Here is a 72,089-nt window from a genome sequence, read left to right as displayed (position 1 = left end):
TTGGATTTTAGGTGTTTACATGTTTAAAACAGGTTTTTCTGCTAGAAAATTACTTAGAACCCCCAAACATTATATATGGTTTTTCTTCTAACACCCTAGAGAATACAATGGCGGTCATTGCAATACTTTTTTTTGTACCGTATTTGCGCAGCGGTCTTATAAGCGCACTTTTTTTGGAAAAAATTCACTTTTTTGAATAAAAAAATAAAACAACAGTAAAGTTATCCCAATTTTTTTTTATATTGTGAAATATAATGTTACGCCGAGTAAATTGATACCCAACATGTCATGCTTGAAAATTGCGCCCGCTCGTGGAATGGCGTCAAACTTTTACCCTCAAAAATCTCCATAGGCGACGTTTAAAAAATTCTACAGGTTGCATATTTTGCGCTACAGAGGAGGTCTAGGGCTAGAATTATTGCTCTCGCTCTACCGGTCGCGGCGATACCTCACATGTGTGGTTTGACCACCGTTTTCATATGCGGGCGCTACTCGCGTATGCGTTCGCTTCTGTGCGCGAGCTCGTCGGGACAGGGGGGTTTTAAACATTTTTTTTTTTATTTTTATTATTTATTTTACAATATTTTATTTATTTTTACACTTTTTAAAAAAAAAAAAAAATTGTGTCACTTTTATTTCTATTACAAGGAATGTAAACATCCCTTGTAATGGAAAAAAGCATGGCAGGACCTCTTAAATATGAGATCTGGGGTCAAAAAGACCCCAGATCTCATATTTACACTACAATGCAATAATAAAAAAAAAAAAAAAAAAAAAGTCATTTAGAAAAATGACATTTGAAAAAATATGCCTTTAGGAGGCGTGGACGGAAGTGACGTTTTGATGTCGCTTCCGCCCAGCAGTGTCATGGAGACGAGTGAGCGCCATCTTGGCCTCACTCGTCTCTATACACACCACGGCAGAGGACGCGATCGCCTCCTCCGCTACCGACGGCTCCGGTAAGCGGCGGAGGGCACCGGATCGCGGCGGGAGGGGGGGGCCCCCTCTCCCGCCACCGATAAAAGTGATCTCGCGGCGAATCCGCTGCAGGGACCACTTTTATCTGAAAGCCGGCCGCCGCACGAAAACGGGGATACCGGGGTTATGGCAGCTAGCTGCTGCCATAACAACGATATCCCTGTTCAAACTTAGGACGTACATAGTCGTGCGGCGGTCGGGAAGTGGTTAAAGTGATACTAAAGTCTCTTATTTTTTCTTTAAAAATATTAAACACTTTATACTTACCCGCTCTGTGTAGTGGTTTTGCACAGAGCGGCTTGGATCCTCCTCTTCTTGGGTCCCTGGCCAGAGCTCCTGGCCCCTCCCTCCTGTTGCGTGCCCCCACAGCAAGCAGCTTCCTATGAGGGCACCCACTCCCTCTCTCTCCTCATTGGCTAACTGACTTTGACAGCAGCGGGAGCCAATAGCGCCGCTGCTGTGTCTCAGCCAATCAGGAGGGAGAGTCCCTGGCAGCCAAGGCACTTATGGACATCGCTGGATCGAGATGGGGCTCAGGTAAGTATTAGGGGGGCCAAGGGCTGCTGCACTCTGAAGGTTTTTTATTTTAAAGCATAGACCACACAAGTAGGGATGCACTGATATATCGGCTGCGGAAAATAGGGTTATCAGCATTTTGCCAATTGAAAAAAAAAAAAAAAGGTGCCGATAATGGCATGCTGCGTCCCATTGACTTCAATGTAGAATTGCATCCCATGGACTTCATTGCAAAATCACCTCTCATTGACTGCAGTGCAAAAACTCCCCCTATTGACTGCAATACAAATCATGTCCCATTGACTGCAATGCAAAATCACCTCCCATTTTCTTCAATGCAAAAACACCTCCTATTGACTGCTGTACAAAATTGCATCCCATTGACTTCAATGCAAAATCGCCTCCCATAGACTTCAATGCAAAAACGCTCCCTATTGAGTTCAATGCAAAATCTCGTCCCGCCGACTTCAATGCAAAATCACGTCCCATTGACTTAAGGCAAAAATGCCAGCAACATGAATTAAATTGAAAAAAAAAAAACAATTAAAAACTGTCAGTTTTTGGCCCAGTGCATCCTGAATTTTCAGTTTCGGCACCGTAATTTTAATTTTGGTGCATCACTACACATAAGTTATTTGTTCTGAGCCACCTAGAGAGAGTGGAATAAAAAGCTGGAGCACACTTATGAGCGTACACATGGTCGGATTTCCGACGGGAAATGTTCGATGGGAGCTTGTTGTCGGAAATTCCACATCGTCCATCGGACATTTTTCTTCGGAATTTCCGACAAACAAAATTTGAGGTCTGGATCTCAAATTTTCCGACAACAAAATCCGTTGTCGGAAATTCCGCTCGTGTGTACACAATTCCGACGCACACAATTCCACGCATGCTCGGAATCAAGCAGAAGAGCCGCACTGGCTATTGAACTTCATTTTTCTCAGCTCGTCATACGGGTCGTACGTCACCGCGTTCTTGACGATCGGAATTTCCGACAAGATTTGTGTGACCGTGTGTATGCAAGACAAGTTTGAGCCAACATCCGAAGGAAAAAAAACATGGATTTTGTTGTCGGAATGTGCGATCGTGTGTACGCGGCATTACAGGGACCATTTGGAACGACAAAAAAGGAATCAGTTCTGAAGGAAGCAGTAGAAAAAAGATAGACTTTCATAACCTGAACCACATCCAAGCAATGGAGGTCAAGAGAAGCCACACAAGAGATGGGTGAAGGATTTCCTGGTTGAGGTGAACGGCTGAAGCTTGTGGCCGGTGCCAACTCGCCCTCCATGTTGGGGTACTTTTCTCGGGAACGCACTCACTAATGCCCAGAACCAGGCGGGGCCACAATCATGTGAACTCAACATTAAGGCGGCACTCCTTAGAAGGGAGCCATTCTTCTTGAGCAGCTGTACAACAAACTTGAGGCTCCATACTGTGACACTCTGTCCCATAACTCTGCACACCTTGACTCCCAGAACGTAGCATTTAGAGGGGCCAGCGCTCCCCTTCACCAGTCCAGCTTTCTTCTGCCACCTTACTCCCAGTGACAGAATACGGGTCCCGCTGGGCACTGAGCGGGGACTTCTATGCGTATACAAGTTAACTCCTTGAGCTCTCCCGCACCTGTGGCTAGGTACATGGGGTCTCCATGCTGCGGGTTCGGTGCCGATTGCTATAGGGAGGGACTCAGAACACTGACTCCCTTGCCAACCAGGGGACCCATTGTCCATGTCCGGTACCACTCTCCTGCTGGCTGGCTGCCATTACATTCCCAGTGGTCCTGGTTACCTATAGCAACAGCATGTTGGATGTGACTTCCTGCCAACTCCTCTGTATGGATAACTTTGGGTATTTTTACAGTTGTGTTACATTTCTGGCATATAAAACTTGAACAGAAGGCACCAGCATCCAATAAGCCTCCTATAATACCTCTAGCAATGCACCAAAGCAGCGTTCCCTCAGCAATAACATTTAAAGATTCTATGACATTTGAAGGGTGACTCACCAAACACCACCTAAAATTCTACTACTAGGCACAGCTGGAAATAAATTTGGAAATTAAGATGAAGGCGTTCTCTTAGGACAGGAGCAACTTTTTTTTTTTGGAAAACATAAGAGAAAGTACACAGGGAAATTAATTAGATGAACTGACTGAACAAGATCAAAGGGAAACAATATAGGTCAGTGTGAGCTCATAGGCTACCTGAAAAACATGTTATTATGTTGGCATAATTACATTGGTGCAGAAGTTGTCACTTCCCTAATTTTTGACAATTACAGTATGAGCCAAGATAAATCATATCAATAATAATATAGATACTGGAGCAAGCACTGAGGGGATTATCTGGAGATGGTTTTACTCCTCCGGGCCTCAACCCCCTCTACCTGGCCTTTTTTTTTGCTTGCATAGTCGCAAAATGGGGTCCAGCCTGGTTCTTACCAACTTGTAGAGGAAATGTTCTTAAAGGGAGGCATCTTTACCCCTTTGGGGTGTGAGAATTAAATGTTGGGGGTAACACATTGGATCTCAGAGTATTTACTTATTTTTAGAAGAAACCTTATTTTTCTATAAGTGTATTTGGGAGGACCACTTGACCAAAGTGCATCTGACTGCAATCAATGCTTGTAGATTTTTATCAAATGCTTCATAAAGGCCAACATACACACAGTGGGCCTATAGTAGATAAATTACATATTCAACTAATCCAGTCAATAATTGGTTTGAGGATGTGATACAAATAATTGCTTGAGGGGTCTTGGAAAGGTATTGTTACATTCAGGGTCCATCTGGGAGATCTGAGATTGTCTATTTGTGGTGGCCCTCTGAATCTTCTTCTTCACCCCCGTGGGTACTTACAGGCCCTGTTCTTTTGATACACCTGGTACCTTCATGCACCCCTTTGAGTAACTACAGACCAGGCATGAAATAGTTGATAAGACTTTACTGAACAATTTGGAAATACAGTCCAACAGCACATTGTACATAAAGCAGAGTCCAACCCTAACTAACCAATGTAGGCTGCCCAGGTTCAAACCAAAACCAGGAAAGTCCGTTCAGCAAGAGTCCATTACTGGCCGAGTTCTGGTTCCAGGTAGAATCCCAGCAGGGTGGCCCAGAACGGGGGCCATGTGGTCCAGCAGGACTACATGGTGCAGCAGTCCTTCCTCTGTAATCTCATGTGGAAGAAGAGCCCAGCTCTGAGCCCTCCTCCCCTTGCGTTTTTTGTGGCTTACAACAGAGGGCAGGGCCCAGGAAAGATCTGAGACACAGTTAACCCTTTCACATCCTGGGCAGACTGACCTATCTGTATAACTACACAGTGCAATTAATACAACAGCAGAAATAAATTCAATGTAAACCCGTAAGCACCTGCTTACAAGCTACTTTGACCACTTCAGACCCACTTTATAGCCGACAGACATCTATAGCGTGGCTCTGTTCCGGGAGGGTGTCCATGGACATGCTACCAGAACCACATCCCCTGGGACGTGCATCTGGTGCGTTCTGTGATTGCGGTAAAGGGCCAATCACACCCTTTACCATGTGATTAGCTGTGTCCAATCACAGCTGATCACATGTAAACACACTTGCTGGTTATTGGCATTCCTATCCTCACAAGCTGTCGCAGTGTGAGGAGAGCCGGTAGTCGGCAAGTGTGACAGGGGACATGTACACAGATAATCAGAGCACTGATCATCGGTACCCTGATTATCAATGCTGCCTCATTAGTGCCACCTATAAGTGCCCATCAATGCTGCATATCAGTGCAGCCTATCTCTGCCCATCAGTGCAGCCTATATGCCCATTAGTGCAGCATATCAGTGCAGCCTCATCAGTGCCCATTGGTGCAGCCTCATCAGCGCACATTAGTGAAGGGAAAAAAAATTACTTATCTGCAAAATTTTATTACAGAAAGTAAAAAAAAAATTCAAAATTGTTGGTCTTTTTTCATTTGTTTAGCAAAAAACAAAAGAACCCCAGTGGTGATTAAATATCACCAAAAGAAAGCTCTATTTGTGTGAAAAAAATTATAAAAATGTCATATGGGTACAGTGCTGTATGACCGCACAATTGTTATTCAAAGTGTAACAGCGCTGAAAGCTGAAAATTGGCCTGGGCGGTAAGGAGGTAAGGAGGTGAAAGTGCCCTGTATTGAAGTAGTTAAAGTGTAAGTTCACATTTACAGAAAAATCTGTAAGGTGAACTTACACAGCCCCCCCCCCCCCCCCCCCCGCTGATCTGTACCGCTGCAATCTCCGGTTCTAAACCCCAGTATATCCGCGTCAGTTGCCTTACAAGAAACACAATTTGTGGGTGAGTATAGAGAGAGGAATAACCCTGATGGGTTCAAACGAGGGCTTTCATGGTGCTGAGAAAACCGGACTCAGATTCACAGTGTCACCGGGTAAGGCACAGGGGGCTCCACATGTGAGGCTTCCTGTACAAAGGTCTTAAAGTGTTTTTTTTATTTTTAAACTAATACCTGCAAGACAAAGGCATAATGTGCTAGTATGCATAGTATACTAGCTCATTATGTAATACTCACCTGAGTTGAAGCCCTCGCTGCGGTGCTTGTACACCGGTCCGGCGGCCAACATCACTCCCGGGGGTTACTTCCAGGTATCGCGGCTCCGACGCTGTGATTGGTCGGAGCCGCGCTGACGTCACTCCCCCGCTTGCGTGCGGGAGCCGCCAGTAACGGCACAGTCTCACTAAAACAACGGCACGTGCCGTTGCTTCAGTGCGCATGTGCCGATGACATCGACACATGCAAATACAGGGGATATTTCCTAAACCGTTCAGATTTAGGAGATATCCTGGGTAGCTACAGGTAAGTCTAATCATAGGCTTACCTGTAGAAAAAAGTGATCTGTAAGGGTTTACAACCAATGTAATCAAAAATTAGAGGCCAAAATGTCTGTAAAATAGGATATCCAGAGCAGAGACCTGACCCTTGATGGTAGTAAAGACAAAATTTGTCCAACAGAAAATCTCCTAGGGTGGAACCCATACGCTTTACCCCTGATGAAGCACGCTTTTCACTTAGGAGGAGAAATGGTTGGAGCTTGGGACCACGCTGGACTGGTTCAGCTGCTCTTAGTCAGTATTCGCTGGTTCTAAGGATAAATGGTGAAGTTTAACTCCCTTTGGAGGGGAGGGCTGCTACTTAAACGGTGTGAATGCGATATCGCTTCAGTAGCAACGGTATTTAGATGAGACGGAAAGAGCGCCCAATATCCAAAATGAAATCAAACTTGATGGGAAGTTAACAGTCATTTATCGAGAGTCACATATACAGAAAAAGCCAATGTGTTTCGGGGGAATATGTCTCCCCCTTCTTGAGGGCTGTTGGTACATATCAACGGAGATGGGTGTGCTCCACGGAGGTACATGTGTCTCTTATGACAGCAGATGTAGGTTCTAACTGTGGAGACGGCTGCCTCTGCACCATTAGGACCAACATCTGCTGTCATAAGAGACACAGGTACCTCCGTGGAGCCCACCCATCTCCGTTGATACGTACCAACAGCCCTCAAGAAAGGGAGGGCTTTTAATCCCCCGAAACACGGCTTGATGTGTATATGTGTAACTCTCAATAAATGATTGTTCTTCCCATCAAATGTGATATGACTTTGGACATTGGATGCTCCTTCTGCCTCATCTACGTATGGGAAGAAGACTTCTTATGCCCTGTACACACGGTCGGACATTGATCGCACATTCCGACAACAAAATCCTAGGATTTTTTCCAACAGATGTTGGCTCAAACTTGTCTTGCATACACATGGTCACTCAAAGTTATCGGAAAATCCGATCGTTCTGAACGCGGTGACGTAAAACATGTACGTCGGGACTATAAACGGGGCAGTAGCCAATGACTTTCGTCTCTTAATTTATTGTGAGCATGCGTGGAACTTTGTGCGTCGGATTTGTGTACACACGATCGGAATTTCTGACAATGGATTTTGTTCTTGGAAAATTTTATAGCAAGCTCTCAAACATTGTGTGTCGGAAATTCCTATGGAAAATGTGTGATGGAGCCTACACACGGTCGGAATTTCCGACAACAAGGTCCTATCACACATTTTCCATCGGAAAATCCGTCCGTGTGTACAGGGCATTAGGCTTTAACTTCATAGGAATCACCTATTAAGACACACCCCTGTCTCTCAGAACCTGTGCTTATACAGAAATCCTGAAGCAGGGTGGTAAACCAGTCACGGAGACAGAAGATCCATCTGATAAACAGGTACAACTTATGTAGGAGGATTTGACACATTTCTTTGTATCACCTGAGGCCAGTCACTTCACTTGGTATATGGAAGGGTTTACAACCACTTTAAAATGGACCTTCACCCCCACCCCTTTCCCCATCCCAGCACATTTTTAGCTTACCGCACTTCTCCCTCAGTACAAATATGTTTTTTTTTGTTTGTTTAATTTTTGACACCCCCCATGTTCACAACTTTTTTTGGCATGGCCATTTTTTTAACTGATTGGAGGGAAGGGACACCCCCCCCCCCCCCTTCACACTGAAAAAGAATTGAGGCTGTCAATCACAGGCTGCGTATGAAGGAGCTCCTTGCCCTGTCACCACTGCCTTCCATTAGGTCATGCATTTTTGTCACTTTTTCTGAAAGTGCACCAAAAGTCCTGCCTGCCACTTAGCGAGCTTCCAGAAATCGCTGGATCGGATGGGCTCAGGTAAGAAAAAGAGGGGGGGGGGGGGCTGCAGCACAGGTTTTTCACCTTAATGCATAGAATGCATTAAAGTGAAAAATCATAAAGTGATTGTAAAGTCTCATTTAAAAAAAATAACAAACATGTTACACTTACCTCCTATGTGCAGTGGATTTGCACAGAGCAGCCTGGATCCTCCTCTTCTCGGGTCCCTCTTCGGTACTCCTGGCCCCTCCCTCCTGTCGAGTGCCCCCATAGCAAGCAGCTTGCTATGGGGGCACCCGAGCTGAGCTGCAGCTCCCTGTGTCTATTCAGACACGGAGCTGCCGTTCGGCCCCTCCCCCTCTCTCCTGATTGGCTAACTGACTTTGATTGACAGCCGCGGGAGCCAATGACGCCGCTGCTGTGTGTCAGCCAAGGAAGAGAGTCCTGGACGACCGAGGGACTCGTGGACATCGCAGGACAGAGATGGGGGCTCAGGTAAGTATTAGGGGTGCTGGGGGGACTGCTACACACAAAAGGCTTTTTATCTTTATGCTTAGAATGCATTAAGATTAAAAAAAAAAAAAAACCTTCTGCCTTTACAACTCCTTTAGGGCTTTACAACCACTTTAAAGTGGTTGTAAACCTCAGACATGAAATATGAACAAAGTATATCCCTCTATAGTGTGTAACTGTCTCAACCCAGAGCACTAATGCCGCGTACACACAACCGGACTTTCCGGGAGAAAAGGTCAGATGGAATTATTCCATTGGTCTTTTCGATCGTGTGTGGGCTTCATCAGACTTTTTCTTTCTAAAATTCTGACGGACCTAGAAATAGAACATGTTTTCAAATCTTTCCGACCGAATCAGTTCCTATCAGGAAAACCGCTCGTCTGTAAGCTATTCCAACGGACCAAAAACCACGCAAGGGCAGCTATTGGCTACCGTCTATTGAACTTCTTTTTTCTAGTCCCGTCGTACGTCATCGCGTTCCAAATGATTGGACTTTGGTGTGATCGTGTGTAGGCAAGTCCGTTTCAGCGGAACTCCGTCGGAAAGACCGTCAGAGTCTATTCTGACGGAAAGTCCGGTCATGTGTACGCGGCATTCGTGTCATTTCTGTCAGCTGCTTCATTCCTCTGCTACACTTCTGACGGTTTTCCTGACACCAAGAGAAAAAAGGTGACAGGGGAGGGCACAGCTTATAATTGCCAGCTCTCAGCTCTGTTCCTGTGTAGGGGGGGGGGGGGTGTGTCCCTTCCCTCCAATCAGCTCTCGGAACTCTCCTCACTGATGTAACTTCAGCTCTCTGCCCCCTGCTTTTCAGAGCTGAGAAATACTGCACAAATTCTGCACTTTGAACGGCTGTAGAGAAGAAAAGACTGCAGATAAACAGGTACAACTTATGTAGGAAGATTGGATTCATCTCTGTGTATCACCTGAGGCCAGTCACTTCACTGGGTATATGGAGGGTTTACAACCACTTTAAGTGTACTTTGTCTAAAAGTGCATGTATTCTTTAATTTTATAAAACGTGTACTTGCTTGTGTTCTTATGTCAGTAAATATGACATTATGTATTTATATTCCATATTTACAGCACTCCTCAAAAGCTGACGAATGACTCCCTGTGCAGCTTCACCGAACTCTTCTCCCGCTCACAGCGCTGATTTATTCCATCACGGAACTCCTTTAGGGCGGCAGAGGGAGGAATGTATAAATCATGCTGAACCCTCCTAGTAAATCCGTCTCGTAATCTGTCCCCCTGCTCCTGTTTAGCACTGTCTTGATGTGATACAGAATTAAAAAATATCCCTCTGTATGCTCAGCATCCAACCTGAACATGGTTGTCACCCCCAAACAAGCACACACCAACAAACATTATACATATTGATCAGTTACGGTGCCACTAAAGGGTGTATTTATATCAAATAAATCTCTGGGCTATTCCTCCTGTGATACTGGATGTACATTTGTTCTGTGCAAATGGGGGCAAAATCAAATGTTATTTGGCTATTTTTTTTCCAGAGACGAATGTTATTAATTAGAAATAAAATACAGTAGTACAAGAAAATAATATATTATGACCACTAGATGGAGCTATCACAGTATATAATTATTTATGTTCAATAATTATCAGCTGCACCTAGTGGCCATGATGAGGTATCTTCCTGATTCACTGTATTCTGTATGAATGAATAACATTCAGCCTTGAGGGAAACTAGTTTAATAATATTGGATTTTTGCCCCCATTTACACAGAAGGAATGTACATGCATTCATAGAACAAATAGCTCTGTCCATTTTTTTAGTACACCCCCCTAGTGTTCACTACAATATGTTACATACATCCTCGTCTAGGCCAGGATGATATACGCTGTGAAATATCTGCGCATATCTTGCACATGCATGAACACACCATGGGGGCACTATCAGGGGTTTCTGTACTCTGGCCCGTGGGCCAGGTGCAGCCCTTTGCCCCCACTTACACCATGGGGCACTATTCCTCCCACTGACACTAATGATGAGGCACTATTCACCCCACTTACACCATCGATGGGGCACTATTCCTCTCACTGACACCAATGATGGGGCACTATTCCTCCTACTGATAACAATGATTGGGCACTATTCCTCTCACTTACACCATCGATGGGGTACTATGCCTTCCTCTGACACCAATGATGGGGCAGCATTTCTCTCACTGGCACCAACAATGGGATACTATTCCTCCCACTGACATCAATGATGGGGCACTATTTCTCCCACCGAGACCAATGATGGGACAGTATTTCTCCCACTGACGCCAATGATGGCGCACTATTCCTCCTACTGATACCAATGATGGGGCACTATTCCTCCTACTGATACCAATGATGGGGCATTACTCCTTCTTACACCATCGATGGGGTACTATGCTTTCCTCTGACACCAATAATGGGGCAGCAGTTCTCCCACTGGCACCAACAATGGGATACTATTCCTCCCACTGACAGCAATGATGGGGCACTATTTTTCCCACTGAGACCAATGATGGGACAGTATTTCTCCCACTGACACCAATAATGGGGCACTATTCCTCCCACTGACACCAATGATAGAGCAGTATTTATCCCACTGACACCAATGATGGGCTACCATAACTCCCACTGACACCTCCTCCTACTGACCACAGTCTTGCCCCCCTAAAGTCAGAAGCACAGTAAACTGACCCATTGTTTGAAAATTCTGGAGACCCCTGATCTATAAGATCTGGAAGAAACCCGCAGCGTGTCTGCACTTGCACGAAATCGTCCTAAACCCCAAACACAAACAAACAAACCGCAAGTCTGTTCGACCCCATAGACTGGCAGAGATCCACAATGTGTCTGTGCTTTTGTGTGGGGGGGGTGGTTTAGCGCAATCTCACGCATGCACAAACAAACCGGGGGGGTCTCTGCTGGGTCCTGTAGACCTGTGGCGAATGTGCTTGGGTTTAACACACTTTGTTGCATGCTCAGACACACCGGTGGGCTCTGCCATGTCCTATAGACCCGTGGCGTGCCTGTCTGTGCATGCGCAGGGTATTGATTAAAGATGGTGACATGGGAGCAGAACCCCGAGGAAGAACTTTGGACTGAAAGAGAATAACGCTGGACCCCCCCCCCCCCCATCTCATCTCACTATGCATTATCAGGTGAAGGGTATGGCGCTGTTCCTTTATCTAAATGATGATTCCCTACCTGCGTATTTGTATATTTCTTAGTTCAAAACAAGGTACCTGTATATAAATTCCTAGATGTAACCAAGACGTATAAATATCAGATAGTAGTATCCTTAAAAAATTCCACAGTGTTGAACGAGCTATATATATATATATAAACAAACCATAAATATATATATAAAATAATATAATAATAATGGTGGTGGTGTCAAATTCCATACATAGTTTTACTAGTTAATAATCCAAAAAACATTTGTGGTGAAAGGAAGTGGGGAAGGGAGGGGGGAGGGAGGGGGGGAAGGGGAATGGGGGTGAAAAAAAAGGGGGGGGGGGGAGGAAAAGTGAAAAGGGAGTGAAAGGTCAAACAGTGATAAGGAAACTATCCTAAGATCACTCCTATAAAGTGCAAACGTGCTATCAAGTTCAAAAAGTCCTTAATGTGCAATAAAGTTTTTGTCAAATCCGTTTAAATCCTTATTGGTATAATATCTTGATATATATCTTGTGCAATATCCAGGTGCAAGTGATGTTGTAATTGTGATCTTTGCTCTAAAAGTGCAGCCACTCACCGGATCACTTCACCCCTGCAGGGGTATCAGGCAGTTACAGTTTTGCGCCACTGTACGGCAATCTATGGCAGACTCAGGATCGTGGTGTATCATATGTAAAGAGAGAAGGGGTGCCCATAGCGTAAAATCGTTTAAAAGGATTTTTATTAAACAATTGAAAAGGTACTCACAATTTCACAGTATAAAACAAGCAGAGTAAAACGTCACGGTTAACCTTCAGCTCTGGTAAGTAAGTAGTGTTGGGAAGCACAGATTAGGCCACGCCCTACGCGTTTCGTCCGTAGACGTCCTAACGACGCTATGGGCACCCCTTCTCTCTTTACATATGATACACCACGATCCTGAGTCTGCCATAGATTGCCGTACAGTGGCGCAAAACTGTAACTGCCTGATACCCCTGCAGGGGTGAAGTGATCCGGTGAGTGGCTGCACTTTTAGAGCAAAGATCACAATTACAACATCACTTGCACCTGGATATTGCACAAGATATATATCAAGATATTATACCAATAAGGATTTAAACGGATTTGACAAAAACTTTATTGCACATTAAGGACTTTTTGAACTTGATAGCACGTTTGCACTTTATAGGAGTGATCTTAGGATAGTTTCCTTATCACTGTTTGACCTTTCACTCCCTTTTCACTTTTCCTCCCCCCCCACCCCCCCCCCCCTTTTTTTTCACCCCCATTCCCCTTCCCCCTTCCCTCCCCCCCTCCCTTCCCCACTTCCTTTCACCACAAATGTTTTTTGGATTATTAACTAGTAAAACTATGTATGGAATTTGACACCACCACCATTATTATTATATTATTTTATATATATATTTATGGTTTGTTTATATATATATAGCTCGTTCAACACTGTGGAATTTTTTAAGGATACTACTATCTGATATTTATACGTCTTGGTTACATCTAGGAATTTATATACAGGTACCTTGTTTTGAACTAAGAAATATACAAATATGCAGGTAGGGAATCATCATTTAGATAAAGGAACAGCGCCATACCCTTCTATCACATTAATCCACTCAGCTGTCCCCATTTATGGTGACTGCATGTTGGGCGGCAGCAGTTCCATAGGTCTCACTAACACACTTTTATTTCCACTGCGCGGGTTTATTACTCCTTTTACCATTATCAGGTGAAACCTTTTGCTTTGCCATTATTCAGCACTGGGACGGCCAATCTCAGTATCTACAGACCAGAAGCCGTACATATTTGCTAATATCCTGGTAATCTGTTAAGCATAGTATGGGGCTCAGTTCACAATACTGCGACTATAAAGTTGCAATTTTTCCAGTGTGACTTTGATGTGTCTTTCATGCGACTTTGCACTGTCTGGCCCTCAAGTCACATCAGAGTAATGCAGGAACCTTTTTAACTCTTTCACCCCCTTCCTGCCCAGGCCAATTTTCAGCTTATAGAGCTGTGGCACTTCAAATGACAGTTGGGCGGTCATGTAACACCGTACCCCTATGACATTGTCATCATTTTGTGAGGCAGAGCTTTCATTTGGTGGTATTTAATCACCACTGGGCTTTTTTTTTTTTTTTTTTTTGCTAAACAAACGAAAAAAGACTGAAAATGTTGAAAAACAAAACATTTTTCTTAGTTTCTGTTATAACATTTTGCAAATACCGTATATACTCGAGTATAAGCCGACCCGAATATAAGCCGAGGCACCTAATTTTACCACAAAAACCTGGGAAAACTTATTGACTCGAGTATAAGCCGAGGGTGAGAAATGTGCAGCTACTGTAAGTGGAAAAGAGGGTCAACAATGCCCATTTGCAGCCTCACTGTGCCCATTTGCAGCCATAGGTCCCCTGAACTTCGAGCTCGGTAGTTAAGGGTTCCTAGATGCCCCCTAGCTGCAGCCAAAATTTGGGGTCTCTGAACCCAAAGGGTCCCGAAATGACATTGCTGCAGATGGACACAGTTGACCGACTTTGGGGCCCCGTATCTCGGAGCCACTTGGTGCTAGGAACCCCAAATTTAGTGTGCAAACCCAGTGGAACTAGCACTACAACATATCCAAAGGGATCCTAGCACTAAGGGGCCCCTAGATACAGGGCACCAAATTTGGTTCGGAAAACGTCAAGCACTTTTCTGCAGCAGAGAATGAAATTTTACGAACCGACTTTGGGGACCCGCCATCTCTGGGCCACTTGGTGCTAGGAGCCCCAGCTTTGGATATGTTGTAGTGCTAGTTCCACTGGGTTTGCACACCTTGCTCCAAGTGGCCCCAAATTGAGTTTGAAAAATGTCATTCTCTGCTGCAGAAAAGTGCTTGACTTGAGTATAAGCCGAGGGGGGCATTTTCAGCACAAAAAAGTGCTGAAAAACTCGGCTTATACTCGAGTATATACGGTAAGTAATTTTTCTTCTTCACTGATGGGCACTGATATGCAGCACTGATGGGCACTGATAGGCGGCACTGATGGGCACTGATAGGCAGCTCTGATGGGCACTGATAGGCGGCATTGGTAGGCTGCACTGATAGGCGGCACTAATAGGCTGCACTGATGGGCATTGATAGGCTGCACTGATAGGCGGCACTAATGGGTACTGATAGCTGCACTGATTTGCACTGATGATCAGTGCCCTGATTATCAGTGTAAACAATGTAACATGGACACAGCATGTGAGGAAAGGACAGCCGATATCAGCGGTGTCCAATGGACACAGCTTTCACAGAGCGTGTGCCCTATGTGGAAAGGGGGGGGGGGGCATGGACGCCCTCCCAGAACCGGAGGAATGCCCTGTAGCCGTCTTTTGACTATTGCACGGTTGGGAAGTAGTTAATTAGGAGCAATCAGTTCTCTAGTCTGCTGTGGCTGTGAGCAGAGAGAACCGGGGAGCTGGAGCTTCATGCTCTGATATCTCTGCCCGCTTCGTTTCCAACAAGCAGCACATTTGCAAGGCCTTCTTTAATTTTGATTGGATGGTGGGTAAATATTTTCTTGGGGCCCCTTCCCATTCTGAGACATACAAAAAAATAGCAGGTACACCTAAAATCATTTTACTGCAGCAGACCACACAGCGATTTCTATTGGTTACCAAAGGTTACAGCATATTATTATTGACTGGTTTGCTAAAGGTTACAACATATCATTTCTGCTTGCTGATTGGTTGCTATAGATTACTGCTTATCATTACCACTCACTGATTGGTTGCTACAGTGCTTGACTCGAGTATAAGCCGAGGGAGGCATTTTCAGCATTTTACTACAGGAGGCGGTCAGAGACTGCAGACATACTGCAGGAGACGGTCAGAGACGGCGGACATATTACAGGAGATGGTCAGAGACTGCAGACATGCTGCAGGAGACGGCCAGAGACTGCAGACATGCTGCAGGAGACGGCCAGAGACTGTGGACATACTGCAGGAGAAGATCTTTCAACAATGCACAGCTTCCCAGTTGAACAACAGCTCAGGGTTTAGGATAGCAGTCAGGCAGTCTATGGGGGGGGGGGACATACCTGGCCAGTCGGGCTCACCATGTGCTTTCGAAAGTCCGGGGGTGGGTCTCCCGGTCCAATCTCAGCTCCTACTACACCCGCTCTCCCGAGCATAAATGGGGCGGGGTCAGAGTGTCAGTTTAGCTCTCAGCCCCGCCCCCTCTCTGCTGGCTGTGGAATACTGTGCTGCCTCGCATGTCCCCGGTGCACTCTGCAGTGCCATAATTGGGGCCCCAATTTGCGGGCAGCCTGGGCTCCAGGGGCAGCTGCTTTGGGCCCCAGAACAAAGACTGGACCCGGGACCGCTGCCCCTCATTAAAGACAACCCTGCACATATGTGCACTGCTCTATGCACACTACAAATCCAATAATCTATAGTCCACCTCGGAAGTGAGCAAGAGAGGTTGGTTACATTCTTACAGACAGTGGAACCATGGAGAATTCATTAAGCCACCTTCTAACAGGAAGTCTGATCACAGCAAAAAAGAAAAAGGGGGGGGGGGATTTGAAGGAGGCTGATAGCAATAGAAGGGACTTTTTTGAGTTAAGAATACATTGAATAGATTTTTTTTTATTTATTGTCACTAAATATTTATTGCCTTACCCAGGTTTTTGATTGCACCAAAACCAGCTTTTATGGCAAACCAACATCTTCCCAAGAGGAAAACTCACAGTTCTAGTGATGATAAATGGATTCTAAAACTTGAAGGTAAAAATATGCTTTTTTGGTACCTAGAAATTCTATTTTTTATCCTATGTCTGAATCCACTTTAAATAAACTAGATTTGGGTTTCTTTTTCAGCCTGTCAAGACCATGGCGTCTACTACAAGGCCAGTCTTATCAAAAAAGAGAAAACAATAAAGGTGACAAATGACTTCCTTTCCGTCCTCAGCTTTTTACTTCCATTTCACTACATCCATATCTTTTTTCATGTTATATCATATCTTATGCTTGTATCTAATACATGGGTTTCCAAACCTTATAAACAAAGTGCAGTTTACTGTTCTTCAGACTTTAGGGGGGCCGGACTGTAACCATTGGGAGTAGAAATTGTGCTGGAGTCATTGGGAGTAAATAGTAGCATTAGGGGGAGGAATAGTGCCCCATCGTTGGTGTCTTTGTGAGGAATAGTGCCCCACTGTTGGTGTCAGTGGGAGAAATAGTGCCCCATTGTTGGTGTCAGTGGGAGAAATAGTGCTCCATTGTTGGTGTCAATAACAGGAATTATGCCCCATGGTTGGTGTCAGTGGGAATAACAGTGTCTTGCATCAGTGGGAGGAAAAGTGCCCAGGGGCCCTGTAAAGGCAAGCAAAGGGACACATCCAGCCCCAGGCTGCAGTTTGGAAACCACTGATCTAATACATGGGGCTAGATGTCTAGTGTGCATGAGGCCTTAGCATAGTTGCCAACAGTCCCGATTTTCCCGGGACAATCCCGATTTTGGGACCCTTGTCCCGATTGGAGGCTGTCCCGAATCGGGATTTCCATCAGGAAAATCGGGAATGTTGTTTTTTTTAATTTTTGGAGCAGCTGGCTCCAGCAAAATGGCGGCCGGCGCTGCCGCTCGATCTTCCCCCTAGTGCTCAGTGGAGAGAGGAAGGGGGCTCGATCCATGCAGCCAATGAATCGGCTTCTTTAGCTGCATGGCCCCTCCCCTCTCCACTGAACACACGGCGTCGCCGTGTCTTGCCGAAAAGTTCCCCAGCTCGGCTATTTCCGCTGCTCGTACTGTGCAGGCGCGGGTCCTTACTTGCCGAGGGGAACTTTCTCGGCAGAACACGACACCGGCCGCTCCTGGATGAGGGAAGGGTCTGCACTGAGGGGGGGCCTGCACTGAGGGGGGGGCTGCACTAATAGAGGGGGGCTGCACTAATAGAGGGGGGTCTGCACTGATGGAGGGGGTCTGCACTGATGGAGGGGGTCTGCACTGATGGAGGGGGTCTGCACTGATGGAGGGGGGTCTGCACTGAGGGGGTCTGCACTGAGGGGGTCTATACTGACTCTGCTGGGGGCACCTGATGCAAGGACAGACTCTGCCGGGGGCACCTGATGCAAGGACAGACTCTGCTGGTGGCAGGCGACATGGCTAGTGACACGCTCAGGGATCCCACTGATTCGGCATTATGGTGAGTTGAATGATTTAATTTTATATTACAATGTAATAATAGAAATAATGCGCTTCAATCATCCTGACACCATAACAACCATGGTGCCGGGATGATTGATGCGTTAACACCAGGTGTTTGGAGTATCTTTATCTGCTGATTGTTAAACTTTCTAGAATACACATATTTTTTTGTGTAGGATCTGGGGCTGCTGTCCCGTCATTCCCCTCTCCCCCCCCCCTCATTCATCTCAGACTCTAACCACACCCTCTTGAGCCATGCCCATTTAAACCACGCCCACTATTTCACGTAAGCCACACCCATTTTTCGCCGCAACGCACTTGTATTTTTGCGAAGCCACGCCTACGAATGAATGCCCCGCCCCCTGATTATTGTACGGCTCCGCCTACAGCCAAAAAAGTGTCCCACATATTTTTTTGCAATGTTGGCAACTATGCCTTAGCTGTGCTGTAGTAACCATCGGGAGAGTAGGGATTAAAGAGAAGAAGCAGGACACACTGGGGAAACCAGGTAGGGTGGTATAGAAAGAGCAAGGCCACTGGGGGAGGATAAAAGTTGCTCATTGACCTAGCAGAATAGACTATAACGTTCAATCCACGGAGTCCAAACCAATGCAAACTTACGTCTTTTAATCCAGGAGGTACCATACCAGGCTACTCTTTACCTTTGCCAGCTGCAGAGTGAAGGACCACCAAGCTTTGGCTAGGACTTGTTTCGCTGCTGTAAAAAAGGAAAGTAAAGAGGAGGAACTGTGTATTTGTTAAGTGCCCGGGCAATTTAGTAAGGCTTCTTTAGGATTTTTCAGAATTTCTCTCCCCAGAAGAGTGTAGACCAGTGGTCTCCAAACTGCAGCCCGGGGTCCAAATGTGGCCCTTTGCTTGCCTTTATCTGGCCCTTCGGGCACTATTTCATTCACTGACACCAACAATGGGGCATAATTCTTTGCAATGACACCAACGATGGGGCCCAATGACACCAATGATGGGGCACAATTCCTGTCAATGATACCAACGATCGGGCACAATTTCATCCAATGATGGAGCACAACTCCTCCCAATGGGCTCTTGCTTGCCCATCTGCAGGCCCGGGACCGACATGGCGGGTACTAGCGGATGAAGGTGAGGGAGAACAGCGGACACACGTCTGCTCGTCTCCCCTTCTTGCTGTAACCTAGAAAGCGATGTGTGTGACGTCACTTCCCGGTCAGTCTCTCAGTGCCCCCGGGTAGCATAGCAGGGAGGGGATTTATCGCAATGCGATCTGCATTGCATTACATTCAGTTGAGCCCTGAGTAGAAATGCGGGGTCTTCTGGACCCCACATGTCTCATTAACCACTTCAATACTAGGCACTTATACTTCCTTCCTGCCCAGACCAATTTTCAGCTTTCAGTGCTCTCACACTTTGGATGACAATTACTCAGTCATGCAACACTGTACCCAAACAAAATCTTGATCATTTTTTCAGACAAATAGAGCTTTCTTTTGGTGGTATTTAACCCCGGAACATTTGGCTGCTCAATGACCAGGCCATTTTTTGCAATACGGCACTGCGTCGCTTTAGCTGACAATTGCGCGGTCGTGCAACGCTGTACCCAAACAAAATTAACACCCTTTTTTTCGCACAAATAGAGCTTTCTTTTGGTGGTATTTGATTACCTCTGTGGTTTTTATTTTTTGCTCTATAAACAAAAAAAAGCGACAATTTTGAAAAAAAAACAATATCCCCATTCCTGATAGTTACAGACTCCATTCTGACCGCAGACGCCTACCTGCGCCTTCCTACCAAGTTGGGGACAGGGTCTGACTGTCATCTCGCAACCTCTGACTCCGTGTTCCCTCATTAAAACTTGCACCATGGTTTATTGGGCCTTTCCATAGTCTCCGTAGGATCAACCCAATGGCTTACGCTTTAGACCTTCCTTCTAATATGCAGATTTCAAATGTATTTCATGTCTCCTCAACCGTTTCACCACTTTGGTACCACCTCCTCACCCAGTTCAGGTTGAGAACCGTGAGGAGTATGAGATACAATCTATCATTGATCCCCGTAGGTTCCGTTGGCGCATGCAGTACCTGGTTTGGAAAGGGTACGGTCCAGTCTTGGGTCTTATCCTCGGACATACATGTTCCTGTGCTCCTCCCAGCCTTCCATAGATGTTTTCCCCTCAAACCTGGTGGTCCTCTGAGGGGAGGGGTCATTCAGGAGGGGGTACTGTCGGGGCTGTGGCCCAGCCCTGCCTTATCAGAGCTCTGTGCTCAGCTGACGGTTAATTGCCAAAGACTCTTCCTTCCACAGTGACTCACCTGATCTTAATTTCCTGCTTGTCAGCTAGAGCTGCTGGTTATATAAACTCCTTGGATCAGATCTGTGCCTTGGTCAACATATCGGGACTCTCTCTGCTGTGTTTTCCTGTAAAAGACTTTTGCTTGGCTGACTTCCCTTCTGGTTCCTGATCCTCTTTGCTGCACCCTACTTCGCTGATCTCAGGACTCCTGTTTCTCTGGCTTGTTCTGACTACCCGTCCTGGCTACCGAACTCTGGCTATGTTTTCACTAGGTTTGCTCTGTTTATACCATTTTATTAAATAGTGTGATTTTTACTGCACTTCTGTCTCAGTCTGATTCATGGTTCTTGACAAGGTACTTGGGTACTCTGATGGGCTGATGATAGGTACTCAGGTATTCTGATGGGCTGGTGACAGGTACTCAGGTACTCTGATGGGCTGGTGACAGGTACTCAGGTACTCTGATGGGCTGGTGACAGGTACTCAGGTACTCTGATGGGCTGCAGATAGGTACTCGGGTACTCAGATGGCCTGGTGATAGGTACTCTGGGGCTGGTGACAGATACTCGGGCTGGTGACAGGTACTCTGGGGCTGGTGACGGGTACTCAGTTGGGCTGGTGACAGATCCTCTGATGGGCTGGTGACAGGTCCTCTTTATTTGTGGGGCTATCGGGCACATCACTGTACTGCAGCACATTTTTTCTTCTAGGTCTCCTCACACACTGTGGAGGTGAACCCAGAAACGGCACTACAGCCGTTTGTTGACATTTGTGATCGGCTGTGGTTGGACACAGCCGGTCACGTTGTAAAGAGCCAATTTCATTGGCTCTTTACCCTGGTCGAGGATGGGCTGTGTCCAAAGGGACAGGCCTTATCCCCGATCACCGCTCTGCACACCCCTGGGGGCGCACACAAGCGGCGAGAATGAGCACAACACATGTGACTGGCTGTGATTGGACACAACCGATCACGTGGTAAAGAGCCATTTTTATTGGCTCTTTACCCTTATTGGGGATGGGCTGTGCCCCATGATCGCCGGGCTGCGCGCCCCATGGGCACGCAGTTGTGGCGAGAACAGGCGGATGTCATATGACATCTTATTACTATGGCCCGGTATGGAAGTGGTTAACCACTTGCTTACTGGACACTTAAACCCCCTGCCTGCCCAGGCCAATTTTCAGCTTTCAGCGCCGTCACTCTTTGAATGACAATTGCGCGGCCATGCAACACTGTACCCAAATTAAATTTTTATCACTTTTTTCACACAAATAGAGCTTTCTTTTGGTGTTATTTAATCACTTCTGTTTTTTTTTTTGTTTTTGCTAATACGATAGGTTGCACTGATAGGTGGCACTGATGGGTGGCACTAATGGAAACTGATAGGCACTGGTAGGTGACACTGATAGGCAGAACTGATAGGTGGCACTGATGATGAGACACTGATTGGCAGCACTGATAGTTGGCACTGGTGGTCATTTATTGGTGGCACTGGTGGGCACTGATAGGTGGCACTGGTGGGCACTGCATAGCAGCAGCGGCTCTCCGTTATCGGGACCGATGTCCCTCCGACAAAAGCCGGTAATCTCTCTGTTTACATCACGTGATCAGCTGTCATTGGCTGACAGCTAATCACATGGTAAGGGGCCGGGATCGGCCCCTTAATCCGATCTGTGATCAGCCGAGTCTCATTGACCGCCACAGGTGGCGCATTTTCAGGAGGACATACATGGATGCCCTCCCAGCAATTAAAGTGATTGTAAACCTTCAGTTTTTTTTTTTTTAAATAACAAACATATCATACTTACCTCCACTATGCAGTTAGTTTTGTACAGTGTGGCCCCGATCTTTGTCTTCTGGGGTCTCCCTGGGAGAAGCATTCTCTAGGGGGGTTACCTTACGGTAATCCCCTTTTTGTCCCCTATGTGATGAAAAAAAAAGTTAAGCAAAGAAACTTTTTTTTTTTGCTAAAAAATTAAGTTACACCCAAGCACATAAACGCATACCCCGGGGGCGCCTACTTGTGAAAACGTTGATTGCGATACACATGTTACATATCACTGCGCAAGCCAGAGTGTGAACAATAATTTTAGCACTCCGTAACACTAAACTGATGACCTATGGGGGGGGGGGGGGGGGGCTTTTGATGTGTTGCCCTTTAGAAAACATAGGGTACTGAAATTTATTGCCATTTCGCGGGTGCATACAAATTTAAGATTTGCCATGTTGGGTATCTATTTACTTAGTGCAACCTTTCTTTAATATTTTACCAAATATATGGATAGTTTATTATTTGCCCTAAAATTTGCTTAGTGTGTTTTTTAAAGAAATGTAATTTTATTCTCTATGGTGTCTGCTTTCGGAAAACATATAATGTTTGGGGGTTTTATGTAATCTTCAGGCCTGAAATGATTTTGTAAACATGTGCAGAAAATGCAAAAGTGGCTCTGGCAGCGAAATTAAAGCATCGCAATTTGCTCCTCCAGGGAAAACAAAGTTATTTGCTGATGCCCATCATAATCAGATATTCCCCAGTTCCGCTAATCTTTCCTCATAGCTGAGCTCCTCCATGCCTCTTATCAGTTTGGTTGCTCTTCTCTTCACTTTCTCCAGTTCCCCGATATCCTTTTTGAGAACTGGTGCCCAAAACTGAACTGCATATTCCAGATGAGGTCTTACTAATGATTTGTACAGGGGCAAAATGATCTCTCTCTCTGCAGTCTATACCATTTTTATTGTAGGAAGTATATAAATAATACCGCACTGTCAAAAGGGCCGCAAATGACAGTTGCGAATAGTGTATCTAAAAATATAATGGTGCAGCGCTAATATCATTTAAAATAAATCAAATGAGAATATACCTTATATACCCGAGTATAAGCCAAGTTTTTCAGCACATTTTTTTGTGCTGAAAATGCCCCCCTCAGCTTATACTCGAGTCCTCCTCTGCAGCCTAATCCCCCGGCGCTGTGATACATTCGGTCTAATCGGCGGCCATGCAGTGTAACCAAGCGCCGTCAGTGTTCAGCCTATCACGGACGGTGTTCTGACGAGAAAGGTCCCCCCATCGGATAGCGTCCGCCCTGTACTGCGCAGTCGCAGCACAGAGGACATAGGAGACGCCGAAGGTCTCCGAAAATGAACACTTGTTCATGAGCTCTACACGGCGCCTGCGCACTTAATACTACATTCTGTCACACGCTCCCGATATACCTCATGATCAGCTGTTCTTCTTCGGAGACTTTTGGCGTCTCCTTTATCCTCCGTACTGCGCAAGCGCTGCATCTGCGCAGTACAGGGCGGACACTATCTGATGGGGGGACCTTTCTCGTCAGAACACTGTCCGTGATAGACTGAACACTGAACTCACTGCTGGGAAACCGAGTCAGTGTTCAGTCATGGAGAAGGACAATGAGGAGGAGGCGGCGCTTATTTACACTGCATGGCCACCGATTAGACTGAATGTATCACAGTGCCGCGGGATAAGACTGTAGATGGGCACAGCGCCAGGAGATAACGCCGGCACAATGCCGATCAAGGTACTTGAGGATGAGGCATGCAGATGGACACAGTGAGTCTGCAGATGGGCAATGTTGACCCTCTTTTCCACTTACAGTAGCTGCAACATTCTCATCCTCGGCTTATACTCGAGTCAATAAGTTTTCCCATTTTTTTTGTGGTAAAATTAGGTGCCTCGGCTTATATTCAGGTCGACTTATACTCGAGTATATACGGTATAAGTATTTTAAACTAAAATGGAACCCATAATAATGGTAATTATTATATACCACAGTGATAGTATTACATACATATACAGTGGGGACGGAAAGTATTCAGACCTCCTTAAATTTTTCACTCTTTGTTATATTGCAGCCATTTGCTAAAATCATTTAAGTTCATTTTATTCCTCATTAATGTACACACAGCACCCCATATTGACAGAAAAACACAAAATTGTTGACATTTTTGCAGATTTATTAAAAAAGAAAAACTGAAATATCACATGGTCCTAAGCACAATTATTGAAGCGGGATTTCTGTGGACTTGCCTCACGCCACAGGTCTCCACCAATCAAGAGCTGGCAGGAGAGACACTTGATGCCTGAGTCCCCACACCGCCATATATTTCCTTGGAGCCTCCCTTCCCTTGTTGACCGCGGCTATAGTGAGGAGGGTGAGATCGATATTTATCCAATTGTTTGATCGTTTATACCCGCAGAGGTGCTTCGCTCATTTGGTGTGTAACCACCGACAAGTCTGAATGATTCATGGGGAGTAGGTCCTATTGAATCTATACACTCCGGTAAGCCCCGGTATTATCGGTGACGGTGTTCTATTCTCACTTTTTTATGCACTTTAAGAGACGGTCCAAATTAATAATGTTGTGACCGATAAGATTCACATATGCACTTTAACTGGTTCACGACCGGCTCCTGTACATTTACGTCGGCAGAATGGCACGGCTGCGCAAAGTAACGTACCCGTACGTTACTTTGAATTTGCCGCCGCGTGCGCGCGCCTGCCGCGATCTCCGTGAGTCAGGTCCCGCGGACTCGATCGCTGCGGGCATACCCGCGATCGCCTCACGGAGAGGACGAACGGGGAGATGCCATTGTAAACAGCATCTCCCCGTTCTGCCTAGTGACAGTGTCACTGAATCTCTGCCCCCTGTCATCGGGAGCAGAGATCAGTGACGTCACACACACAGCCCATCCCCCTGACAGTTAGAATCACTCCCCTAGGACATACTTAACCCCTCCCCACCCCCTAGTGGTTAACCTCTTCACTGCCCAGTGTCATTTATACAGGAATCAGTGCATTTGTATAGCACTGATTGCTGTATAAATGACAATGGTCCCAAAAATGTCCGATGTGTCCGTCATAATGTCGCAGTCACAATAAAAATCGCTGATCGCCACCAAAACTAGTAAAAAAAAAAATTATTAATAAAAATGCCATAAATCTATCCCCTATTTTGTAGACACTATAACTTTTGCGCAAACCAATCAATAAATGCTTATTGCGATTTTTTTTTTACCAAAAATATGTAGAAGAATACATATCGGCCTAAACTGAGGAAAAAAAATGTTTTTTAATATATTTTTTGGGGATATTTATTATAGCAAAAAGTAAAAAATAATGCGTTTTTTTCAAAATTGTCGCTCTTATTTTGTTTATAGCACAAAAAATAAAAATCGCAGAGGTGATCAAATACCACCAAAAGAAAGCTCTATTTGTGGGGAAAAAAGGACGTCAATTTTGTTTCGGAGCCACGTCGCACGACCGCGCAATTGTCAGTTAAAGCTACGCAGTGCCGAATCGCAAAAAGTGCTCTGGTCAGGAAGGGGGTAAATCCTTCCGGGGCTGAAGTGGTTAACCGCATGCCGACCAGCTGCCGCAGTTAGACTGCGGCAACAAGGCTTGGCTGCGCGAATCGCCGTCATGGTACGTCGGTACCATAGACGGCCACTAGGGGGCGCGTGTGCCCCCCCCCCTGCTCGGCCACGGAGCCGATGGGAGTACCTGGCAGTCGCGACCTCCGCCACGCTCCCACGATCACTCGGGGCACATGGAGAACCGGGATCTGTGTGTGTAAACACAGTTTCCAGTTCTCTGAGGGGTGAAGAGACAGTTCGTCCGTTCATACAGAGTATGAACAGCGATCTGTCATCTCCCCTACACAGTCCCCTCCCCCCTTCAGTTAGAACACACACTAGGACACACTTAACCCCTTCACTGCCCCCTAGTGGTTAAGACCTTCACTGCCAGTGACATTTTTACAGTAACCAATGCAATTTTATAGCACCGATCGCTGCAAAAATGACAATGGTCCCAAAAATGTGTCAAAATTGTCTGACATGTCCGCCATAATGTCCCAGTCCCGATAAAAATTGGAGATTGCTGCCATTACTAGTAAAAAAAATAATAATAATAAAAAAGCCATAAAATCTTTCCCCTATTTTGTAGATGCTATAACTTTTGCACAAATCAATCAATATACGCTTATTAGGATTTTTTTTTACCAAAAATATGTAGAAGAATACGTATCGGCCTAAACTGAGGGAAAAAATTGTTTTTTTTATATATTTTTGGGGGATATGTATTATAGCAAAAAGTCAAAAATATTGCTTTTTTTCAAAATTGTCGCTCTTTATTTGTTTATAGCGCCAAAAAAAAAAAAACGCAGAGGTGATAAAATACCACCAAAAGAAAGCTCTATTTGTGGGGGAAAAAGGACGTCAATTTTGTTTGGGAGCCACGTCGCACGACCGCGCAATTGTCAGATAAAGCGACGCAGTGCCGAATCGCAAAAAGTGCTCTGGTCTTTGGGCAGCCAAATGGTCCGGGGCTGAAGTGGTTAAGATACATTCTTCTATCAACACTTTATCACCAAATGGACTCTGATTTATTTTATTTGATAACATTATTTATTTATTTTTTATTTGTGTACAGTTCATTTTAAGTTGCTTCACTGCACCTGTATTTTTCAATCACTATATTTCCATAGTTCCATATTTGGAATTTTGGAACCTTTTGCACTTATATATTTATGTAATAATATCACTGTCATATAATAATTACCATTTTTATTACAAGACGTCTTCCAACATTATTACCTGACCTCACAAATTCACAACTAAATATTAACCGCTTAACGCCCGTCCATAGTACATTTATTGCGGGCAGCCATCAACGACAGGCTTGGCAACGTACCTGCACATCGCCACCTGTTTCTCGGGCATGCATGTAGCAGAATACATTATTGACTATGTTTTATAACAGATACAGTGCCTTGCAAAAGTATTCACCCCCCCTGGATTTTTACCTATTTTGTTACATTACAGCCTTTAGTTCAATGTTTTTTTAATATGAATTATATGTGATGGATCAGAAGACAATAGTCTAAGTTGGTGAAGTAAAATCAGAAAAATATATACATAAAACTATTTTTCAGAAATAAAAAAACTGATAATTGCCATGTGCGTATGTATTCACCCCCTTTGTTATGAAGCCCATAAAAAGCTCTGGTGCAACCAATTACCTTCAGAAGTCACATAATTAGCGAAATGATGTCCACCTGTGTGCATTCTAAGTGTCACATGATCTGTCATTACATATACACATCTTTCTGAAAGGCCCCAGAGGCTGCAACACCTAAGCAAGAGTCACCACTAACCAAACACTGCCATGAAGACCAAGGAACTCTCCAAACAAGTAAGGGACAATGTTGTTGAGAAGTACAAGTCAGGGTTAGGTTATAAAAAAATATCCAAATCTTTGCTGATCCCTAGGAGCCCCATCAAATCTATCATAACCAAATGGAAAGAACATGGCACAACAGCAAACCTGCCAAGAGAAGGCCACACACCAAAACTCACGGACCGGGCAAGGAGGGCATTAATCAGAGAGGCAGCACAGAGACCTAAGGTAACCCTGGAGGAGCTGCAGAGTTCCACAGCAGAGACTGGAGTATCTGTACATAGGACGACAATAAGCCGTACGCTCCATAGAGTTGGACTTTTTGGCAGAGTGGCCAGAAGAAAGCCAATACTTTCAGCAAAAAGGTTTTGAGTTTGCAAAAAGGCATGTGGGAGACTCCCAAAATGTATGGAGGAAGGTGCTCTGGTCTGATGAGACTAAAATTGAACTTTTTGCCCATCAAAGAAACTGCTATGTCTGGGACAAACCCAACACATCACATCACCCAAAGAACACCATCCCCACAGTGAAACATGGTGGTGGTAGCATCATGCTGTGGGGATGTTTTTCAGCAGTCAGGACTGGGAAACTGGTCAGGGTTGAGGGAAAGATGGATGGTGCTAAATACAGGGATATTCTTGAGCAAAACCTATACCACTCTGTGTGTGATTTGAGGCTAGGACGGAGGTTCACTTTCCAGCAGGAAAATTACCCCAAACACACTGATAAAGCAACACTTGAGTGGTTTAAGGGGAAACATGTAAATGTGTTGTAATGGCCTAGCCAAAGCCCAGACCTCAATCCAATAGAAAATGTGTGGTCAGACTTAAGGATTGCTGTTCACAAGCGCAAACCATCCAACTTGAAGGAGCTGGAGCAGTTTTGCAAGGAGGAATGGGCAAAAACCCCAGTGGTAAGATGTGACAAGCTCATAGAAACGTATCCAAAGCGACTTGGAGCTGTGATAGCCGCAAAAGGTGGCTCTACAAAGTATTGACTTTAAGGGGGGTGAATAGTTATGCACATTGACTTTTTGTTATTTTTGTCCTATTTGTTGTTAGCTGCCATAACCCCGGTATCCTCGTGTTCAGCCGGCGGTCTTCTAAAAGATAAAAGTGGTCTCTTTTATCGGCGGTGGGAGAGGGCCTTACTGGAGCTGTCAGCAGCGGCGGAGTCGATCGGGCCCTCTCTGTGGCTGGGCATGGAGACGAGTGAGGGCCCCCAACCGTCTCCATGACATTGCAGGGCAGAAGGGACGTCAAAACGTCCCTTCCACCCATAGCTCTTAAAGGGGAATTTAAAAAAAAAAAAAATTTTATTGCACTTTAGTGTAAATATATGATCTGAGGTCTTTTTTGACCCCAGATCTCATATTTAAGAGGTCCTGTCATACTTTTTTTTCTATTACAAGGGATGTTTGCTTTCTTTGTAATAGTAATAAAAGTGACACAATTTTTTTTTAAACAGTGTAAAAATAAAGGGTAAAATAAATAAGAAAAAAAATGTTTTTTAAACGCACCCCGTCCTGCCAAGTTTGTCTGCAGAAGCGGACGCATACGTGAGTAGCGCCCGCATATGAAAACGGTGATCAAACCACACATGTGAGGTATCGCTGCGATTGGTAGAGCGAGAGCAATAATTCTAGCCCTAGACCTCCTCTGTAATTCAAAACATGCAACCTGTAGAATTTTTTAAACGTCGCCTATGGAGATTTTGAAGGGTAAAAGTTTGTCGCCATTTCACGAGCGGGCGTAATTTTGTTTTCAATTATTTTTATTAAGATATTATTCACATAAAAACATTCCATGACATTTCATCACAAAACCTTATTAAACATGCTTAACATATACATATAAATAAAATAAAACACATAATCACCACAATCGACATAGTTCTTGCATCAATCTCATAGTACCAAAAATATAAAATGTTAAGTATTTTCCATGGTCTCTCCCCCTTCCCATCCCCTAGGGAGAAAAAAGGGAGAGAAAAAAAAGCCCCTTTATTTCTTTCCTTCCCTTTTTTAAATAATCTAAACTTATTAGTGAAATGTAATCCTTTACTTTAGTGACCCCCGCTCACTTATTATTTATTACCAATCATATTTATCCTTTATCCCTTACTTTAACTCTAAAAATCTGTCCCAAACCTATTATGTTTATTTTGAAGAGGAGAGAGTCGCGACTCTACCAATATTATATTATTCCTTAGTGAAAAAAAAAATGCGCAATTTTGAAGCGTGACATGTTGGGTATCAATTTACTCGGCGTAAAATTATCTTTCACAATATAAAAAAAAACTGGGCTAACTTTACTGTTGTCTTATTTTAATTCAAAAAGTGCGCTTGTAAGACCGCTGCGTAAATATGGTGTGACAGAAAGTATTGCAACGACCGCCATTTTATTCTCTAGGGTGTTAGAAAAAAATAGTATAATGTTTGGGGGTTCTAAGTAATTTTCTAACAAAAAAAAAATGTTTTTAACTTGTAAACAACACATCTAAAAAAGAGGCTTGGTCCTTAAGTGGTTAATACTGACGCCATTTTACCATAGTTAACATTCTTATCCTTTAAACTATAGGTATGATGTTAGTACGACCTAACCCCATTTTCACCAGATAAGGGGATAATATGTGTATATAACTGGACATGCATGTTACTACCTCTTACATAAGACTCGTGTAATTCCCTATATATAGGTTTCCACAAATGTTTGGCCATGTAGTGTATTTGTTTAGGTATCTTTTAGCATGGAAGTGTGATTTCTCATCTTTCTATCTGTTCGTCTATCCATCTATCTAACTTTCTATCTGCTCCTCTAAGTAAATCTCTATATTTCGGGACATTCGTTATTTTGCAGAACATCCCAGAAATGTCAAGCAAAATAGGATGTACAGAAACGGCATCCCATTGTTCTGAAGAAGAAAACTGCAATCAGAATCTTAAAGACAATACCAAAGATGTCACATGCAAATCTCACGCTTGTCATGAAACTGGTAGAAGTCAAGGTGATGAGATTCTGTGTAGTGAGCGTGCAAGTAAGTATTTGGCACCTCTCAGAATAACCCAGAAACCTTTGTTCCTGGTTCTTGCTAAAAAGAAATAAAAGCAAATTGATAATATTAAAAAAAAAACACAGAATAATTATTGTAATATACACTGCTCAAAAAAATTAAAGGAACACTTTTTAATCAGAGTATAATATCAAGTCAATTCAACTCCTGGAATATTGATCTGGTCAGTTAAGTAGCAGAGGGGGTTGGTAATCAGTTTCAGCTGCTTTGGTGTTAATAAAATTCACAACAGGTACACTAGATGGGCAACAATGAGACGACCTCCAAAACAGGAATGGTTTTACAGGTGGAGGCCACTGACTTTTTTTTCCCCTACTCATCTTTTCTGACTGTTTTCCACTAGTTTTGCATTGGGCTAGGGTCAATGTCACTACTGGTAGCATGAAGTGGTACCTGGACCTTATAAAGGTTGCACAGGCAGTCCAACTCCTCCAGGATGCGATACGTGCCATTTCCAGAAGGTTTGCTGTGTCTCCAAGCACATTCTCAAGAGCATGGAGGAGATTCCAGGAGACAGGCAGTTACTCTAGGAGAGCTGGACAAGGCCATAGAAGGTCCTTAACCCATCAGCAGGACCGGTATTTGCTCCTTTGTGCAAGGAGGAACAGGATGAGCACTGCCAGATCCCTACAAAACTACCTCCAGCAGGCCACTGGTGTGAATGTCTCTGACCAAACAAGAAACAGCCTTCATAAGGATGACCTGAGGGCCGGACATCCTCTAGAGGGCCCTGTGCTCACTGCCTGGCACCATGGAGCTTGTTTGCCATTGAACACCAGAATTGGCAGGTCCACCACTGGCGCCCTGTGCTTTTCACAGATGAGAGCACCCTGAGCACATGTAACAGACATGAAATGGCCAGGAGAAGCCGTGGAGAATGTTGTGCTGCCTGTAACATCGTTCAGCATGACCGTTTTGGTGGTGGGTCAGTGATGGTCTGGGGAGGCATATCCATGGAGGGACGCACAGACCTCTACAGGCTAGACAATAGCACCCTGACTGCCATTAGGTATCGGGATGAAATCCTTGGACCCATTGTCAGACCCTACACTGGGGCAGTGGGTCCTGGGTTCCTCCTGGTGCACGACAATACCCGGCCTCATGTGGCGAGAGTATGCAGCCAGTTCCTGGAGGATGAAGGAATTGATACCATTGAATGGCCCCCATGCTTGCCTGACCTAAATCCAATAGAATACCTCCGAGACATTATGTTTCAGACCATCCGATGCCGCCAGGTTGCACCTCAGTCTGTTTAAGAGCTCAGTGATGCCCTGGTCCAGATCTGGGAGAAAATACCCCAGGAAACCATCCGTCGTTTCATTAGGAGCATTCACCGACGTTGTCAGGCATGCATACAAGCAGGTGGGGGCCATTCAAACTACCGTGTACCATTTTGAGTTGCTGCAATAAAATTTCAGCAAAATCGACTAGCCTGCTGCATTAATTTTTTCACTTTGGTTTTTGGGTTGTCTTTGAAATCAGACAACTTTCATTTCCATCAAACGATGTGGCATCCTTTCTTTCCTAACACATTAACCAGTCCATATCAGTATAGATATCCAGCATGATATTTTTCCCATTGAGATCTGATGTGTTTTCAAAGTGTTCCTTTAATTTTTTCGAGCAGTGTATTATTATATAACACATAATAGTATTGATATGTAAAATGATTTCACATTGCTGAATGACAGTACTTTACAAACAACAGCCACGACTTGGACGGTAGCAAACATCAAATGTACTCTTGAAAAAAATTCATTACTTCATATTTTCTAGCTTCAAAGAAAGAAGAGCACAGCAAAATGAATGAGGAGCAATGCAACATGGATGAAGAGGGCTGCAACATGGATGAAGAGCACAGCAACATGAATGAAGAGCGCAGCAACATGGATGAAGAGGGCTGCAACAAGGATGAAGAGCACAGCAACATGAATGAAGAGCACTGCAGCATAGATAAAGAGGGTTGCGACATGGATAAAGAGTGCAGCAGCATGAATGAAGAGTGCAGCAACATGGATGAAGAGCACAGCAACATGAATGAAGAGCGCAGCAACATGGATGAAGAGGGCTGCAACATGGATGAAGAGGGCTGCAACAAGGATGAAGAGCGCAACAACATGAATGAAGAGCACTGCAGCATGGATAAAGAGTGCAGCAGCATGAATGAAGAGTGCAGCAACATGGATGAAGAGCGCAGCAGCATGGATAAAGAGTGCGGCAACATGGATGAAGAGCGCTGCAACATCGGGTACAATTTAATAAGCAAAAAAAGAATAATATACGTGGAACTGAATGACCTACAGGATAATGACTTCCTCTGTAAGTGTACTTAAATTTTTTTCATTTACAGTGAAAAAATAAATCCTTAGTAGTTATACCATATACAGAATATTATTAACCACTTCATATCCTGCCTATAGTAAAATTATGTCCACAGATGGGATCACCCATCCTGGGCGGGCGTCATATGACGCCCTCAGCTCTCCGCCTGAGGTGCGTGCGCGCCCGCTGTGTCACTGAGGAGCCGATGCGCATGCCCAGCGGCCGCGATGTGCACCGGGCACCCACGATCGCTCGTGACAGAGCAGGAACAGCAGGAAATAGGCGGGATATGAAGTGGTTAATAATATTCTGCAAACACACAGATACACGTCCTGTTAGGGGAGAGGAGACAGATTGTGTGTTCCTTGTATATAGGAACACCGATCGGTCTCCTCCCCCGTCAGTCCCATCACCCCACAGTTAGAACACACAGTCAGGGAACACATTTAACTCCTTGATCGCCCCCTAGTGTTAACTCCTTCCCTGCCAGTGACATTTATACAGTAATCAATGGCTATTTAAAGCTCTGATCGCTGTATAAATGTCAATGGTTTCAAAACAGTGTCCGATCCGTCCGCAATGTTACAGTCCCAATAAAAATTGCAGATTGCCGCCATTAGTAGTAAAAAATAATAAAAATGCCATAAATCTATCCCCTATTTTGTAGATGCTATAACTTTTGCGCAAACCAATCAATACACGCTTATTGCGATATTTTTTTTTTACCAAAAATATGTAGCAGAATACATATCGGCCTAAACTGAGGAAAAAAATGTTTTTGTTTTTTTTTTAAATTGGGATATTTATTATAGCAAAAAGTAAAAAATTTGTTTTTTTCAAAATTGTTGCTCTTTTTTTGTTTATAGCGTAAAAAATAAAAACCGCAGAGGTGATCAAATACCACCAAAAGAAAGCTCTATTTGTGGGAAAAAAAGGACGTCAATTTTGTTTGGGTACAGCATCGCACGACCGCGCAATTTTCAGTTAAAGCGTCACAGTGCCGTATTGCAAAAAATGGCCCGGTCAGGAAGGGGGTAAATTCTTCCGGGGCTGGTTAAATATTTACTCCAGTCTACGTAAGTAGCGCTACCCCCAAAGAAGCCGCTAAGTAGATTGCATGGAGTCCTTTCCCCAATAGTTGCCCTGCACCACCCAGGCACACAGTCACTTAGAACAGGGGTTCTCTTTTTGGTGTTTTTATTTTTGGGTAACTTGGATGGGGTTAGGGAATTGAGTGAGATACTATGTACAAGTAGGAGGACACTTTCTGTTCTGTAAAGCTATGAGCCAGTAGCAACTTGAGGAGATTATTCGTCCTCTGGTGAGAAGTCCAAGCAAAGTCCTTAAACAGGGAATTAAATAGACTAAGGTCTTCAGGACTCTGGACACTGTCCACTTTACACACACACAGCTGACTCTAACACACAAGGGATGGCCTCAGGCCACAGTCTATAGGCTATCTCTTCAGTCTGTACGTACAAATTTCCTTGAAAAATTGGTTGCCTCCTTCCAACATCCTTAGCAAAATTTTCTCTGTGTGATACCAAACTAAACCCTCAGAAGACAGTCCCTCACTCAGCTCTCTGAAGCTTCCAGCAAAGCAGGCCTCCAGGTGGCCCACCTGAAGCCTCAACATGTATGGCAGGATGGCCTAAGGGGGCTAGCAGGCCCCCCTAGGCTCTGATCTTATTCCAAGGAAAAATACCAAGCTACTTTCTGTCTCAGAGTATTTATACAGACTCCCAGCTGCTATCAGGGTGACCCTCCCCAGGGACTGGCCTGGGCTGTCTAAATGTTTAGCTGCTGATTAGACTCTTCCTACTCACTAATTTCCAGAGCTTTCTGGACTAATCGGGGGGAAGCAGTCAATCCTGCAGCTACTGAAACATAGAACAGACCAAAACAATCATATTTTATCACAGTTTTGTGATAGTTTATGATTTTGGGGTTGTATTCAATAAGTGCAAAGAGACATCATACAAACACTTGTAGGCATACCATTTAATTAAGTAATGACAGATACAGAGAAATGTAATAATATTAGAAAATACTGTATAACAAGAATACTTAAGCAAAGATGCTGTTTCCCCACGGAGTCTCACCAGCTTTAGCGGCGTGGCCAGATGATCAGGCACAAGCTTGCTCTGGTAGAGTGAATATTCAAAGTTATAACTGTAGTATATAGGACCTGTGCGTAAGGAATGGTCAACCCCTGGCCAACTCCCCTTGCAAGCTAAATGACCTTTTAAAGGAGAAGTCCAGTCTGGGCTTCTCCTAAGGGTCACAGGAGTTCACTTCGCTTTGCACTCCTGTGACCCGTTTTCAGCAGAGAGCTGTCTGAAATCCACTCTCTGCTGACGTCACCAGGTTCAGTCCAGGCACCGCGTCATCCTGACTTCGGAAGTCTGGATCCGCCAGGTGCCTGGACTGATGAAAGTCTCAACTTCTCAGTGACTCGCTGAGACGGCCGCTCCCCTCCACAGTTCAGCGCTCCAGTGAGCTTGGAGGAGCAGAGCAGGAGAGCTGCTGATTGACAGCCAGCAGCTCCCCTCTCGGGGAGCTGAGGGAAGTGAGCCATCAGCGGTGTTCGGTGGCTCGGTTCTCAGCGCAGAGATGTCAGACCGATGCTGCATCCACCTAGATAAGTATGATTAGGGAAAGAACCCCAAACCCATACTTCTCCTTTAAGGACCTGGTCAGTTTGTAATGAGATTTTTTTGGTATGAAGTCAGCTAAGGTAACCAGGAAACCAGGATACTGGAGGATTTCTTAGATATGGTGAGACAACTAGACAACTTTAAAGCGGCTTTTCACTGCATCTGAGCACCACAAATTAAAAACACTATTTGATTAATTTTTAATATTCAAAGCAAACTATGTCTCCATGCTTTATTTTGTTGAAAAATCACTTTGAAAAACACTCCACTTAGCATTTCTGGCCGTAGCCAGGCAAATAAGTCATGTAGCATGTACTTCCTGGAATCCATCTGCCTATAGCTGAGGCATACACGCAGGAGAGTGTGTTTAACTGAAAAAAAAAAAACTCCTCCACTCCTGAAGACTCCTGGGATGTATGACATAATTTGCCTAGGCAAGAAACCAGGAAGTAACTGAAGAAATGTGTAAATAAAAAAGTTTAAAACAAGTAAATATGATACACTTTCCTATATCTATTCAATCTATTTACTAATGCTAGTAGCATAAGGATTAATACTAGTCAATGTTGATAGGGAGAATGAAGTTACACTTTAATATGTAAATATGCAAATTCCCCATCAATTCAACACAGCCACACTGGTTACAGTGAATCGATACTAAATTTACCTAACCCTAGCACCTATCTAGGAGGGTGCTACCACACTGCTAAATGACAGTACTTTACATACAACACCCATGACTTGGACAGTAGCAAACACCAACAGTACTCTTGTAAAAGCAAAACAGATCATTTATGTTTGTGAATGTCCAGTGGGTAGTTAGCAGTCCTGTACAGATATCTACTTATGCATTCATTGCTTTATATTTTCTAGCTTCTAGGGAAGAAGAGTGCAGCAACACTGATGAAGAGCACAGCAAAATGGATGAAGAGTGCAGCAACACTGATGAAGAGCACTGCAACACTAATGAAGAGCGCAGCAACACTGATGAAGAGCACTGCAACACGAATGAAGAGCGCAGCAACACGAATGAAGAGCGCAGCAACACGGATGAAGAGCGCAGCAACACAGATGAAGAGCACTGCAACGCGGATGAAGAGCGCAGCAACGCGAATGAAGTGCGCAACAACACGAATGAAGAGTGCAGCAACACTGATGAAGAGCACTGCAACACGGATGAAGAGCGCAGCAAAACTGATGAAGAGCACAGCAACACGGATGAAGAGCACTGCAACACGAATGAAGAGCGCAGCAACACGGATAAAGAGCACTGCAACACGGATGAAGAGCGCAGCAACACAGATGAAGAGCACTGCAACGCGGATGAAGAGCGCAGCAACGCGAATGAAGTGCGCAACAACACGAATGAAGAGTGCAGCAACACTGATGAAGAGCACTGCAACACGGATGAAGAGCGCAGCAAAACTGATGAAGAGCACAGCAACACGGATGAAGAGCACTGCAACACGAATGAAGAGCGCAGCAACACGGATAAAGAGCACTGCAACACGGATGAAGAGCACTGCAACACGAATGAAGAGCGCAGCAACACGGATAAAGAGCACTGCAACACGGATGAAGAGCGCAGCAACACAGATGAAGAGCACAGCAACACGGATGAAGAACGCAGCAACACGAATGAAGAGCGCAGCAACATGGATGAAGGGTGCTGCAACGGGTACAATTTAAGAAGCAAAAAAAGAATAATGTACATGGAACTGAATGACTTACAGGATGATGACTTCTTGTGTAAGTTTACTTGATTAACCTTTTTTCATTTAGGCCCCTTTCACACGATCGGCCCACCCGGATCCGCCTGATCAGCCATTGATTTCTATGGGCAGGCTATTGTCAGCAGATGTGTCCACTGACACCCGCCTGCCGTCCGACCCGACAAGATCCACTCAAAACAGACGGATGGCGATACTTTCGCCATCTGTCCACCAGATTGGATTGGATGAAAACGGACAGCCTGTCCGTTTTCATCTAATCTCCCATAGAAGACAGCGGGGCTCTGACAGGTCTGTCCCTGCACAGTGAGCAGAGAGAGACCTGTCACCCGCCTGCTCAGCGGAGATCAACGTAGAGCAATCCCCTGCTGAGCTAGCGGAGTCCACCCAGCCTTACAGTGAATACAAAAATCCTTAGTAGTTATACCCAATGCAGAATATTATTAAATACTCACTCCAGTGAGTCCTTTTTAAGTAGTCAAGTTTTCATCCAGACTACTTTGTGACTCTTGTCTGTGTACTGGCGGTCCTGGAACACATCTGCTAAAGATAAAAATAAAAGTAAATAAAACACCTGGATTTGATGGCTTTCACCCATGGGTTCTCAAAGAGCTGAGTTTTGTTTGCTTGTTATTTGTTATGTCAAAGCCATTGTTTCTAATTTGTAGAGACTCTTTAATGACTGGAATAGTACCACTGGATTGGTGTAAGGCCAAAGGCCTATATTTAAGAAGGGATCCAAATCTTTACCAAGTAACTATAGACCTGTTAGTTTAACTTCTATAGTCTGGAGGATACTGGTAGGGTTTAATAAAAGAACAGGTAGAAGAGTTTTTGCTAGAAAAAATATTTTAAGCAACAGACAGCATGGATTCACGAAAGATGGAAGTTGTCAAACAAATCTGACTTCTTTTCATGATGAGGTAAGTAAAACCTTGGACAGAGGGGTGGCTTTGGATGTGGTATACTTGCATTTTGCAAAAGCATTTGACAAAGTTCCACACACATGACTAATGTGTAAGGTAAAGTGTACAGGCTTGATAAATTCAGTATTCAGAGAATAGTGAATAATGAGTCATACTCTGAATGGTCTAAGGCAGGGGTAGGCAACCTTTCAGAGGCTGAGCTCTACCTGGACAACATGGAGGAAATAAAAGAGCTCCCAATAAATGGCGACATGAAGAAGACATAGTGGGGTTGATATACTAAAACTGGAGAGTGCAAAATCTGGTGCAGCTGTACACAGAAACCAATCAGCTTCCAGGTTTTATTGTCAAAGCTTAATTGAACAAGCTGAAGTTAGAAGCTGATTGGCTACCATGCAGAGCTGCACCAGACTTTGCACTCTCCAGTATTAGTAAATCAACCCCAGTGTGTTACAGTAGTGTCCTCTGCCCCCCTTCACATGCCCTCCACAGTAGTGTCCTTTGCCCCCCTTCACATCATCCCCCCCCCTCCCCCCACCACAGTAATGTACTTTGCGCCCCACCCCCAGTAGTGTCCTCTGTCCTCTTTACATCACCCCCCCCCCAACACAGCAGAGCTTCCTGCCCGTTGCACATCACCACCCCCCCTACACTGTAATGTCCTCAACCCATCCCCACTGTAGTGTTCTCTGCCCCCCATCGCAGTGCCCTCTGCCCCCTCTGAATGGTGTCCCCTGCCCCCTTCACATCACACCCCCCCCCCCACACTGCAGTGTCTTCTGCCATTCTTCCCTCAACCCCCATGGGCACATCACCTACCCCCCCCAGGGTCTTCTGCCCCCCTCACATTATCCCCTCCCTCCACACAGTATCCTCTGCCCCCTTTAACTTACCTCTCCATAGTTTCCTTTACCCCTCTGCCCCCTCCATAGCAGTGTCCTCTGCCCCCTTCACATCACAACCCCCCCCCACTATAGCATCCCCTGCCCCTCCCCCCACAACAGTATCCTCTGGCCCCTGCACAGCACACCCCCACCCCCCGGACACTGTCCATACTGGCCCCACCCCCTCATACCAGTGTCCTCTGCCCCCCCTCAATGGAGTCTCCTGCCCCCTTTACATCACCCAACCCGCCCCCCCACTGCATTTTCTTCTACCATTGTTCCCTCAACCCCTGGGGGGCACATCACCTACCCCCCCCCCAGTGTCTTCTGCCCCCTTTACTTTGCCTCTCTGTAGTTTCTTTTACCCCTCTGCCCCCTCCATAGCAGTGTCCTCTGCCCCACTTCACATCCCCCCCCCCACTATAGTGTCCCCTGCCCCTCCCCCCACAGCAGTATCCTTTGGCCCCTGCACATCACACCCCCACCCCCCGACACTGTCCATACTGCCCCCACCCCCTCATACCAGTGTCCTCTGCCCCCTTCTCCCCCACTGTCCCTTTGTAGTGTCCTCGGCCCCTCCTATACCAGTGTCCTCTGCCACTTTCTCCACCCACTGTAGTGTCCTCATCCCCTCTGCCCACCTCACCACCACAGTAGTCTCCTGTGCTCAACCCCCCTAAGCACTCTCCTACCTGACAGCATGTGTACAGCAGAGCAGTGAGTGGAAGGCAGTACAATACTGAATGAAGGACGGGAGCTGCTGGACTTAACTTTTCATAGTAACAAGATGGTGATTGGTTGCTAGGACCGACTGGCATCCCAGCAATCAATTACCTGCTGGTTAACTTGAAAGGTTAACTGAGGCAGCTCCTGTTCCTGCCCTCCATTCAGTACTGTGCTGCCTCCTGCTCTGTAGTGGAGATGAGAGTGGTGGAGGCAGAGGCGAAGGATCATCAGTGGTGTACCCCAAGGTTCAGTGGTGGGACCCTTACTTTTTAACATGTTTATAAATGATATAGGCAAGTCCATATGGTGCTTCTGTGAAAATTCGTGAAGTGCAACACTCAAAATGTGGCTTGAACTTCGATTTGGTGTTTGTAATGAAGGAGGCCGCTTACCAGATATGGTGAATCTCAAATTATAGAGATCAAACTCGCTCAGCAATAGGGCGTTCAGCCTGAGAGTAATCCTCCTAGGGCTCCTCCAGAGCCGGTATCCTTTTCCATACAACAGACTGTTTGTTCTCTTTTATGAACGGCACTACCAGATACTTCTGTATGGTCTTCCACTTTGGGGTATATTTACCAGGTAAAAAGAAGAAAAGGCTTCATGGTGCAGTATCTTCGTTTAAAAGATTTTTAAGGCTATAAATCTTTTAAACGAAGATACTGCACCATGAGTGTTGCACATCAGGAATTTTCACAGAAGCACTAGATGGACTTGAACATATCTACAATTGAATTTGCATTGTTTTCATTGTATTTGGTTGCGCAATTTAATGTCTTTTTACAAATTTATGAGCTGAATATTCAGGCTTTCTTAAGTTGCAGCACCGTACTTCACAAGTCATACACCATTTTCTGTTTAATTGCATGTTAAGGATTAATAATTTATTCACTATTTTCACATATTAATTTATTTCAAGATTGGGGGGCAGCGGTGATTTTAAACTTTACACTATATATAATATAGGGTCTGGGATTAAAAGTACCATTTCAGTTTTTGCAGATGACACCAAGCTATGCAGTGGAATAACGTCCTTACAGGATGTCTCCAATTTAAGAGCTGACCTCAATGCACTGTTTAATTGGGCAGCTATGTGGAAAAGGTTTAATGCTTATAAATGTAAAGTCATACATTTAAAATGAAATCTTTATTTTTTGGCAATAACATGATGTGAGTGGATTTCTGCCAGTCACAGGCTGTGTCACACCCCTCCAGCCTGTGTCTTAGGATAAGAGGGAGGTGAAGCCTCCATTAATCAACATGTAATATTCCACCCCCAATGTGTTTAGCTAATTAGTGGGCATGGAGGGGGAGGGAGTGGGTTGTCATTTACCACTGTGTATCTGCCAGCATGTGTGACTCTATAGTCTCATGGACTACTCAGATGTGATAGGGAGGAAATGCTCAGTATAGAAACTCACTGAAAACTGAGCATGTGCAGAGTTGCCACCACAGCTGCAAAAGCCCTAGCTGAATTTGGGACATGAACAGAAGGTGGAGATAAAGAGCAGCAGGATCAACCAGGCTTTTTTTTTACAGAACACAGAAAATGAATCTCATAGTGACTGACTGAGTATGAACAGAATGGAATACACAATTTATTGATAGGTTTTTAAGATGTGGGTTTAGTGACACTTTAAAGATGAAGTCTCACTTCAGTTTGTATGAATGTGTTCACCAGGGAACTACTTTGTTGCATCTTCCTAGGTGCTGTCTAAGGTTAGCTGTGCGGACGGATACGGTATCCCTCACCTCCTATGGCCATCCGACAACACAGATAGCAAGGAGGCTTACCTGAGATGAGCTCCTCACAAGGAATCCGGGGGGGGGGGGGGGGCATGTCTGCTAAAATGTTCCAAGCGATCAAGCAAGAGTTGGACATGAAGAAAAATGCTGTTTATCAAAACTGCCCTGTCCTTGCTTACATCGTATTCAGACAGCCAAGTAGGGATTGTGGGTTACCCTGTCCACCCTATCAGTTAGCCATAGACAGCACCTGGGACCAAGTACTACACGTTCTTCATCCCCTGGGGAACAGAACACATTACAGAATTCAAAGTGGATACGAGTCTGTTGTTAACATTTTTTATATATGCCTCTTATCTTTTCTTCCTTCCCCAGTTTGTGAAGAATGTCAGGATTTTTTCCTCGAAGAATGTAAAAAACACGGTGCCCCAGTTTTCATTCCTGACTCCATCGTTAAATTGGGAACAGAGCACCGAGCTGAACTTACACTTCCACCTTCACTGAGTATCAGAATTTCTGGGATTCCACATGCTGATTTGGGAATTTGGAATGAAGGGGGTATTATCCCGAAAGGAACATATTTTGGACCTTTTGAAGGAATTCCAACTGGTGAAGAAACAGCTTCCTCTAGTGGCTACGCCTGGAGGGTTAGAAGCTTAATTAAGTTACTAAAATCAACTTGTGTTTTTTTGGGGGGTTGTGTCAGTCTAGAGCAGTTATTCTCAACCAGGGTTTTGTGGAACCCTAGAATTCCTCCAGAGGTTGCTAGGGGTTTCCTTGAGCTGTGTCATGTACATTGGTTGGAGGCCGCATTGATCAGAGGTCTTCCCTTGCCGCTCTGGTCCAAGTAGCCTGAATGTGTTAACAGAGGTACAAGGCTCAAAGAAGCATGGATGCTAGTAGCTTTGGTAGCAGGTGACTGCCACAGATAGATACGGTGAGGCAGCAAGGTGCAGTAGCTGGCCGAGGTCAATACCAGGGAGGCAGGCAGCGCAAGGTCCAGTAGTAGGCCGAGGTCAGTACCAGGGAAGCAGGCAGAGCAAGGTCCAGTAGCGGGCCAAGGTCAGTACCAGTGAGGCAGGCAGAGCAAGGTACAGTAGCAGGCCAAGGTCAGTTCCAGGGAGGCAGACAGAGCAAGGTCCAGGAGCAGGCCGAGGTTAGTACCAGGGAGGCAGGCAGAGCGAGGTCCAGTAGCAGGCCAAGGTCAGTACCAGGTAAGCAGGCAGAGCAAGGTTCAGGAGCAGGCCTAGGTCAGTACCAAGTAAGCAGGCAGAGCAAGGTCCAGAAACAGGATGAGATCAGTATCAGGGAAGCAGGCAGAGCACGGTCCAGGAGCAGGCTTAGGTCAGCACCAGGGAGACAGGCATAGCTAGGTCCAGTAGCAGGCAGGGTTATGTCCAGTAGCAGACAGAGGTCAGTGCCAGGGAGGCAAGCAGACCTAGGTCCAGTAGAAGGTCGGAGTCAGTATTAAGGAAGCAGGCAGAGCAAGATCCAGTAGCAGGCAGAGGTCAGTACCAGAGAAGCAGGCAGAGTGAGGTCCAGTAGCAGGCAGAGGTCAGTACCAGAGAAGCAGGCAGAGTGAGGTCCAGTAGCAGGCTGAGGTCAGTACCAGGGAAGCAGACAGAATAGTCAGAGGCAAGCCGAGGATAGTATCCAGAATTCACAGAGCAAGGTCAGGAACAAGCCAGGGTCAGCAATGGACGATCAATAAATAAAAGTAGGAACACGGTCGCAGGAAAACTGAAGAACATCCAGCAATTAACACAAACCAGGATCTCATTTAAATAGTCCACTTGGTGCCAGTGCACATAGATGTGCACGCCTGTGTCAGTGCACTCTGAACATTAGACCAAGCTCATCTGTGTGCTGGTACATGTGCACGAGCCTTAACTGCACTGGAATGAGCATTAGCTGTATTAGTCTCCTGACAGGCTGATTGACCTCCCATTGGGTAGTTCCTGTATAGTTCCATGGCCAGTGCCACTGAAGAACTCATTGGCATTACACAAATGATCTTCATAGCTATCTGTAAGAGTGGCATTTGACCACCACTGTAGGGAGGCTTTCTTCCTACTGGCCTTCAGTGTAAGGGGTATAGCTTATTAAACTTCCATTGGATAGTTCCTGCATAGTTCCAAGGCCACTTGAGGACTCATTGGCCTGACTCAAATTATCTTTTTAGCTATCTCTAAGGGTGGCATATTGACGGCCACTGTAAGGGGAGGGGGGTTCTTACCATTGGCCACCTATGTATGGGGCATTTTTTCCCACTGACCCCTAATAAATTGGTTTTAGATAGGGTTCCATGAGACCTGAAAATTATTTCAAGGGATTCTCTAGGATAAAATGGTTGAGAAAAGCCGGCCTAGAGAGTGTTTAACCTGATAACTCGGATTATATTTAATTTAGATTCTAGACAGTCAGATCAACAGAATCTATAAAGAAGCTTCAACTAAGGGGTAAAAATGTAAGGTGGCAGCAGCCCATAATGCAGGGCGCAGGGGCGCTGCCCCCCTATCAATGCGTCCAGCCCCCACTTGTGTGACAATAGCGAATTAATATTCACTATTGTCTTCCTCGTTCTCCTGGCCAATCAGGAAGCCCGATTGGCCAGGAAGTTTTAGGTGGGGGGGTGTTAGTGTTTGCCGCCCCCCTCAAAAAAAAATATTGAGCACCAGCCGCCACAGGCCAGCAGTATTTCAAGTGTTAATTACTGGCAGGAACTTTTTTCAAAATATATTTATGTCTTCAAAGGGCTGGGAACCTGCTAAGGAGATTCTCACCCAACCCTGCCATGTGTGACTTTCTGTGAGCCATACTGGGAAACTGGGCTGCTAGCTGTCACCAGTGTTCACATTATCCAGGCCTGTTAAGCTAGCATCCTATACAGGACAAGTCTTTAAAGCGGAGCTTCATTCTCCTTCAGAAAAAAATAGAAGTCAGCAGCTACAAATACTGCAGACTTTTAATATTAGGACACTTACCTGTCCAGGGATCCAGCAATGTCCTCACCCGAGCCGATTTTCCATCGGCTCTTGGGTAATGCCGCCACTATTGCTTGTAAGGGAAACCAGCAGTAAAGCCTTGCAGCGAGATCACCCGGAAGCGGGTACCTGTCAAGACCAGGTACCCGCTCCCCCTCCTCCCCAAAAGGTGTCAAATGTGGCACCGGAGGGGGGGGGGTTAGATAAGTGGAGCTTCCACTTTTGGGTGGAGCTCCGCTTTAAAGTTTTAGGAATTTGATAGCAGCCATTTTAACACATTTTTTAAAGCAATACTTTTACTAAATACTTCCTAATATATTATTTTTACATCAACTTAGATTACTCAAGGAAAAGACCACTATGCATACATTGATGCAACAGATGAACACAATTCTAATTGGTTGAGGTGAGTTGTATGCATTAAGGCTTCTTTCTTTCAGTTTTTATTCTGCTTTTACAATGTAAGAAATACCCAAGCGGCAAAGCTCCAGACTTTAACCACTTCAGCCCTGGAAGATTTGGCTGCTCAATGACCAGGTTATTTTTTGCGATTCGGCACTGCGTCGCTTTAACTGACAATTGTGCGGTCGTGCAACGCTGCACCCAAACCCTTTTTTCCCCACAAGTAGAGCTTTCTTTTGGTGGTAATTGATCACCTCTGTGGTTTTTAAATTTTTGCGCTATAAACAATTTTGAAAAAAAAACACAATATTTTGTATTTTTAGCTCTAATAAATATCCCCATTTTTTTTTTTTTTTTTTTTTTTAAAAAACAATTTTTTCTCAGTTTAGGCTGATATGTATTCTTTTACATATTTTTGGTAAAAAAATCACAATAAGCATATATTGATTGGTTTGCGCAAAAGTTATTGCATCTACAAAATAGGAGATAGATTTATAGCATTTTTATTATTATTTTTATTTACTAGTAATGGCGGCGATCTGCGATTTTTATCGGGACTGTGACATTATGGCGGACACATCGGACACTTTTGACACATTTTTGGGACCATTGGCATTTACACAGCGATCAGTGCTATACAGATGCACTGATTACTGTAAAAATGTCACGGGCAGGGAAGGGGTTAACACTAGGGGGCGATCAAGGGGTTAAATGTGTTCCCTGTGTGTGTTTCTAAGGGGAAGGGGACTGACCTAGAGGAAATGACAGATCGTGATTTCTAGCTATTAGGAACTCACGATATGTCTCTCCTCACAGAACAGGGATTTGTGTGTTTACACACACACACACACGTCCCTGTTCTGCCTCTAGTGCCTACGATCGCTCATGGCCGGTGGTCATGGCGACCATCGGCCACGAGCATCAGCACCCCCGCAGTGCAGCGGGCACGCACCTGCTATCCCGCTTAAAGGAGCCGACATATAGCTACGACGGCTCGGGGGATCGTGCCGACCTGCCGCCATATAATGACAGCGGCTGGTCGGCAAGCGGTTAAAGTGTATGTCAAGCCAAAACATTTTTTTTATCTAGTCCATTAAGGGGCTAAGACTGTAGAATTGTTAAACAAAAAAACATGCTCAAATAAAAGGAGCTCCAGACCAAAGGATAAAAGTGTCCCAATTCATCTATTAGTTTGTTCTAACAAACAGACAATGTTTTTCATGGGTCAAAGAGACTCCCCCTTCATCAAGGCTACAATACAACACAATATAATGAAAATGTGACTGATAAAATCATAAGTCTAAAGGCCAGTTCACACCACATGCAGTCCAGTGTGTTTTTTTTCTGCATCAAAAACGCATGGAAAGTAGGTTATATGGTTTCCAATGGCATAGTTCACACCAGTGCGGTCAGTTCCAGAAAGAAAAGTAGAACATGCTGCATTTATCCTGCACTGGACTGTACTGGAACGCGGTACTAAAGGTGCTCCAAATGTAAATTTTGGTACCAAAAATGCAGGATGCACTTGGCCAAAAAACTGAAACCGAAAATGACAAAAAAATTTATATTTATATATATATATATATATATATATATATATATATATATATATATATATATATATATATAATTGTATTATATTCGACTTTTTAATTAATATAATTTGAAATGAATATGAATTTATCGTCGGCCATTATTGGCACTTTTAGAGCAAGAAAAGCTCAAGAAAAATGTATTTCTTTAAATTCTATGTTTGTCTGCACACTGATCCGTTGTGCTTCCATTGTGGTGTTAAAAATAATGCTTGGTGCATTTTTGGCCAGTTATAAAAAAGCGCACAAAAAAAACCATACATACATTCCCAGTTCAAATGCATTGAAAACGCAGCAAGAACACATCATTAATGAACCTGTGTTACGTTTTTTTCATGACCTATGAAAAACACCATAGGTACAATAAATTTTTGACGTCGCTTCCGCCCTGCAGTGGTATGGAGACGGGTGGGGGTCATCTTCCCCTCACTCGTCTCCATGTCCAGCAAGGGAGAAGATCCGATCGCCTCCGCCGCTGCACGACGGCTCCAGTAAGTGTCGGAGGGCACCAGAAGGGGGGGGGGTTGAATCCGCCGCAGAGACCACTATTATCGGAAAGCGGACCGCCGGCCGAAGAAGAGGATAACCGGGGTTATGGCAGCTAGCTGCTGCCATAACAACGATATTCCTCTTCAAAGTTAGGACGTATATCGGCGTGCGGCGGTCCGTAAGTGGTTAATGCACAGATTTCTAAAAAATAGACCTGAGTTCTGTGTCAGTTAGCTACAGAGGCTTATTCTCAAATCCAGAGCCATGGCACAACTTTCGGTGTGCCAGGTCTCTGAAACTTCACTTGATGAGAAACACCCTTTGGGCTGGTATATACTGTATGGGTTTTACTTAGCTTTGCTTTGAAGTCCTGACCACAGTGCCCTGATCTATATTTTGTGGGTTACTCTCAGTCCAGAGCTAATGCCTAGTACAAACAATGAGAAAATTGGATGAAAAATAACGCTTTCAGAGCGATCGTCCGATAATCTGATCGTTAGTACACAGCTTTAGTGACTGCCAAGCCGCCAGCTGTATATTCCACCTTGCCGGCGTGTGACGTCATTGATGAAGCGCAGCGCTTCACGGATCTACTGTGTATGCGCACGCCCTCTAAACTTCCTGCCCGGCGTGCCAGTGGTCTCCAGACAACCTAGAGTGACCAGAGAAGCAGTATGCCAGGAAGATCATGCGGCGCCTCCACGGGGGAGATTTATTTACATCAATTGCTTGAGTTTGGTATATTTAAAATGAATGTAATTTCTGAACGAAAACCACATACACTGTCGAAAAAATTAATTCAGTCGAGAAAAGTCTTCTGTTCTGCTCCTTCAAATTTTCCCATTGTTGTGGTTCGAAAATGAATTAGACTTGACCGCTCTAATGATTAGAAAATCAAACGAACTTTCTTAAAACAAAATTTTTCAAACAAAGATCTATTTGTGTATGGCCAGCATAAGACTAGAAACAAAATAAATAAGATACCGCTTGAATACCCCAATCTGTTATCCCAGCCAACTGGCCACAAAGTTTGCAGGTGCTGGTCGGGTTGAGTTCAGGCTCACCAGACACATTGAGAACTACAACAAAAAGATGCCTGTCCGCAGACTGGCTCGGCATATAGTGAACTCCTTTTAGTAAAGAATGGCTTCAGTTTGGTCTCCCACCCATGGGAGAGCCCCTTCCCATCATGTTTCGCCCAGTAGAGGCTTAATCGTAAAGTGGGCGCCTTTTTGGCTCCTGCTTAAAGTGGTGTTCCGGCCGAAATTATACTTTTTAAATAAAAATACCCCTATAATACACAAGCTTAATGTATTCTAGTAAAGTTAGTCTGTAAACTAAGGTCTGTTTTGTTGTTTATAGCAGTAGTTTGTTATTTTATAAACTTACAGCAGGCCATGGCCATCTTAAGTGTGGGCATCTGAAGCCAGACTGTATTTCTTCTTGGATTTCATCCTTGCAGATCTCGCACATGCTCAGTGCAGCACAAGCAGTGTAATAGGTTTCAGGTCAGGTTTCCATAGCAACGGCAGTTTCAGAGGAAGTTGCGCCCCTTCCCAGAAGCCATTGCAAACAGGAAATGATGCGATGGGCCGCGGCTAGGGAGGAGGAAGTGAAAAATGAATACAGCAGATATACAGTAGGTGCTGAGAATAAAAAAATAAAAAAATATCCAATTTGTTTACAGTGCACAGTTTAGTGAGGGATGCTGAAGAGTTGTAAAAGTGGGTGGAACTCCACTTTAAAGCTCTGTGGGACAAATTCAAGGTGCTGTCTTCACCACTGGAGAATGAGATAAAGTTCTGCCTGCAACAGAGAAGGTCTGTCTATCTAGCGATTTCTCACCAGTCTGGACAATGCCGAAAGTCTCAACATCTCTGTCACTTTACGTTAATGCCTTGGGATCTGGTTCTTACCAACTAGTCTCAAAACTAAGATGGGAGGGTCCCGCACCTACTGTAGGTGCACCTTAGATTCTGTGTGGTGGGCAGAGATCCTGCTACAAGAATTCTCTGCTCGAGACAGAAAATGTCTTGTTGACTTTGTAGAACCTGTCTACTTAGGGTTATGTCCTCCTTCATTGGCAGATCTGCTGTCTCTTGAGGAGGATTCTTCATGTGCCTTTACCTGTTTTGTCTCTGCTAAGATTTCTGTCCCTTGCTCCTTGGCTGCTGATGCTGTGCTGGATCATTAGCTTTTCTAGACTTAAAGCTCGCAGTCAGAAAAGTGGTTGTAAACCCTTATATATACCCAGTGAAGTGACTGGTTTAGGTAATACACAGAGATTAAACAAATCCTCCTACAAAAGTTGTGCCTGTTTATCTTCAGTCTTCTTTTCTCTACATCTGTTCAAAGTGCTGCATTTATAAGCTTGTCTGAGAGTTCAGAAAAAAGAGGACGGGGAGCTGAAGTCTCACTCTGCAGAGCTCAGGGAGGAGAGCTCTGACAGCTGATTGGAGGGACACACCCCCCTCCACAGAGCTCAAAGGAACAGAGCTGAGGTCTTCCATCTGCTGGAGCTCCCTCCCCTGTCACCATTTTTCTCTTGGTGTCAGGAAAACTTGTCAGAAGTGACTCATGCTGATAGCAGAGGAATAAAAGAGAAGACAGAGCTGACACTTAGCACTCTTAAATAAGACAGAGACAGCTGTACACACAGGCTGAAAGTCAGCCGGTTTCTGCTAAACTGGGGGATTTGAGTGGATTTTCAGCTTGGTGGTTTTTCAGCAGAATTCTCCTGCGAAGCTTGGTGTGCTCGGGTGATGTTATAACTTTATTCTCAGTTCTGTCTGGTGATATCTATCCCACTAGTCTGAAAATAAAGTGCCAACATCTATCCTGCATACCCTTGTGTCCCATGCACCCTCTTTCTTCAGTTACATTGACTGCGTGGGATCAAACCCATGTGTTCTTTGGGGTATCAAAAGTCAATTCACACCTCTTGTGTCCTGTCGTGCAGTTGGTGACACAGGGTTTCCCTGGTAAGTCTTGCCTAGTGAGAGTGGTTGTCAGTTCAAATAACCCTTTAGTTATGGAGTTCTCCTGGAGGGTCAGGAATGGAAGGGCCCTTCCATGTAGACCGGCTGGTCTTTATCACCTAGACCTATGCAATCCTAGATTCCTTCTTCGGGCCTGTTTTTTAGGGGTTGGTACCCTTTTTTCTCCTGACCAAAGCATATTTTGGGTCATCTCCTATTACCCTTGGGAATTAGCTATAATTCACCTGTTTTTAAGATTTTTGGTTGATCACCTTCTCGTTAGTTCAGCATTGGTGCCCTTTCCTTATGGATTCCTCTAATTGTTTTGGCATGTTTTTCTACAGAACTCAGCCTCACATTCACATTCAGGTGTGAGTCCTTCAGACAGCTTCTGGGCTGCAAGCAGTCCCCAGTTCTCTGGGCCTGTTAGCGTGGTTGCTGTGTTGTGCACCATTCAGTTGGACTACATTTGTACATTCCAACATAGGGAGGTAGACATGCTGACGTCATTGCGATGTATCGTGTGTTAGTGGACGGGTGTCTGCGAGCCGGCCGGCATTCCTTATGAGCATTTTTAACTTCTGTTAGTTGTAAGTGCAATACTTTTTTTTCTACAATAAATTATTTTATATGGATTCACACTATGGAGAGTTTCTCTTTATTTCCCTGTAATGCGGATCGCTGGTCCATCCTTTGAGCCCCAGTCCTCTGGTATGTCCTCACTTCCATCAAGTGATCCACTGCTGGTGTTGGTCTGATGTCAGGATATCGATCCTAGTTTACAGGCTTGCTATCGCTTGCCCTCTGGTAAGCGTGCATTTTTTATGGTGGAGGTTCACTATCGCTGGCGTTTTTCATTTTTTGCACAAAAGGATTATCTCATCAAGATTCACTTCACTGAATGTCATTTTTCACAGGACTACCTTTGATGGTATCGCCTTTCATTTGGGGATTTATCACTTTATCCTACATCTTATAGACTGTCATATTATGTTTATTTAGATATCCACATTTAACTGTTAGCGCAGCCTCCTTTTTCTTTTTTTCCCATGTATTGTGTTTGTATATATCATACAAAATTGAGCTGCAGCTTTTTTATTTTTGGTTTATTTGTTTAGATGTAGTTTTAGTGTGGTATTTCATCTTTTTTCATACATTCCAACAGTATCTGATTTCCTGTGCCCCTTCATGGATGGAGAAACAAAATTGGAATTTTGTACTACCAGCAAAATCCTTTTCTTGGAGTCTATTGAGGGGCTCGGTACTGCTTGCTACAAAATAAGGCATGCTGAGTAGAGGAGTTATCTTGGAGCTGACCTAAAAAATTTTTGTTTGCCAGTGTGCAACCCTTCTGTAGGTGGCAGCATAACCTGACATTATCAGAATTCCTGTGCCCTTCAATTAAAGGGGTTGTAAAGTCATAAGTTTTTTTATCTTTATGCATTAAGATAAAAAGCCTTCTGTGTGCAGCAGCCACCCCAACACCCCCAATACTTACCTGAGCCCCATCTCTCTCCAGCGATGTACATGAGTGTCTTGGCCGTCCGAGACTCTCTCTCCTGATTGGTTCCCGATGCTGTCATTCAAAGTCAGTCAGCCAATCAGGAGGGAGATCAATAGCCATTTAGATCTGACAAAAAAGCGGATGCTTTGAAACGTTATCTCCATGTTCTGACGTCACTTCCGATGCGTCTCCGAGTGTGCTCCATACTGGTTACGAGACAGATGTCCAGGCCGGTTGTTCCTCTCCTCTCGTGTTAATATCTACACACCACCATCCACCGGAGACCCGCTGAGTGACCACAGTTTTATACTGTTATATGCCTATTGATCTTTATATATGTGTGAGTAGCCATTTGGCTGATTTTAATTAAATATACCATTCGTTGTATCTTCTGCTGCACTTAGTTTTAGCCGCACCTTGCTTTTCTCCCACTGGGATCAAACAGAAACATTGTGAATAAACAAGCCAAAGGTCGGTAACAAGTGGTTGCAGGTTGGGATGAAGTAGAAACATAGTCAAGAAACAAGCCATAAGTTGAGGCAGCAGGAGAGACAAAAGCAAGATATTGGCTGGAACGAGCATAATAATCTGGCAAACAGGAAGTGCAAAGGCATGGTTTAAATAGGAAGTTCATAAAACTTTGAGGATCAAAGAGTTCAAGGTTCAAGACAACCCCAGTTCAAGGCAGAATCATTTAAGGGAATGGCCAGAGAGCTGTCCAGCATTCCAGGTAGCTCATCAAGATGAAACATCACCAGACACAGCAGAGGTTGCAGGTTCAGACCCAGGCCCAGACAGGTTCCTGGAATTGTCTCATTGACATGTTATATTTATTAACACAATTTATTTTTAACTTTTAGATTTAAAAAAAAGAGGGCTGAGAGGAGAGTTTGGGACTTTGTATGAGGCAATGAGTGGGTAGGTTCATCTGCCTCCATCCCTAGTCATGTATTAAAAACAAAAGGAGGGCGTAGTGGGACGTTGCATGAAGCATAACTGCAGGATAAGTATGCAAGGACATGTTGCCGATTCCTCATCCATATACAAAAATTCAAGGTAAATAATGTAACATTGGTAGCGAAGGTGCAAAATTGGAAATGTATCGTATCACAGATTGGTACTGTGGATACACAAAAAGTATGCTTGTGCCACGTCCTACAACTATTATTTAGACTCAAAAAGCAAAAAAGAGGGACTTTGAACTTTTTAGGCACGACTACAAAAAGTATCTATAACAAGGTTATTTTATTGAAAATTACATACAAAAAGGACATTGATTAAAAACCACAAATCATATGTATATAATAAAGCAATAGCTATACAACACCATCTAAATGCACAGTTCTTCGGACATGAGGATGAACATCCCAAATAGCAACCGGTCTGAGAAGATGGCTGGATAGCAGATCCGCAATCGATTAATTCATGTCATGTACTGTAGATATTCAATGCTCAACATGTTTCGCGTGTCTTCACGCTTCTTCAAGAGCGGAAAAATATATTGTGGCTATCAAGATACATAACATGTAATTAGTATATAAAACCCTAGAAACGAAGGTATCGACTTTATGTCTTAAATTTTATATATATATATATATATATATATATATATATATATATATATATATATATATAAATACACATATCACAACATAATCCACAATATTGCTAGACATATTGATATGAAGTACATTGTTTAGAGATAAATAATCTTAAATTGATTGAAGAATAAAACATTGTGAATAAAATGCATAATCCTGGAGAATCTCAAACACATGCTTGCAAATTGTAGCATATAACGGCTCTACGCGTTTTAGATTTAGCAGGAATTTTGTAGGTTTTTTTTATTAATTTGTGTCCTCTAATAAATATAATGTATGTATTGTTAGTGAAAAAGTAATTTACAATGAGTATAAAATGTATCTTTACTAGGGTAGGGTTAGAACAACTGTCAGATTTCTACTTCTTTCTGTGGTCACTGTTGCAGACATTCCCCTCACCTCCTTTCTGGTGAAATCATTGTCAGCTGGACAGGAAATTAGTGAAAATCTCTCAAATGAAGACCCAGATAGCAAGCAGTAAATAAATACCTAACAGCTTCTCCACTTTATTTAGGACCAGAAAAATAAAAAAGGTTGGCTTGACATACGCTTAAAAAAATGGATTTGCTTACTTTATGCACAAATTTCCGCAAACATGGAGATCACAAACCAAACCCTGGAATATAACTGCTGATACATATTGGTAGGCTTTTGCCTATTAGACTTGGAGTTGTCTGAACTCCCAAGCTTTTTCTTCAGTGTTACTGTAGTCTAGTGTCATAACACTTTACAGACATGCACAAGTCACTGTAGGCTGATATGGAAACAATATCCTTCCCATTTGCTTCATCACTCAACAAAATTAGAGATTTAGGAGAGTATTTATAAAAAAATTTACATAGCAATTCACCCTGTGAAAGTACATGTACAACATTCATTTGGTTCAAATATGGCGAAAATTAATGTTATTGAGCTCTTTCCTGTCATGTTTTTATTGATTTAAAAAAAAAAAGTATATTGCCATTAGATGGCGCTGAGTATCATAGTTCCTATGATGATTGTGTCAAGATCTACATTTCCAGCTCCCCGTATTATCCATGGAGTTCATTAACTTCTTTGAAACCTTCTGTTTGAACGGTTGTAATCTTCAACTGTATGCTAACTGCTTTTTGTTTGAAACCATTTTTAATCATGTTCTTTTCTTAATACATTTTTATTTAATTATAATTTTGGCCTAATCCTTGGGTACGGAGATAGTCCTATTCTTTCCATTATACCGGGGGCATGCTTGGGGCAGCCCTAAGTATCCCGTTCTATATCCTATCATTAGGGATGGTGGTACCCGCCCCTACCTTTAGACTGATCTGATTGAGGCAACCCTTTCTACTCTATATTTCCTATGATACTTAATGCCATCTAGTGGCCAAATTATAAATGTGGCGCTACATAAGCACTGCAGAACAGCTGACTTGTTACTTGTGCTGCTTCAATTTCAGAATCTGAACTTTGCTATAGAGGGGCATGGAAAAGGTTGACTCCAAGTCACACCATACTATTTATCATCATATCATACTGTACATGTTTTTTAGGACATGATTTTTCAGTTTCATTTATGCCCTCATTTTTAAAGGTATGTGAATTGTGCCAGATATGAAGAAGAGCAAAATCTTATTGCATTCCAGTACCACCAGAAAATCTACTATCGATCTTGCAGAGATATCTTGCCGCACACTGAACTGCTTGTTTGGTATGGGGAGGAATATGGAAAAGAGCTTGGCATTCGATGGGACACACTGTGGAAACATAAAGCATCTTCTAAAGGTAAGACATGCTGCTGGTTTTTAATATCTTTACAGGAACTGACTCTGTAAAGGTGGCAGTCTCCATTGAACTTGAGTGGTAAACGAATACGTGCCTCAGCAACATCTCAGGAACATATGTCCAGCAGTCGTCTCTGCCAAGTATGGATATCCTTCTGTTGTTCTTTTACCACACTTTCCAGTTTGAAAATGTTTTCAGGAATTTGCTGTCTACAAGGATCCACAGCATTTGCTATAGCAGCCTCCATATTTGGGCCAGATTATTCTGTCATGGTCAGGGGTCAGGCTCGGAGACCAGAAGCTATAGCAGTAGAGATTCTTCCACTGACCAACATGATGTTCTTTATAATTGTAAATAACTGCTTCCTGTAAATAGGTTTGGTGGCCAATATGAATGAATCTATGCACTCTACAAAGCACTAAATAATATTTAAATGTTTGTTATAAAAATTACCTTTGAGAGGTGAAGATCTACTTAAACAACAAGAAGATCAAAGATTACCAAGGTGATGCTTTCTGACACGAAGAAAGGCTGACTAGCCTCAATTCTGGCCTGGCTGACTTGTTTGAGTTCTGGTTTGGCTGACTGGTTTACAATCTATTCTGGTTGTCTGGGCTGAGTTCAGCTCTTACTGACAGATTTTGGCACTGTCCTGGCTGACCAGTTTTAGTTCTGGCCTGGTTGACTGGTTTGAATTCTGGCCTGGTCGGCTGAATTGAGTTCTGGCCTGACTGGTTTGAGTTATGGCCTGACTGACTGGTTTAAGTTCTGACCTGATGGACTGGTTTGATTTCTGTCCTGATTGACTGATTTGACTTCTGACCCGATGGACTGTTTTTACTTCTGACCTGATGACTGGTATAAGGTCTGACATAATGACTGGTTTGAGTTCTGACCTGGTTGGCTGAGTCGATTTCTGGCCTAGTTGGCTGAGTTGATTTCTGGCCCGATGGACTGCTTTGAGTTCTGGCCTGGTTGACTGTTTGAGTTCTGGCCTGGTTGGCTGAGTTGAATTCTGGCCTGGTAGACTAGTTTGAGTTCTGGCCTGGTAGACTTGTTTGAGTTCTGGCCTGGTTGTCTGGTTGAGTCCTTGCCTGGTTGGCTGAGTTGAGTTTGGCCTGACGGACTGGTTCCACTTCTGACTTGACGGACTGGTTTGAGATCTGGCCTGGTTGGCTGAGTTAAGTTCTGGCCTGGTGGACTGGTTTAGGTTCTTACCTGACAGACTCATTTGAGCTCTGACCTGACAGCCTTTTTTATGTTCTGGCCTGGTTGGCTGAGTTGAATTCTGGCCTGGTAGACTAGTTTGAGTTCTGGCCTGGTAGACTTGTTTGAGTTCTGGCCTGGTTGTCTGGTTGAGTCCTTGCCTGGTTGGCTGAGTTGAGTTTGGCCTGACGGACTGGTTCCACTTCTGACTTGACGGACTGGTTTGAGATCTGGCCTGGTTGGCTGAGTTATGTTCTGGCCTGGTGGACTGGTTTAGGTTCATACCTGACAGACTCATTTGAGCTCTTACCTGACAGCCTTTTTTATGTTCTGGTCTGGTTGGCTGAGTTAAGTTCTGACCTAATGGACTGGTTTAAGTTCTTACCTGACAGACTGATTTGAGTTCTGACCTGACAGACTTGTTTGTGTTCTGGCCTGGTTGGCTGAGTTGAGTTCTGGCCTGACGGACTGGTTTAAGTTCTTACCTGACAGACTGGGACTGATTTGAGATCTATCCTGGTTGGTTGGCTTGAGTTCTGGCCGGGCTTACTGGCTAACATAAAATATCAGAAAGGTCCTAATTGTCTAACTTTTGCAAAGGCTCTATCTCTTAGGACTACATTTTACTGGGAGCTAACTGAGTTTTTTTTTTTTTTTGTTTTAGTACAAAGACAGACAGCAGACATCCACCCTTCTCAGTGGTGCGAAATAGCTTTTAGTAATGAAGACTCTCTAAGCAAGCACCTTCAGTCAAAGCGCTCTGTACCTGTGAGAGGTTCTGGAATAGAACAGCGGCCCTGTATAGCAAAACCTACAGAAAATCACACCTCGTCTGCTCTTCCAGAAGAATCAGTAGGCAATCCCTCTGCACTACGGAACATTTCAAGGAAGGAAAACCATAAGAGAAATCAAGTCTATAAAGACAAATTAGCCACAAATAACTTAAGGTCACGTAGAGATGGTTTAGCACAAAAGCCACAATACAAACCTACTGAGAGGTTTTCTGGAGATAGTTCAGGTCACACAGAAGACGAAACCAGACGAGGGCTACAGGTACAGCTGGCAACGGGTGGACCACAGCTATGCAAAAAGTGTGGAAAAAACGTCAGTGTCTCAGCAAGTCTAAAGGGACATCAAGTGTTAGTTTCAGAGGAAAGGGCTTCTCTGTGTAAGGAGTGTGATAAGTACTTTGTAGGGGATGTAAAGACACGCAATGGGGCTCAAGCAGAGGAGAGATCCTTCAAATCTGTAGAGTACAGAAAAGTATTTTCACCATTAAGACACAAAAAATCACATCAAATGACTCATTTAGTGGAGAGGCCATATAAATGTAAGGTGTGCGGGAAGAGCTTCTCCCATATAGGACATCTGAATAGTCACCACAGGACTCACACAGGGGAGAGGCCATATAAATGTAAGGTGTGCGGGAAGAGCTTCTCCCATATAGGACATCTGAATAGTCACCACGGGACTCACACAGGGGAGAGGCCATATAAATGTAAAAAGTGTGGGCAGAGCTTCTCTATATTAATAAATCTGACGAGACATCACCCGACTCACCCAAAGGAGAGGCCATATAAATGTAAAAAGTGTGGGAAAAGCTTCTCCCGAGTAGCAAATCTGAATATTCATGACAGGACTCACACAGGGAACAAGACCTATAAATGTAAAAAGTGCGAGAAAAGCTTCTCTCAAATGGGGAAACTGAATATTCATGACAGGACTCACACAGGGGAGAGGCCTTATACATGTAAGGAGTGCGGGAAGAGCTTCTCTATATTAGCAAATCTGACGAGACATCACCTGACTCACCCAAAGGAGAGGCCATTTATATGTAAAAAGTGTGGGAAAAGCTTCTCCCGAGTAGGAAATCTAAATATTCACGACAGGACTCACACAGGGGAGAGGCCTTATACATGTAAGGCGTGCGGGAAGAGTTTCTCTCAACTAGGGCACCTAAAAAGACATCAGAGTACCCACACAGGTGACAAACCATATAAATGTAAAAAGTGCGGGAAAAGCTTCTCCCAAGTACAACATCTGAATATTCATGACAGGACTCACACAGGGAAGAAGCCCTTAAAATGTAAAACGTGCGAGAAAAGCTTCTCTCAAGTGGGGAAACTGAATATTCATGACAGGACTCACACAGGGGAGAGGCCTTATACATGTAAGGAGTGCGGGAAGAGCTTCTCTATATTAGCAAATCTGACGAGACATCACCTGACTCAGCCAAAGGAGAGGCCATATATATGTAAAAAGTGTGGGAAAAGCTTCTCCCGAGTAGGAAGTCTGAATATTCATGACAGGACTCACACAGGGGAGAGGCCTTATACATGTAAGGCGTGCGGGAAGAGTTTCTCTCAACTAGGGCACCTAAAAAGACATCAGCGTACCCACACAGGTGACAAACCATATAAATGTAAAACGTGCGGGAAAAGCTTCTCCCAAGTACAACATCTGAATATTCATGACAGAACTCACAAGAAGCCCTACAAATGTAAAAAGTGTGAGAAAAGCTTCTCTCAAGTGGGAAAACTGAATATTCATGACAGGACTCACACAGGGAACAAGTCCTATAAATGTAAAATGTGCGAGAAAAGCTTCTCTCAAGTGGGAAAACTGAAGATTCATGACAGGACTCACACAGGGGAGAGGCCTTATACATGTAAGGAGTGCAGTAAGAGCTTCCCGCAAGTAGAGAGTCAGAACATTCATCGCAGGACTCACACAGGGGAGAAGCCCTACAAATGTAAAAAGTGTGGGAAAAGTTTCTCTCGAGTGGGGCACCTGCATATTCATGACAGGACTCACACAGGGGAGAGGCCTTATACATGTAAGGAGTGCGGGAAGAGCTTCTCTCAATTAGGGCACCTAAAAAGACATCAGAGCACTCATACAGGAGAGACACCATATAAATATAAGGAGCGCAGTAAGAGCTTCCCGCAAGTAGGGAGTCAGAACATTCATCGCAGGACTCACACAGGGGAGAAGCCCTACAAATGTAAAAAGTGTGGGAAAAGTTTCTCCCGAGTGGGGCACCTGCATTCTCATGACAGGACTCACACAGGGGAGAAGCCTTATACATGTAAGGAGTGCGGGAAGAGTTTCTCTCAAGTATGGAATCTAAAAAGGCATCACAGTATTCACACAGGGAAGATGTCATATAAATGTAAGGAGTGCGGAAATAGCTTTTCACAATTAGGGCACCTCAAGCTACATCAGCAGACTCACATGGAGGACAAACCCTGTAAATGTACGGAGTGCGGGAAGAGCTACTCTCAATTATGTCACCTAAAGAGACATCAAAGCACGCACACGGGGAAGGAGGCTAAATGTAAAAATGTGGGAAGAGCTTCTCTCAAGTAGGTAACCTTAAAAGACATCACAATATTCACTAGAGCTGCACGATTAATCAGTAGGAATCAAGATCGCAATTTTTTTTCCACCCACGCGATCTTAACAAAGCATTTACCCGATTCTATGCAGAGTTCTCTGCTCAAACGACAGCTGTCCAAAAAAAAAGAAAACAGGCAGTCTGCCAAGTTTCAAAACATTCCTCAGCTGCTGAGCTAACTATAAACATTGTAACATTTTGTTCTTTAAAGAGCTTTTTACAGTTAGGGAACCTAAACTCACCTCACAAGGCTCACACTATCCTTACAGAGGACCTACACTGAGATCCATATTCTTATTTTGTTTTGTTCAGTTCGTACACCATGTTATTAGATTTTTGAGTATAGCCTGACATATTATTGGATCATTTACAATATGAAGGTACCATCATCCAAGCTGACATATAGAAATAAGGGAGGTGGGGATGTGAGGGCAGTTGCTGAGGTTGACCAATACACATAACCACCTGAGAAAATTAAATGGACTATCTCGGTACTTGATACAATCACAATACAATATACAAAATTCTATAAATAAAATAAAATATATACAATTATATAAAATTCAAATTTTATTCAGTAACAACATACAAAAAATGTTCTTTAAAAAATATATATAAATATATGTATACACCGCATATGACTAACTATTGACGGGTTTCCCCGTAATATTTCTGTAAGAGTGGGGTATAGAAAATTCCTCTACTGGTTTCGCGGTGAAAACCGCTTCTTCTATCCTCCTGAAGAGGATAGAAGAGCTTAGTGAATGTGGTCAAGTTCCACTTTGCAAAGAATACCCAATCATGTGGGTGACTGCATTTTTCGTTTGTACATGAATAGATGGTAGACGTCAGCAGGGCTTCACCTCATTTACTAAGCTCCGGGGCAAATTTCCTTGCCCTTGCAAAGTGTGCTTTTAGCAAATCATCCCGCTTGTGTTGGGCATCTGAGATGGCACCTGTTGGGTCATTTAGCTCTCGTTCTACCTTTGGATGGCTCAGGACATCAGGATGCGTTGCTCCCACCCCTGTTAAGACGTACTTCACTGGTTGTGTGCATATCTTGCCTCACTGGCATCATGCATCAGTTCCCTAAGCAAAGCTGCCAACTGGTTTTCTGTTCCTCTTGTTTCTGTTTTACCAGGAGGAGTTTGCAGCCTTATTTGATGCCAGCTGTACTTCCTCAGCTGTTTTTTGAGCTGCAATTTACTGTTGTTCTTGGGTCATTAACGTTTGCTAGTTGAAAACCATTAGATTGGACTTCTTTTGGACACCCCAATGGTGAAAGACTTCTTGTGCCTCTCTGGATTTTTATACCCACCTTAAAATTCTTTTCTTAGAGTCTACTGAGGGACGCTGGTGCCACTTCTCTATGTTCTTTATCATGCTCTTTGCAAAAAAAAAACAAGGCATGCTCATAGTGGTACAGGTATTCTGGGCTGGCTTACAATTTTTGGGATTGCCAGTGTCCAGTCCTTCTGTAGGCAGTGATATAACCAAAGGTCAAAGATGTTCTGTGTCTCTCAGTAGACTCCAAGAGAAGGTTTTCACATTGAGTACAAAAATATTTTTTTTTCTCACTGTATAGAGCAGTGATGGTGAACCTTGGCACCCCAGATGTTTTGGAACTACATTTCCCATGATGCTCAAATACACTTCAGAATGCATGAGCATCATGGGAAATGTAGTTCCAAAACATCTGGGGTGCCAAGGTTTGCCATCACTGGTATAGAGCATGTTCTTGATCCATGTCCTATGGCTTTGTACGGTGTACTCTTGAAGGAAGATCGGGAGGGACTGTTTCAAGCTTACCATTTTTGTTTTTTTACGACAAGACAACTTCACACAGTCCTTGTCCCATCTTAAAATCTGTCTGCACTACCCCCTCAGGAGAGCTGAAAGATGTTAACTCTGCTCTAACCCTGTACAGGTGTGGCAGTTGGAACCATATTTTTTCTGCTAACACAAAGTTATAGTTTTGTAGAACCACATCCTTTCATAGCTAACCTTCAAAGCCAGGTACCCCGTCTCATTTAAGAAAAGATGTAATAAGTTCTGCACGTTAATTTGTCTGGACCCTTTTATATTAAAGAGAATGTCACTTGGGCAAATAAGGGCAAAATGTTAAAAATAATCCATCCACTGATACCTTTGCTGCTTTCCCATGTTGCTCCATTGGAGCACTTACTGAAAACCTGGTGCTTCCAGATTTGGGGGAGCATGGGAGCTCCACCCAGGATTGCAGTGCTTGGGTTTAGGAGGCCCACCTGAAAGGCTTGCTTTCGTTTTCCGTAGGGAGGGTTAAAACCCCTTTCAGCTCATGTTTTGTTCTATAGGTGTCCTGTTGTGGAGTTTTCCAGAAACCAACGAGAAGTAATATGAAATCTTTACAAAACTGAGAGCATATCCACTTTTAGACCGTAGTCACCGAAAACAGAAATGCCTGTCGGAAGATTTCGCCTCATCTCTTGTTCTGATGGCAAACCTAAAAGTTTGGATTTCCCATCACGTTCTGTCTTCGGGGGAACCTTTTGAATGGAGGCAAAGACAGTAATAAATTGTGGCAGGTTTTCCAAGCCTTCCCTAATTGATCCAAAATGTACAAAAAAGCATTTTGCCTATACATACAATTTAACGTGGTGTAAGCTACAACACCATCTGACACAGAGCTTACACATGGTTGGTTTAGGACTTCTGAGCTCCATTAGAGGAATGTAGTGTGGGGGAAGACGGTAAAGGTATCAGCAGTGGGGTGGGCAGTTGTTATAAGAGAACCTGTCACTTTGCCCTGAATGGCTAAGTCACAGAGTCCCAGTAGGGTGGTCTCAGTTTGTGTTTCCATAGACAGCATCAGATTTTTCCTTTTAATATATTGTAGTGCATGAGGAGAAAGATAGGTAGAAGCTGACTGATATATATAAACTATATCATGTCTGATGCATGTCTTTCTTTAGATTAATTGACAAATGAGTTCCTTTACTTTTCTTCTGTTGTCACAGTTGTACTATTAATTTCAGGAAAAAAAAACAGTAACATTAAATCCTGTTATAAAACACAGTTGCAGATTCTTTACTTATCAAATGAATATTTTGCATGTTGTATGGTGGTATTGATAGTGTGCAGCAGGGGCGTCGCTAGGGGGTGGCTTTTGGGGCTATAGCCCCGAATTTGGGGCCAATAGCCCAGAGTCTCTGCTAGGGTCCCCAAGGGGAGGGGAGGTTCTCTGGGGACCCTTATGTAAATGGGGGGCTCTCTGGGGACCCTGATGCAAGGGAGAGGCTCTCTGGGGACCCTGATTTTAAGGCAGAGGTTCTCTAGGGACCCAGATTTAAGGGGAAGGCTCTCTGGGGACCATAATGTAAGGGGGGCTCTCTGGGAACCCTGATGTAAGTGGGGGGCCCTCTGGGTACCCTGATGAAAGGGGGGAGGCTCTCTGAGGACTCTGATGTAAGGAGGGGGCTCTCTGGGGACCCTGATGTGAGGGATGGCTCTCTGGGGACCCTGATGTAAGGGGGGCTCTCTGGGGACCCTGATGTAAGGGGGGGCTCTGGGGACCCTGATGTAAGTGGGGGGCTCTCTGGGGATATATATACACATGCACGTATATTACTGTAAATACATGTGTATGCCCGCCCAAGCATATGACTTTCTTTACTACGCTGCTATGGGCTCTAGCCCCAGATCTTTTGTAGACCTAGCAACACCCCTGGTGTGCAGATATGTGGGTTTAAGTTTTTGGGGTTCAGATTGCATGTAAAAAAACATAATATGTGAAGCAGTACTAGTAATAAAGTAAATATTGGGAGTTCTGGTCTACTGGCTGTGCTTGTCTGGCACTTAGTGAGGGACATTTATCAATTCTCTTGCACAGCAATGCAATGAGAAACAAGGGCGTTTGGACAGATTCTGAAAGGGATTTCCCATTCGGATGTCTTAAGCATAATCATTGATCACCATATTGTTTGTAATATTCTCTCCTATGATCATTAACTCCATCTAGTGGCCATAATGTGGTGGTTTCCTATATACCTCAATTAAAAAAAGAAAAAAAAAACACATCATGACCCCTAGATGGAGCTGACAATCATATGAGATAATCATAGTTGGATCATTTGTTGCACCAATTTGAATGCTTAAAACATCCACATATTTTCATTTTTCAGTAATTGTTATTATTTTTTTGAAAATGTACATTTTTAGACCAAACTCTCATAGAATCAAAGCAGTGGTTCGTTCAAGAATAAAACAGGGATGCATATGAATTTACACATATTACATACTGCTTTCCTATTTTATTCTCTACGGAATCTCACAGTCAGCTAGTATAGGTAAGGCGAGTAGGCTTTCCCTAATCCCATACCACCCACTCGGTTCAATGAAGTGCGGAACTGGAGCCAGGGGCACCTCCCTTTTGGTTTTACAGCCTATTGGTTATTACAAGGGTAGCACAATGAGTGAGTTAGAAAGGTGGGTCTTAGAACACACATTCTTTTCTGGACCCCTGTGGCTTGGCACCCCTCTTGGGTGTTTCCGTCAGTATACAGCATCCTCCTCTCAGGAACCAGGTATTATAGCTGACTATGTCACCCAATGACAAGATGAGCTTAGATGCAAATTGGAACTCACTTTATTGTAAACTCACACAAAATATATACAGTATGCCACGCAAAATTTGATAAGAGCTTGATCACGTTAAGCAAACAATAAGATAATTAACATAGCATTCTTCCCACTGACCACCAATTTAAGGGACATTCTTCCTACTGACCTCCAATATAAGGGACATTCTACCCACTGATCACCAATGTGAGGAGCTTTCTTCCCAGTGACCACCAATTTAAGGGACCTTCTTCCCACTGACCATCAGTGTATGGACATTTTACCCACAGACCATCAATGTAAGGGACATTCTTCCCACTGACCACCAATTTAAGGGACCTTCTTCCCACTGACCATCAGTGTATGGACATTTTACCCACAGACCATCAATGTAAGGGACATTCTTCCCACTGACCACCAATTTAGGGACATTCTACCCACTGATCACCAATGTAAGGAGCATTCTTCCTGCTGACCACCAATGTAAGGGAGATTCTACCGACTGACCATCAAACTAATGCATCATGAATTGTAGAGATTTAGCAGGGGTTTCCTGAGACTGGAAAGTTATTTCAAGGGTTCCTCTGTGTTGATTCATGCTCTATCCCTGGATCATCTATCCTCATTCATGCTCCATCCCTGAATCATCCATCTACCTTCATGCTCCATCCCTGGATCATCATTCATGCTCCAACCCTGGCTCATCCATCCACATTCATGCTCACCCATGCTCCATCCCTTTCTCATTCATGCTCATCCATGCTCCATCCCGGGCTCATTCATGCTCCATCCCTGGCTCATCCATCCTCATTCGTGCTTCATCCCTGACTCATCCATCCACATTCATGCTCCATCCCTGGCTCATCCATCCTCATTCATGCTCCATCCCTGGCTCATCCATCCTCATTCATGCTTCATCCCTGACTCATCCATCCACATTCATGCTCCATCCCTGGCTCATCCATCCTCATTCATGCTTCATCCCTGACTCATCCATCCACATTCATGCTCCATCCCTGGCTCATCCATCCTCATTCATTCTCCATCCCTGGCTCATCCATCCTCATTCATGCTTCATCCCTGACTCATCCATCCACATTCATGCTCCATCCCTGGCTTATCCATCCATGTTCATGCTCCATCCCTGGCTCATCCATCCTCATTCATGCTCCATCCCAGGCTCATTCATACTCCATCCATGAATGATCCATCATCATTCATGCTCCATCCCTGTATAATCCATCCTCATTCATGCTCCATCCCTGAATCATCCATCCACATTCATGCTCATCCATGCTCCATCCCTGGCTCATCCATCAACATCCATGCTCCATCCCTGGCTCATCCATGCCACATCAGTGATCATCTGTGCCACATCAGTGATCATTCGTGCCACATCAGTGCTCACCCGTGCCACATCCATGCCACATCAGTGCTCATCCATGCCACATCAGTGCTCATCCATGCCACCTCAGTGATCATCCATTCCACATCAGTGATCATCCGTGCCACATCAGTGCTCATTCATGCCACATCTGTGCCACAGCCATGCCACATCAGTTCTCATCCATACCTCATTAGTGCTCATCCGTGCCACATCCATGCCACATCGGTGCTCATTCATGCCACATCAGTTCCCATCTGTGCCACATCAGTGCTCATCCATGCTGCATCATTTCTCATCAGTGCCACATCCATGCCACTACAGTGCCTCACAAAAGTGTAATAGGTAGTCAAATTAGATTGGAAATGTATGTCCCTTGAACACCTGATGGTGCTCCCTGCATGTTGGGCCTCTGTATGTGGCCAGGCTGTGTAAAAGTTTCCCACATGTGATATCCCCCTACTCAGGAGGAGTAGCAGAATGTATTTTTGGGTGTAATTTTTGCTATGTACACGCTATGTGCTAGAAACATCTTATAATTGGACAACTTTGTGTAAAAAAAAAAAAAAAATGTGTTTTCACTTTCTTTACACATTTTCCAAAAACTTGTGGAAAAAAATGATATGTTCAAAAATGAATGCCTCATAGAATATACGTTGGGGTGTTTACTTTCCAAAATGGGTCTTTTTTTGGGTGTTTCCATTGTCCTGGTGTTCCAGGACCTTCAAAATTGTAGGAGGTAGTCTAGAAATTAGATGTTCAATTTATGCTCCTAGAACTCCCTGCATGTTGGGCCTCTCTATGTGGCCAGGCTGTGAAAAAATCTCACACATATGGTATCGCCATACAGAGGAGGAGTAGTAGAATGTATTTTAGGGTGTAATTTGTGGCATGCATATGCTGTGTGTGAGAAATAAAAAAAAATCTTAATTTTGCAAAGAATTGTGGGAAAAAATTACAAATTATAAAAACTCAACATGCCTCTTAACTTGGACCGTCTACTTTCTAAAAAGGTGTCATTTGGGGGGTACTTGTACTATCCTGGCTTGTTAGGGTCCAATAAATTAGACAGGTCATCAGCACATAAGGTGTGATCAATTTTCAGTGATTGGCACCATATCTTGTAGACTCTATAACTTTCACAAAGACCAAATAATATTCACTTATTTGAGTTATTTTTACCAAAGATACTGTATGTAGCAGTATAAAATTTGGCCAAAATTTATGATAAAAAATTACTAATTTGCTACATTTTATAACAGAAATTAAGAAAAATTCATTTTTTAACAAAATTTTTGTTTTTTGTTTTTCATTTATAGCGCAAAAAATAAAAAAAACCCAGTGGTGATTAAATACCACCAATACAACTCAAAGCTCTATTTGTGTGAAAAAAAGGACAAAAAATTCATATGGGTACAGTGTTGTATGACTGAGTAATTGTCATTCAAAGTGTGAAAGCACTGAAAGCTGAAAATTGATCTGGTTAGGAAGGAGGTTTCAGTGGCTAGCCGCTTAAGGACCAGCCGCCATCATTATACTGCGGCAGATTGGCTCTCCTGTGCAAATCGACGTAGGTGTAGGTGTAAGAAAAAGAACGGTCAGTGCCTATCAATGCAGCCTAATCAGTGCCCATCTGCAGCCTCACCATTGCCAATGAATGTAGCCTCACCATTGCCATGAATGCAGCCTCACCATTACCATGAATGCAGCCTTACAAGTGCCACAAATGCAGCTTCACCATTGCCATAAATGCAGCCTCACCATTGCCATGAATGCAGCCTTACAAGTGCCACGAATGCAGCTTCTCCATTGCCATGAATGCAGCTTCACCATTGCCATGAATGCAGCCTTACAAGTGCCATGAATGCTGCTTCACCAGTGCCATGAATGCAGCCTCACCATTGACATGAATACAGCTTCACAACTGACATGAATGCTGCCTCACCATTGCCATTAATGCAGCCTCACCATTGATATGAATGCAGCTTCACCATTGACATGAATGCAGCCTCACCATTGCCACAAGCCTCACCATTGCCACAAATGCAGCCTCACCATTGCCATAAATGCAGCCTCACAAGTGCCATGGATGCAGCCTCACAAGTGCCATCAATGTAGCCTCACCATTGCCATGAATACAGCCTCACTATTGACGTGAATGCAGCTTCACCATTGCCATGAATGCAGCCTCACCATTGCCATGAATGCAGCCTCACAAGTGCCACGAATGCAGCTTTGCCATGAATGCTGCCTCACCATTGCCATGAATGCAGCCTTACCATTGCCATGAATACAGCTTCACCACTGCTATGAATGCAGCCTCACTATTGCCATGAATGCTGCCTCACCATTGTCATGAACGCAGCCTCACCATTGCCATGAATGCAGCCTCACCATTGCCATGAATGCAGCCTCCCCATTGACATGAATGCAGCTTCACCATTGACATGAATGCAGCCTCACCATTGCCATGAATTCAGCCTCACCATTGCCATAAATGCAGCTTCACAAGTGTCACGATTGCAGCCTCACCATTGCCATGAATGCAGCCTCACCATTGACGTGAATGCAGCTTCACCACTGACATGAATGCAGCCTCACCATTGCCATGAATACAGCCTCACAAGTGCCACGAATGCAGCTTCACCATTGCCATGAATGCCGCCTCACCATTGCCATGAATGCAGTCTCACCATTGCCATAAATACAGCTTCACCACTGACATGAATGCAGCCTCACTATTGCCATGAATTCCGCCTCACCATTGCCATGAACGCAGCCTCACCATTGCCATGAATGCAGCCTCACCATTGCCATGAATGGAGCCTCACTATTGCCTGAATGCAGCCTCACCATTGCCATGAATACAGCTTCAACACTGACATGAATGCAGCCTCACCATTGCCATGAATGCAGCCTCACAAGTGCCATGAATGCAGCCTCACAAGTGCCACGAATGCAGCTTCACCATTGCCATGAATGCAGCCTCACCATTGCCATGAATGCAGCCTCACCATTGCCATGAATACAGCTTCACCACTGACATGAATGCAGCCTCACTATTGCCATGAATGCTGCCTCACCATTGTCATGAACGCAGCCTCACCATTGCCATGAATGCAGCTTCACCATTGCCATGAATGCAGCCTCACCATTGACATGAATGCAGCCTCACTATTGCCACAAATGCTGCCTCACCATTGCCATGAACGCAGCCTCACCATTGCTTGAATGCAGCCTCACTATTGCCATGAATGCAGCCTCACCATTGACTTGAATACAGCTTCACCACTGACATGAATGCAGCCTCACTATTGCCATGAATGCTACCTCACCATTGCCATGAACGCAAGCCTCACCATTGCCATGAATGCAGCCTCACCATTGCCATGAATGCAGCCTCACCATAGCCATGAATGCAGCCTCACAAGTGCCATGAATGCAGCCTCACTATTGATGTGAATGCAGCTTCACCATTGACATGAATGCAGCCTCACTATTGCCACGAATGCAGCCTCGCCATTGCTATCAGTGCAGCCTGATCCATGCCCATCTGCAGCCTCGGAGGGGACAGGGAGGGCCAACAAATTACATACAGGAGAATCTCCTGTTTACTCGGCGACCTCTTTAATACAAAGTCCCGCCTCCTATGAAAGACAGAACAGTCGTCCAATTCCAGCCCAGGAGATGGGACTTCCTATTACAGAGGCCGCTGAGTAAACAGGAGATTCTCCTGTATGTAATCTGACGGCACTCGTCCGCGCAATTGTCAGTTAAAGCGACGCAGTGCCGTATCACAAAAAAATGGCCTGAACATTAAGGGACCGAATCCTTCCGGTCCTTAAGTGGTTAAACAGTGTGTGTTTAGTATCACTTTAAGCTTGTAATGTGGAAGTGAAGTTTGAGCTTCTTCCAAAGATTGTAAGCAGTAGGCGCCATGTTTTGGGTTATCCACATTCTCATTTTGCAGTAAAGCCTTTGAGAAGATATCTAAAGACTGGACATCCTTATGTGACAAAAAGGAGAAAATGAATCCACTCTGGGCAAGGTGATCTCAGTTGGGGGTTCCACTTCCACTGCAGAAGACCAATAACTGAAGGAACTACCATAAAAATATAACAGAAAGTTCCCACTTTTGCAAAGGCTTCATCTCTTAGTTTGGCCAAAAAAAAAATAGGACTATGCTTATACTGGAAGCTAACTGAGTTTTTTTTTTTTCCAGTACGAAGACGGACAGCAGATATCCACCCTTGTCAGTGGGGTAAAATAGCTTTTAGTAGTGAAGACTATCTAAGCAAGCCCGTGCGGTCAATGCACTCCATACCTGTGAGAAGGTCTGGAATAGAACAGCGGCCCTCTACAGCAGAACCCACAGAGAATCACGCCTCGTCTGCTCTTCCAGAAGAATCAGCAGGCAATCCCTCTGCACTACGGAACATTTCAAGAAATGAAAACCTTAAGATATATAAAGTCTGTGGAGACAAATTAGCCACAAATAACTTAAGGTCACGTAGAGATGGTTTAGCACAAAAGCCACAATACAAACCTACTGAGAGGTTTTCTGGAGGTACTTCAGGTCACACAGAAGACGAAACCAGACGAGGGCTACAGGTACAGCCGGCAACGGGGGGGGCGGGGCTATGCAAAAAGTGTGGAAAGGACTTCAGTGTCCCAGCAAGTCTAAAGAGACCTCGGGTGTTGGTCTCAGAGGAGAGGACTTCTCTGTGTAAGGGGTGTGATGAGGGCTATTTAGGAGATATAAAAACCCTCTGTAGGCCTCAACCAGAAGAGAGATCCCGCCAATGTACGGGGGGCAGAAAACAACTCTCACTGTTAGGACTCAAAAAAACACATCAAAAGACTCATCCAGGGGAGAGACCATATCAACGTAAAGAGTGCGGGAAGAGTTTCTCTGTATTAACAAGTCTGAAGAGACATCATAGTAATCATATAGGGGAGAGGCCATATAAATGTAAAAAGTGTGGGAAAAGCTTCTCTCAAGTAGGGAGTCTGACTATTCATGATAGGACTCACACGGGGGAGAGGCCATATACATGTAAAAAGTGTGGGAAAAGCTTTTCTTTAGCAGGGAATCTGACTGTTCATGACAGGATTCACACAGGGGAGAGGCCATATAAGTGTAAAAAGTGTGGGAAAAGCTTCTCTCAAGTAGGGAGTCTGACTATTCATGATAGGACTCACACGGGGGAGAGGCCATATACATGTAAAAAGTGTGGGAAAAGCTTTTCTTTAGCAGGGAATCTGACTGTTCATGACAGGACTCACACAGGGGAGAGGCCATATAAGTGTAAAACATGCGGGATGAGTTTCTCTATATTAGGAAGTCTGAAGAGACATCATAGAACTCACACAGGGGAGAGGCCATATACATGTAAAAAGTGTGGGAAAAGCTTTTCTTATGCAGGGAATCTGACTGTTCATGACAGGATTCACACAGGGGAGAGGCCATATACATGTAAAAAGTGTGGGAAAAGCTTCTCTCAAGCAGGGAGTCTGACTGTTCATGACAGGACTCACACGGGGGAGAGGCCATATACATGTAAAAAGTGTGGGAAAAGCTTCTCTCAAGCAGGGAGTCTGACTATTCATGACAGGACTCACACAGGGGAGAGGCCATATACATGTAAAAAGTGTGGGATGAGTTTCTCTTTTTTAGGAAGTCTGAAGAGACATCATAGAACTCACACAGGGGAGAGGCCATATACATGTAAAAAGTGTGGGAAAAGCTTTTCTTATGCAGGGAATCTGACTGTTCATGACAGGATTCACACAGGGGAGAGGCCATATAAGTGTAAGGAGTGCGGGAAGAGCTACTCTCAAGTACATCGCCTAAAGAAACATCACAACACTCACACGGGGTAGAGGCCATGTAAACGTAGGGAGTGCGGGAGGAGGCGCTTTTTACACAGGTCTCACTATCCTTACAGACGACCTTCGCTGAGCGCCATACTCTTATTTGATTTTGTTTTCGACTTTTTATATGTTAGTGTCCCTACATTGCTGACAGTGGAAGTAAACCCTTCTATTGTTTTCAGCCAAGGAAGCTGCCATCTTGGGCTCTGTTTAATCTTCAACTGCCATGGTGCTGCACATGTGATCAGTTATGACATCAGCCATTGGATGGTTTGAAATTTTGGTTGAGAGCACATCCAATATGACAGTTACATTTCCTGCACGTGTCGGGAATGTAACTGTTTTTTGAAAATGTTAAATCGATGGGATTACTTCCACTTTAATTACAGCCAGGAGTCTGCTCAGCACAAATATTTATCCGTTAACGTTTCATTATTTTTATTTTTATTTTCATTATATTTTTATTTTTATTTTATTTTTATTTTTATTTTTATTTTCATTATATTTTTATTTTTATTTTATTTTTATTTTTACATGATAGTATGGGATGTGATTAGTGCTAGCAGCTGTCAGTATATCACTAAATGTTAGGGAAGATTTGATTAGGTAGCTCGCAAGATCTTTACATTTGTTCAAAAGAATTGTAAACCAGCTCAGAATGACCCCTCCTACTACCATCTCATGCATCAATTAATATTGAAAATATGACTGCCCGTGCCAAAAAACTCCCTTTTATTTAAGGATAGTG

General features: G+C 44.2%; 1 protein-coding gene across 1 annotated transcript; it reads left to right on the top strand.

The window, feature by feature from the left end:
• The first annotated feature begins 32,762 nt into the window (after positions 1–32,762).
• LOC141109831 (uncharacterized) lies at positions 32,763–71,350 on the top strand. Its single transcript, XM_073601094.1, has 7 exons — positions 32,763–32,901; positions 36,435–37,310; positions 41,949–42,220; positions 44,896–44,963; positions 54,694–54,884; positions 56,803–59,379; positions 70,473–71,350. Exons 1-7 carry the CDS (start codon positions 32,763–32,765, stop codon positions 71,348–71,350), a joined length of 5,001 nt encoding a protein of 1,666 aa, XP_073457195.1.
• Positions 71,351–72,089: the final 739 nt, after the last annotated feature.

The sequence above is a fragment of the Aquarana catesbeiana genome, linkage group LG10 (genome assembly GCF_042186555.1).
Source record: "Aquarana catesbeiana isolate 2022-GZ linkage group LG10, ASM4218655v1, whole genome shotgun sequence".
Lineage (NCBI taxonomy): Eukaryota > Metazoa > Chordata > Amphibia > Anura > Ranidae > Aquarana > Aquarana catesbeiana.
Note: the sequence above shows the minus strand (reverse complement) of the source record. Positions and strands in the feature narration are given on the sequence as shown.

Excerpts from the sequence above, each read along its gene's own strand:
- LOC141109831 (XM_073601094.1), top strand. The coding sequence starts at position 32,763 with ATGGATGAAGAGCGCAGCAGCATGGATAAAGAGTGCGGCAACATGGAT. Across the intron at positions 32,902-36,434 it reads ACAGGATAATGACTTCCTCT|CTTCTAGGGAAGAAGAGTGC; the intron begins GTAAGTGTACTT and ends TATATTTTCTAG. Across the intron at positions 44,964-54,693 it reads CACAATTCTAATTGGTTGAG|GTATGTGAATTGTGCCAGAT; the intron begins GTGAGTTGTATG and ends TCATTTTTAAAG.